Here is a 72,089-nt window from a genome sequence, read left to right as displayed (position 1 = left end):
ATAAAAATTTCTGAACGATGCTCCTGTAGAATGTCTCCCTAGTGAGGTAACTTCTGAATTCCTTCAGTGCATATTAAAACAGGTTGCTTTGATTATTGCCATCTCCTGAGTTGGCGCAGGTGCGATGAACTTCTGAAATTGAGAATGAATGTGATATGGAAACGTTAGAAAATCGGATCATAATAACTTATTCTCGCGCAAATCTTTCAATTACATAAGCAGAGTGGATCAAAATAGCGAAACAATACTGTGACACGCGCAACAAAAACTGCGACTGTAAAAATGGTTATTCTTACAAATGAGGGGTTTGGCGAAGTTACACGACAGCCTTTAGAGCAGGGGGGTGAAACCGCTAGTGCTAACACTGGCAACGGATGTGACGTCACAGTCACTCAGCATTACACGGTATACGTATCACGATGTAAAAATTTTATTCTCATAACAAGCCAATCAGCGTTCGAGGTTTCCAATAAATAGGTATTTGATTGAACAGCCAACAATTAATTGTGTTTGTAATGCATGTATGGTAGCAATGAACAGATCAAGTAGTTTTTATTGTCGCTTATTACAAGTTCTGTTTTAGGTTTCAGGTAATCCATGAGAAACTAAATTTAGAACATAATTAGACTGGGTTTTTCCTCATATCGTATTTCAATGTACTAATATATCTGAAAGCCCTCTTACTTGCGATTATAATATTCCTTCAAAATCAACTGGATTTAAGTTAAATTCTGTTCCTCGGCCTTTACTGAAATATCAAATTAATTATCATCATCCCTATGATTCCAGAACTTCCCCAAATGTTTCTTGTATGGAAAATATTAATGATTTTAACATGCCATGTGAAAGTAAAACTTTCGATGATTTTTGAAGTTTGATGAATAATTAATATTTAGTTTTTTATGTTTCAGAAGGAAGAAAATCGTTATTTTGCATAGAAATATTTCTGATTTACATCTGAAAAAACACGTTTGTATAATGATTTCAAAACTTAATTGCAATGAAAAATGAATGATGACTATTTTGAGCAGTTCAATAGTTAATTTATGTTGTATATCTGGGACAAAATTTGATTTTCTCCTCACAAACAGAGTGGGCAAATTTCGATGTTTTTGCACTACAACTTCTAAACCTGAGGTGATAGACAAAATCTGATATCCCATATTCTCGGTCTCTTGTTTTGAGAAACTAACAAGGTTAGAATTCATTTTTGGCCACCTTTTGTTTTCGAGTTATAAGCGAAAATTGGAAAAATGGCGATATCGAAAGCTTTTACATCTCCGCTTATACTGATGCTAGAGCTCCGAAATTTAAACATTATACAGACACTTTTTTACGTAGAATCCAGTAGCGTGCTCGTGTTTTCGAAAAGGTTTTTAATTACGAAGCTATGACCCAAAGTTATGTTTTTTCAAAGGGAACACTAAATTTCTATGCCATGTTTTGAAAGCTTAATTTTTCCTGATTTCAAAAATTTATAACATTGAATGATTTGTATTAAAATAAACAACAGAAAATGGTCAAAAACCTTTTTTTACCTAAGAGTCTCAATATTTCTATGGTTTCAACTGTTGATGAGCTCATAAAAATTGAGCTTTCTATAACAAGAGCAGTGTCCTTCCGGCAATCTGATTATTTCTATGCTTCTTACTCATTTCTACAAAATTCGAATCAATTCGGCAATTGTTCATAAAACAAATCATAAGGATAAGGACAGTCCCTCTCAGAGAAATACCAACCGTAGACACGTGTTTCGGGCTTTCGGCCCTCATCAGTACGGTGAACAAGTGTTAGGATGTGCAACACTTGAAAGAAACAACAAACAAACAGTTGTTCTGTTGTTGTGTTGTTGACTCTGTTTGTTTGTTGTTTCTTTCAAGTGTTGCACATCCTAACACTTGTTCACCGTACTGATGAGGGCCGAAAGCCCGAAACACGTGTCTACGGTTGGTATTTCTCTGAGAGGGACTGTCCTTATCCTTATGATTTGTTTTATGAACAATTGCCCTCGTTATCCTTCCGACATATATATATATATATATATATATATATATATATAATGGATAAGAATGTTAGGATGTTTCGATCTAGGAAATTCAGTGATACACTTTTATATCATCCAAGCTTTCGGTAAGACTTCTTACCTTTCTCAAGGATCTGCAATATATATTAAATATAAACATTACAAATAGCAAGTTCACAAAACTAACGTACATATATTGTGGTTTTATTCCTTCCTGTTGATCTTATTTCAAAATATTCAAAAAACAAAATAGTTCAACCCAACTACTCTCTCACAGTAATAAAGATTAAACAAGTAACAAATATTATTGATAACACTCATATATTAGTTTTGTGAACTTGCTATTTGTAATGTTTATATTTAATATATATTGCAGATCCTTGAGAAAGGTAAGAAGTCTTACCGAAAGCTTGGATGATATAAAAGTGTATCAATGAATTTCCTAGATCGAAACATCCTAACATTCTTATCCATTAGATATATTGCGATCAATAATTTTCTTACGAATTATATATATATATATATATATATATATATATATATATATATATATATATATATATATATATATATATATATATATATATTTACCAGCCATGCAGCGTCCTGGACAACGATGTCTACAAACTGTACTGGGACACAACTATGGTCACGGACAGGGCAATATCGCATAACCGGCCGGACATAGTTCTGTTTAATAAGACCGAAAAATTGGTGCAGATAATAGACATAACGGTACCCGCCGATGATAATATCGCCCGAGCGTACACTGAGAAACTCACCAAATATCATGACCTCGCGTTTGAGCTGAAAGAAATGTACGGTCTGAGGAAAACATCAATTCTCCCACTCATAATATCGGTAAATGGCCTGGTGGAGACACACATGATTGAAAACACGAAACGTCTACAATTAGATACTTACCTGATTAGCCAAGCACAGAAAGAGGTCATCCTAGGTACCACGCGGACAGTCAGAAGATTTCTTACTAGCTCCTGAGTACAACCTTGGTCGCTGTGGTGACCCGGTTGTCTTGGATCCATCCCGCTTGTCGGTGAATAAAAAAAAAAAAAAAAAAAAATATATATATATATTTTGATCATGTTATTTACCTGCTTTTTATAATAGTCAATAGTATTTTCTTTATTTGGAAGTGTCAGGTTTTTAATGAAGTTGTTTAGTTCATATAAAAAAATATATAATTATACGTTTCGGAGACATTCTCCTTCTTCAGTAAAAATGACTCATCTGATAGTTTACAATATGAAATATTAATTAAAATTGAGCCTTCAATTTCTCGTCATTTTACCTGAAATGACGAGAATAGTATGTTATGGAAAGAAAATAAATTTGTATTGTCTTCTAGATGTTCATCAACACGTTTATGGGCTGGAGGTGCATCATATCAAATATTCAATATGAAAGTTAATTTTTATGAATTTCAGATATCAAATGGATTGATAACTGTTAGAATATAAAGCTAGAGCACACATGTACCTAAGTTGATACTTTGAGGTCCTAAAATAGATTTGTAGAGAAAATAATTATACATCTTCAGAAGTAAATGAAGATAACAATAAAGGTCATCATCAAAAGTTTGTTATATGTACAATTTGGCGATATGAAGAAGAGAAAACGGATTCAAAATTGAAAAAATTTATGGCGCTTGAAATATGACGATTGAATTAATTTGAATGAAGAATAATCAGAAACGTTATCGGAGCATATTTGTTTGCACACTGCAGAGACAGTCACTGTACTTCTATGGGTTGATGTAATAACTGTGACGATACTGTACAAAAATATGATCAGTGGAGCAATTGATAATTAAATATGTCATATAGATATTGCTTCATGTTATGGAATTTCATTATTAATGAATCGTCTGATATCCACTAACAATGTACTTTTCAATGAGTGCTTCGAATGATGAGTCATCTTGGGGGATCGTTATATCCTTATAACGATTCCTTCAGATTCGAACAGAATTCTAGTTTGCTAGTTTTATAAATCTAGAATCGACCACAAATCTGATGAAATTAATATTTAATTGATAAATAGGTACATACAGATTACATGACTTACCTATTCACCTTCAATAGCGTCATCGAATGATTCATACAGTTTTATTAAAATAACCTATGTATTATTTTCCGAACACTGCGTAGAATGAAGAATTATTATATTCACATAACGACGCACCTAAAACTCACTTATCAGCTCAACGCACATAATTGAAATGAACCGTTTTCTGCTGCAAAATATTTGGTGAATGGTTACATCTGGTCTAATACTCTAGTGGGTTTTACGATTGTTGTTATTCACTTCTTTGAAAATGCCGCTCGCCTTTTCTGGGAAGAAATGTTTTCAAAAATAACCTTTTTTTATGACCTTTCCCTCTGGATATTAGGGGTAAATATACCTCCTGTAGGTATATCTTTCCTAACGAACTTCCGTGCTTTTCGTGTTTGATAAAAAAAAAATTTCGAATGTATTAGGTATTCCTAATTCATGGTTATGTAACAGCTGATTGGATGAATTATATATTTCAGAAAAATTATTCCTTCAAATCCCTACCTACCGACCTAATATTTATTTCACAAAAATTTGCTCAAAATTATCATCATAATTATAAGCTTGCGAAATGAAAAAAAAGGAATTTTTATGTTGCAGATTTGTCTGTTTTTCTCGAACGATAACAAGAAATAGTTCATAACGCGAAATAATACATATAATATGTAAATGAACTGATATGATAGACCGAAAAAAAATCGAAAACATTTTTTGACGACAACGTTTACTCATACCTGTAATGTGAGAAAGAAAGGTTCGATAACGAAGTTCGAAGCAAACATCACTCAAAATAATAGCAATTTTTTGATTACCGATTCGATCATCAACCCTTATACAGGGTGTTCCTAAATTGGAGGTACCGCAATCGCTTTGTTTTCAAGATACAGGGTGTTCCTTGTAGTTCTACATATAGAATATATCTCGTATATGGTGTAGTATTTGCGCGATATCGTAAAACTCAATTCAATGCTTACATTTATAGGTTTCCTTCAAATAGTGAATTTAGCAAAATGTGGTGTCACGCGTTAAGATTGTTTTCATTTTGAAATATGATAAGTCATTTATATTCCTCTGAGGGGACGCCGACGAAAGCGGGTAGATAAAGGAAAATAATAAATTTCGGACATAGACGTGCTCGCAGTGCAATAAAAGTAATCATCTTGAAAGCGATAATAAACTGAAATTCTATATTTTGTAAATCTTGGGGGGGGGGAAGTAATTACCCCGAGTATCCTCTCATTTCTACGCCCTTGGCCCTCTGGTTATTACTCGAACAAAAGGATTTGTAGGTCCTGTCTTTCAGAAGGCAAATTCGTTATTAATGAGCAGATATTTTGAATAGATAAAGTTGGTAGCTTCTCAGAATCGAAGATACCCATATAAAAGTGAAATCAACCTTTCCTATGTATATAATAAAACATGTCTGAAATCCTTTGAATGCAATAATAAACGCTACCTATACAATAGCTAAATAACCATCTTTTTCTTTGAAAGTTGACATTAACAATATTACAAATAGTTCCCATAGAATTTCCGAGAAAAGGTCCTTTTTCACATAATCGAAAATCAGGGGTAGGAATATTAATAATGACTCAGATGTTCATTTTAGGTATAAGGACTGGAATTTTATTCCCTACGCCTCTACTTTAATTTCTCCGATTTCCTACTAATGTCTAATTGTAAGACTTTTCTCCCTAATATCAATACTGTTTGACAATCGGTTTTTAATTTATACCAACTTTGATACGAATCGTTTCAGAGAACGGTGTACGGAAGTATCATTATTATTTCTCTATTGAGTAGGGGAGAACGGGGGAATTTCGCGCACCTAACGGAAAAGGTTTCAAAAAAGTTTCCTATGTAAATGCAAACTTTCACAATTTAACTTCGAAATTTTGCATTTATTCGACGAATCGCTTTGAGAATATATTAAAAATCTGAAATAATAATGTCATTGCGCGAAATTCCCCATGTGCTGGGATAATACCGCGCATGGGATGGGGTAATTCTGCGCAAGTATATATTGAATGAAGCGGGTACTGTTCCAGCATTATTATGCTCCCAAATTCAATAATTTAAAAGTCATTCGAGATTTTATCAATCAATGTTATCTATTTATTTATACGTAGGGTTAATTCCATCTAATGTGTTTTTAGGGTGCGTTTCAAATAAATATTCTATAGCATAGAAATTAAACTATGTAATTTTTTCACAAGTGACAGGTGTATTCATTATTAAAAGTAGTGCAATATAATTTCACGAACTGAATCTCCGCTATTCAATTAATTAAATTTTGGATCTTGTCGAACATTCAATTAAAAATATCCACATTCAACTCCGATGAGGGAGAAGATATTTTGGAAGTATGTCGCAAACTTTCTAAGTTTTGGAACAGTTGAAGCATCTAGAAATTCTGAAAAGGATATATTTGAAGTTCTAGATAACCAGATGAATGTGCGTATCAAAAAAAAATTGTTGACGACGTTTACTCATATCTGTAATGTGAGAAAAAGTTCGATAATGAAGTTTGAAGCAAAAATTAAAATAGAATTTTTCTAATTCGATTGTTCATACCATTCGATTGTTCCTAAATTGGAGGTGCGAAGAAAAATGATAAATTCCCTGAATAATTTTAAGGAGCAAATGTCCTATACATGGGCCCGCAAATGCTATGTTTTCTGGATAGAGGGTACCTACGTTTCTTGTAGTCCTACTTTTTTGTGATGCATATAACATTTTATCGAATCTCTTATTGATCCTCTCTACAGATTGAATAAATAAATACCAAAAATTATAATTAATTATTTATCACTGGATCCTATAATAATTTGAATTTTCCTTGGGATTTCTGAAAATTTGTTTGACAAGAAACCGTAAAGTGTAGTACTGGACCAGAGATTCTTTTCACATTTTTCTAAACAACCAGTGGTTCATCAAAAAGGTCTGGTGAAAAGAAGCGGGCACTCTTCCAGAAAAAATATCACAAAAACTTTAAATTGGAATATCTATGCCAAATTCAGTTAAATATCTTGTGGGGAGAAGGTGCACCCTCGTTAAGCTAGCAGAAAGACTTTCGAATTTTTGATTTTTATTTTGATTTTGTAGGCTTATTTATTATTACCTTATTCAAAAATTTTTTTTTCTTGAATTGTCGGAGAAATCGCGGGTTCTGCGAGCTTTACGGTTGAGCTAGCGGAACCCAATCGTAACTATACTCCTCAGAATAATTTAAATAACATAATAATTTTAGGCTCTATTCAAACTAATTTATCACCCTATTCCGGCGTTTTGATAAGTAAATACACCTTTGACGACTTGGTATAATCGTTTTGGTGTTTCGCCTCCTGTCAGATTGTGATTATTTCCATAGTAACGTACTTGGAAAAAAAAAAAGTCAAGCTCACTGAAATGTCATTGAATTTTTTAAAAGGCAGCGCTTTGGTTATAGGTCCATTAATAAATAAGAAATTGAAATTATTTTTCGTGATATAATCATAACGAATACCAGAGTGTAGACTATATATTTCGATTATGCGGACCTTTTCATCTCGTCGTATATCGGGAAACACCACACGAGTTGCACTCTCGTGTCTCAGTGTTTAATCGAATATTATATATGCTCTTATGACATAATAACTGATCATTCAATGAATATTAAGTGAATATTCAATGATTATTTTGTTAATACTTATTCGAATATTCCAGTATTCCACTCAAAAAACCTAGCCACCTATGACTGGAACTCTGTTGATATCTTTAAATAAATAAATATATTTCCGGTGGTTTAAAAAATAATGAGCATTTCACAATTGAAAAAAGATGGAATTGTCATAAATAATATTTTGCTATTAAAGTCATCTAGACTTTCTTCCTCCAATCCATGTTTGAATGCCTTTAAAACTGGCACAGAATCTCCATCAATATCACGATATTCCAACATAGCCACCATGCCATCAATTTCCATAGCAGAAAAATATGCATAATTATTCAACAGATTTATTGAATGAACAGGTAATACTGAACACAGTTTACTGTTATCTGATGGATAAATGTAAAAATGTTCGTTATTCTTGGAAAGTCGAGAGTACCCTGGTTTTACCGAAAAAATGGTTACTTATATTTTTATAATCAAATTGTCGTTTGGAAAATCCAGCAATTAGTTCTATTCCATGACAACGTACAAAATACAATAGATCTTTAAGTAGACGCAGTAAAACCTGCGCTGGGACACTACAATCTACATAGACCCATTACAGGTATACAGGTATATGAACCCATTATAGCTATACAGGTATATTTTTTTTATTTTCCATTATCTTTCCTACTTTCGTAGAATTTATTTCATTGAAAAAACCAAAGAACCCATATCATACTCATCTTTCCGAATGTATTTTCTATCCGTAGAATCTTATGTTATTATTATTAGAACTCTTTATTGCTAAACTCATATGTTAGAATTCATATTCGATTTGCATTTTTCACGTACTGGCGGTATGAGATTAGGGGAGAGTGGGGCTGGAAGTTCCCGGGGTAAGGTGTTCCGATGGTAATAACTTTTTAACAAAAAGAGATATCAAGAAAATGTAAATTAGGCTTTTTTGTGAACCACTGGTAGTTTAAAAAAAATAAGAAAGAAACTCTTGTTCAGTACTACACTTTGGTTTGTTATAGTTTTGTCGTATTTGCATTCGATTTCGAGAAAAAAATTCAAACAGCTCTCTATAGCAATTCTCAGGAAAATCCAAATGATTATAAAGATCCAGTTAGGTAGCTGTGATGAATAAATTAATTATAAGTTTTGATACTTATTTACCAACTGTGTAGCGAAGATTAATAAAGATTCGATAAACTGGTTAAGCATCACAAAAAGTAGGACTACAAGAAACACCCTGTATCTCGAAACCAAAGCGTTTGCGGGCTCATGTTTAAGTGCCTTGATACAAAGGGCGGTAAGGCATGCAAAGCTTCGAAAACTAAATGAGATTAAAAACATATGTTCCGCTGAAAACACTTAGCCTTTGTCAGTAACTAGTTTCGAACGCAGAATCGTAGGAAATTTCCATATGTTAAATGTGTAAACAACTTCCACGTAATTCGAAGTGTTGTTTTTCGTCTTTGTGAAATACATTACATCCCTGATTCAGTTAGGGTAATAGGCAATACCAGTGCCGTATCTAGGGCGTGGCAAAGGTGCACTTGTCACGGGCGCAAGGTCTGCAGGGGCGCCCAAAAATATCAAGAGAAAAAATAATTGGAGCACCACACATAATAATTCGAAAGATCACAACTCGGTTTTCAAGTATACGCCTCGCAACGAGCAATGACGAGGAATCTGGAAACCAAGGACGGAGATCTTTCTTTTTTCTTGGGGGGGGGGGGATTCTCGAACAAAATTTTTTTTTACAACAACGTTTACTCATATCTGTAATGTGGGAAAAAAGTTTGATAACGAAGTTGAATCTTAATTACTCAATATTTTTTTTTATTACCAATTCGATTGTTCTCACCTTATACTGGGTTTTCCTAAAAAGGAGTTACGAAGGAAAATATTCCTTGGATAATTTTAAGAAAAAAAAGTCCTATAAACATGAGACCGCAAACGCTTTGTTTTCGAGATACAGGGTGTTTCTTGTATAGTCATACTTTTTAGTGATGCTTATATTTATTAGTTTATCGAATCTTTATTAATCTTCGCTACAGAATTTGTTGATAAGTACCAGAAGTTATAATCAATTTATTCATCACAGCTTACTAACTGGATTTTTATAATAATTTGGATTTTCCTGAGGATTACCAGAGAGCTGTTTGAATTTTTTTTTCGAAATCGATAGCAGATACGACAAAACTATAACAAACCAAAAAGTGTTGTACTAGACAAGAGTTTCTTTCCACATTTTTCTATAGAACCAGTGCTTCACCAAAAAATAGTTCTGGTGGAAAGAAGCAGGTACCCTTCCACAAAAAATATCACACTGCAGATTTGCAAGCATATCACAAGCTGAAAACTTTAAATCGGAAGATCTATGCCAATTCAAATTGAATATCTTGTGAAGGATAGGTGATATGAGAAAAAAACTTGAACTTTAACACCGGCATCTCAAAAACAAAGCGTTTGCGTAATCGTGTTAGGACTTTTTTTCCTAATAGGATCCGAGAAATCTGTCATTTTCATTTGTACCTCCAATTTAGGAACACCGTTCAGATATAATCAATTCAAAACTGATATATTCACAAAAAAAATTGCAATTTGAATGATCCACAATAAATTATATAACACAGCCCAGACAATTTTCAGATGGGAATTACTCAGTTCAGTTCTTCGACAACTACAGTATTGTGACGAAAATTATACAAAAATCCGAAAACAACGGGTAGGTAAGTGTATACCGATGACGAATGCAAAAATCACAGGTAACAAAAAAGGGGCGATGCCGAGAAAACGGATAGATGAAGGAAAATAATAAACCTCGGACAAAGACGAGCTGAAATGCAATTAATGTACTCATTTTGAAAGCGATAATAAACTCATAAACGGTAAAGGGGTCCGATTTTTTACTGACGTGTCGATTTCAAAGGAAAGAAAAATGATTATTATTATTGGTTCATTTGATGGAGAAATTTTCGTTATTCGTATTCGCGATATTTCTAGAATTTTATATTTTGAAAATCTTGGGGTGGGGTAATCACACCCAGTACCTCCCCATTTCTACGCTCTTGGATTGAAAAAAATGTTGACGAAAAAATGGAATACTTACACTTTGAATTAATTAACCTTTGTTTTAGAGTCTAAATCAGACTCCTCCATTAGACAAACTCTTAAAATGTTCAGAATTTGTCAACACAGAGAGACATATTGGTCTATCTCATTATAAAATTTTTCACTGTCAATTCATTTTTCAGTAAATTCATCAAATATGTACGATCTACTCCTATTATAGGGAATAAATATCACTATTCTTTACCTCTATAAAGCGGTTTAGGTCTATATTATCTTGTAGGGGAGAGTTGGATAATACCGCGCGGTTGATAATTCCGCGCTTCAGTATTATTCAAAAACTATCCACTTTTTCTTTGATGTAGTGTGTATACATCAAAGCTGGACATGCCTACATCCTTCTCCGCGCAATGCCATCACGGTCCCTGAAACGACGAAAATAGCACGCCCTGTAGAAGTTTTTTTCGTCACTCCTTATAATTTTTCGCGTACTTTCAGTAAGAGTAAGTAATACTGTATTTATATTGTAATACTTTGATACTATAAATTTCTAATGCTTGTACACTGTAGAATTATTGACCGAATACTTTTTTACGTACTATAATATTTCCCATAAAATTTTGAGCTTAAAAAATAAAATTATCAAGTTTGATTATTCCGCGCCGGGGCGCGATATTATCAATCCGTAAAATATGAAGTCTGTACTTGAGGCTATTCGAAACGGAAATAAAATAAAGACATCTGCTAGAAACTTCAGACGAAAATTTACTTAGACTTCATGTTATAAAAAAATATTTACGTTTTGTTGTCATATAGACTTTAAGTTTCCATCAATACTTATTGCGTGATATTTTATATACTGATTTAATTTTGAGAAGAAGATTCGGCTCTCCCTATCTTCACGCAGGAAAATTACTCAGAAAGATATCAATTTTTTTATTATTAGATACTTTTGTTACTTACCCATTCGCGAGCAAATAATGTGGGCACGATTTTGTCAAACCTGGGCACGATAATATCGAATCAGTTCGATAATACCGCGCCTCCATTTTTTTTTATAAATTGACAATAAATACTTTTTGATTAAATTTCAGAAGTTTTTGTTATGCGGTTATTGTACCTGAATAAATGTCCTACTAATAACTCAATATTGTTTCTTTCAATATCAAATAGTTTCCTAATTATAGGTCCAAGTCCTTAGGGGCTCGGTATTATCCAACTCTCCCGTAAGTCGAATTTAATCAAGAACGAATTGTATAACTCGAACTACGCCTATGTCGAACTATACGTAACTCGACGAAAAATCTTGCTCCCGTGGTGTTTCGAGTTATACGAGTTAACTCTTAACTGCATTAATTATCATATTTGATATATCGTATTTTTAATACTGCTAGGGACATCTATGAGCGAGTGTACGAATTTTATGACGTTACTCATTGGAGACAGTAATTCGGATATAGTGAAATGATTTGCAACATTAATCGCAATTTCTCTTAATTCTGGTGGTGTTAAATCGATTTCGTCAGACATAACTAACGAATTTAATGAGTAATTGTAAATTATTTCAAAATTCTAAATGTACGATTCATATTCAAATTCCGTAATCTGTCAATGTTCGTAACAGTCACACCAACTGCAATGATACAATACAAATGTCACTAGGATATTCAATCTAAAATTTTCATTTAATTTCGACAATAATTCACAAAACTTGACTGAAATAGAGAAAATATCGTCTAATACTCGTTGCAGAAGGCAATTCCAACACTCATGCGTTCGAATTTCGCATTCGTGTTAGAATAGAAGCCCATTCTGCAACTTGTTTTAGAATATAGTCCGTTCAGGAATTATTGACATCCCGGGTGGCTGGTGGAAAATCGAAATTAAGTTGGTAATGGCTCATTCGATCAGTAACAATTTATATTGCAGATTTCGGGTTGGCATTGGAAATGTCATTGACAGGAGGTTAGATTATTCAGTTTGTTTGTATTATTGGTTTTGATCCAAGAAATTTTGAAACTAAAAAGTTGTATCAATTTCAAACACACATTGATTAGTTTATTTGAGTATTTCTCACAGTACTGTTTGAAAAAAGAAGGCAAGTCATTACAGCCTGGATTATTAGAGGAAGAAAATCTGTGCAATACGATTTCACCTTCAAAGAATCATTGAATGATTTGATCGTTACCAAAAGCAACCAATATATCAGTCTGGATAAAATTTGACCAAAAAGCATCTGAATTTCAATAAATCAAAGACAACATTACATAAAATTTATTGGTCACAAGTTCAAAACAGTAAATAAAAGGAAAATTCTTATTGATAAACAGAAAAATATAATAAGTTGAGTACGATTTTATGGTGAATACGTCAGAGGAAAGAAAATAAAGAGGTGCCTTATAGCATTTGTTGACATCGCTATAACATTTTTGTTTACAAACACTTATAATGTACTGCGTTGCCATTCTGAGGAAGAAGTAAACTTTTCTCCGTTCTGTGGCATAGATGTTTTGCGAATATTGTGGGGATTTGGCAACACGGTTCTGTTGTTGTTATTGCACGTGACAACTAGAGGGACGTTAAGGGTTAACTGTTCATTTTAATTTCACGTTTGTAATCGTCGTTATTTTATACAAGTTTGTGAATTTAAAGTTACATATTGTTAATTTTAATCATGGTAAAACCTCGAAAAACATGTATAGTGTGTAAAACATCCGGAAATGAAAACCTAACCTATCATAGGTAAGTTCGCGTTTTGAGTCCATAGGCGTAGAATATATCTCGTCTAAAAAATTCGATCCATTCTTTAACGATTTCCTAAAAATTTTCTTGTTTTATGTTCGAATCTATACGCATCTCTAATATCTATCCTATTCATGAAGTAAAATTTAACCATAAGAGACACTAGAATGAAGTGTAATCTGAATAATGTGAAATTGTAATGCAGTGCCAACTGTGGAATTTTTTCTAAAAAGTATGTCAGTAGATTTTTGATAGATTTCTGAACGATGATGGTAGATTTTTAGTAGATAACTCCAAAACCAGTAATCAGTAGAAAGAAAGAATTAGAAGAACGATTCCGTTGGAGGAGAGGCTCATTGATCATTTCGGACAGAGGAACTGTTTTTTTGATTATCATACATAAATGTTTTTCAAGCCAATTGACCTTATTGATTCCTTCAACCCAAAAAGAAAAATCATGAAGCTGTCATACTTATCGAAATTGTAATAAATCATGTGTTAAAACTTCTTAGTGTTATTACTGTGTCTTCTCCCCAATGCATTGTGAATCAAATTTGAAACAAATGAATTCCACCTTTATTTTTGAGAAAAAAAGGTAGTATGAATTTTTTTAACTTACAACTTCTGTTGTGTCGGCAGCACACAATTGCACTTTTCTGTATTGTGGGTTGCTGACTCATAAAATGATTTGAAAATATTGGCAATATGAGCCAATATGGAACGAGCGGTTTTTTATAACAGCAAAAACATTATTATTAATTGGAACTGTTAATGAGAGTGATATACTTTCTTGTTCTCCGCATATTTCGTCGCTATAAACAATAGTATTCGCATTATCGCTAATTTCGATAAGTTTATTAACTTCGCTGTGTGTGGCAAATTAATTCAAGTGTTAGTAACTGATAGAGACAGTAATTAGTTATAAGGTTCAAGAATATCAAGTGCATGACCACTGGTGTGCCATCATTGAGGGATCCCTCCAGGCCTACGAAAGAAAAGGAGCTTTTATATTCAGTTTCTCATTAGCGGAAAATCTGTGAATTGTTTTTGCCATCGCAACATCTATAATAAAAATACAGTCCATACTCGCTCTACTTATTAAATACAGTGAAGAGCTAACAACTTCTTTCTCTTTTGCAGTCAGGCTATAAATTAGCCTTTTACTGCTCCATCTCAATATAATTCACCTCTGGTGAGCTATTTTGATCTGCTCTAGCAGGTGGCAAAGTTTGTGTAATCATTACACAATCTCTGTGCCAGTAAGGGTTTGGCTCTAATACACACTTCCTAGAGAAGTGCCATCTTCGGTCGTTTGTGTTTCCTAGGAGCTTTTTCATCGTAGTCGCAAGCCTTCCTTATAAAAGGGTTTGCATGATTTTCCATTTCAATGAAGGTCTTCACGCTCAGATCTTTTAGATGGTCGCCCAGGAATGGTATTTTCAGGTCTTCATGTACCTATCCGTACCTTGCTGACAAACCAAGCTGCATTTACGGCTGGTCTTAGGATCGTATTCTGCACGACTTGAAGTCTCTGCAGGTGCGTCTTTGCGGCGTATCCCCAAGCCGAACATGCGTAACACATGACCGGCCGGATGGTGGACTTATAAAGAAGAAGCTTGTTGGAAAGAAACATTTTTGTGCTTTTGCAAAGTAGCGGTTGCAACGCTGCCGCTGTTGTCTTTCCCCTTCGTGTTGGTTCCAAGTGAGCTTTTTGTCAAGTATCACTCCCAGATACTTGGCCTCGTTTTTCCATTACAATCCTCCTACCGAACATTACGACGAGTCCGATGGGATCTATTTTCTTTCGGCTAAAAAAAACTGCTTCGATCTTCTCAGGGTTTCTTGTAGGTACTTCGTTGCCATTTTGGGACACCAAGAACTGGCAAGAAAGGCGGTATCGTCAGCGTAAAGTGCCATGGAGTTTTTCACCGTTTTTGGCATTTCGGATACATATATTGTGAAAAATATTGGAGACAGCAGAGATCCTTGCGGAACTCCGGCTGAAAGAGACCTCTCTGAAGACAATACTCCGTCAAATCTGGCTCTAAACTTGCGAGAATACAGGTAAGAAGCTAAAAGTTGGACCATGGAGAGTGGGAAACCTGCCGTAAGCAGTTTGTATAGCAGTCCTTTGGGCCGTACTTTATCAAACGATTTGGCTACATCCAAAAACACAGCTCCTGTGACTTGTTTCCGGTTATATCCATCCGTGATTGGTTCCACTACTCGGAGCACTTGTTGCACAGTGGAATGTTGGCTTTAAAAACCGAACTGTTCCTACTGTATGATATTCTTTTCTTTCGTTATTGTGTTGAATCTTTAGCATTGACTATATTTGTCAGTGCTACTAAAGCTTTTCGAGGGAGGTTCCGCAACGTCAAGTTAGTAATGCCGTCCGGTCCTGGTGCCGTTCTCACTTTACTCGACATAATAGTGTTCTGGATTTCCTGAACGGTTCGAAACCAATAGCTTCCGTTGATTCATTTTTCACTTTGCGGTTGACGTCCTCAATGTGGTCCAATTCCGCATAGTTGTAACTACAGCTGCATTGGCGTTGGAGGTTATCTGCGAAAGCTTCAGACTTTTCTTCTGGACTGTACACCATTCCTCGTAAACCGTGAATCGGCGGGGTTGGTTTCCTATCTGAGTGCAATGCTTTGGCCATCCGCCAAACACTGTTGTCTTCTGTGGAAAGAGAAAGTAGTTTCTCTTCCCAACTATCATTCCGGACCTTTCTGAGAGCCTCCTTGACTCTATCGTTGAGCTAGAGTGCTTCTCTCTGATAAGCTCCGCCATCAATAGGTTATTACCACCAATAACACCCAAGAATCGCTCGAATTTCATGTTTTCTATTTTCAGCTGTTTGAAATGCAGGAATAAGAAAAAACCTTCTAATTTAACACAGACATCCTAAAGGACTAATGAACACGTAGGTACCTTTCATTTTGCAAACACAGAACCTTTCAGAAACTATAATTGATCATTTCAAAGAGCGATTTAACGAGCACACATATATAGGTATTAAATATGAATAACAAATATTAATCGCTCTTTGAAATGATCAATTATAGTTTCTGAAACGTTTATTTGTGATTGCAAAGTGATAGATACTTACGTATCAATTAGTCCTTCAGAAAGTATGTGTGAAATTAGCAGCCTTATATTATTCATTCGGTACCTGCATTTGTCCGATTTATTGTTACGTGAATATTGGCATTTTTTCGATATTCCGCTTGAATTATATATTTATTTGAAGTACCTATATGTATTCGGTAATGATTGATTGCAAGTACTGACTTTGTTTTAAAGGTAAAAAAACCTGACCCGCCACCTCTTGTCCACATGTTTTTGGATAAGAACAAGATCTATGTTAAAACTGTCGAAATCAAAATCAGGATAGATATTTTTCAGGGGGACACGCAGAGTCTCTTCTGGTTTTGTTTGGCGCTAAACCTACTGAGAAGCCAGTTAGATACATCGACGACCTCAAGCTCTACTCCGCTAACGACGAGCAATTGGGAAATGTGGTAGCGTTCTTTGAGGCTATCGGAATGAAGCCGGGGAAAGATGAATGTGCCGTGGTTCAGGCGAAGAGAGAAGTCAAGTACAATTAATAGGGGACAGATCTGGTCGGCACGCAGAACCTGACGATACAAGAATGCCAGAGTCTTTCATCTACCTCAGAGCACATCAAGCCCTAAGATCCCTGAAATGAAATGAAGAACATTTTCAAGGCAAAATTTGTAAAAAAAATTTCTGTAGTCTCATTCTAAAATAAATTGAAGGACAACAATCAATACGGTAAGGACTTTCGGTTTCAAGGTGGACAGAGAAATGGGGAATCAGAAAAATTGGAGAACAAGATGAATATTTCAAATTTGATCGATAATTTTTGAAGGTCCTGAGAAGGACCGATTAGTTAGACGAACCATTCTCATCACAACAGTAATTTTTATATATTTATTCACTTCTTCTTCTTCAAAGGTGCTGCTTTTTTCGGAGTTGCCACAGACTTGACTGATTTGGGTTTTGGAGCTTTCGGTTTCTTAGTTGGCGATTTCGCAATCTTCTTAGCTTTAGAAGGGGACTTGGCGGCTTTGGGGCTCTTCTTCTCGGTTGTTGCAACTGCTTTCTTCGTTTTCGTTACAGCGGCTTGTTTTTTGGCAACAGTAGACTTCTTTTTCTTCTTGTCGGTCACCACAGCTGATGCCGAAGTGGATTTTTTAAGATCATCTTTGGACTTGGAGGTGGCTTTTTTAATCACTTTCTTCTGGGATCCCGATGTCGAACCACCAGCTGCCAATTTGAACGAACCAGATGCGCCTTTTCCTTTTGTCTGAACTAAAGATCCAGATTGCACAGCTGATTTGAGGTATTTCTTAATGAAAGGAGCCAATTTTTCCGAATCTACTTTATAGTTGGAAGCTATAAATTTCTTGATGGCCTGCAATGACGATCCACTTCTTTCTTTCAAATCTTTGATGGCGTTATTAACCATCTCTGAAGTCGGAGGATGGTTGGGTTTGGCCTGTTTCGCGGTCGCAGTCTTTTTCTCGGATTTCTTCGCAGTTTTCGCACCGATTGGAACGGACGCACCGCTTTGTTGCACCTCTGTATCGGCAGAAGACATTATCGTGATAATTGATGAAATCGTTACAATGTATATATTTCAAAAACGTTAGATACACTTTATGCAGGAAAAATACTGAAAATTAATGCATTAAAACTGAAGTCGACGGAACTTTGGCTAGAAATGTATGAATATGAGGATTATTTCGAGCAAAATGCTCAATTGATCAAACCTTGAAATTTCCGAATGGAAAAATCAAAAATAGAAAATTTCTGCACCATCTCGTCTAGAAATATTCCCGGAAAATTTCCCATAATCGATAATACACGACATTCGAAAGAAGGAATGTGAATTCCGGTATAAAACGCTATCGTTAACAAAGGTGGTCCTTCGAGCCGGAGTATTGGCCTCAGTTTTCTCCATGTAATTTGATTAATAGGAAATATAATCAATTGTATTTCAGGGAACGTAAATTGTTCGAATTTTCGTTAATTCAAAGCATACTTGATATAATCGATAACTTTCCTACAATTAGGGTTATTATAGTTCTGAAAGTGGCGAGTCGGTAGGGTGATCTAGTGTGGATGAATCTTCTAACTGTTCAATGAAGACAATTTTAAATCAACTCGTGAGAAATAACAGACAGGAAAGGATAATAATCGTATTTTGGAGCAGGCTGGAAATGTAGCTGATTGTTCATAAATTCATAGAAAAGCTTTTCCGCTAAATAATGCCGTAATACAAAAGCGCGTTCGGAAAAAGTAGTCAATCTAATATGAAAACTCGATTAATGTTAGACACGCACTAACGGATGAATTACCTGAAGAACGAACCAGGAGGTAATCATACAAATTAATAGTTTGAAAAAAAAAAAGGATAATATAAAATCTCCATAAAAAAAAACAATTTGTAATCCCATACTGGAAGCAGGAATCAGCGAATGATATAAATGGGAACCAGCGATATCGTGCAAACAAAACTATATTACCTCATTTAATTAAGATATCAAATAATTCAGTAAGTAAACTACTTTTAATAATTCAAGTGAAATAGTAAATTGTTAATTCTGCACTTCAAACATGTGAAACTTAAGTAACACGGGAGAGTATAAATCTCAAGTATAATATTGACAGTCCAATGGGCACTGGAAGAATGTCTAGGTAAAGTTGCTTCACACGCCACTCATTATTATTATTATATTATAATAATATTGTATTATAATTATATTATAATGGATATGGAATGTCTTGATGATGAGTCTGATAACTCACTGGCAGATTGAATGGTCATAGAATCGAAAGTATAAATTTCCATCAACTCGTCATTAAGCTGAACGATGAAGAGAGCCTGAAATGTTTATGATGATGAGTACATACTGGCAGATTTAATTTTTATTGTTATTAACGGTCATAATAGTGCCGTAATGTAATTTTCCATAAATCTGTTATTGAAGAAAAGAAGAAAGAAAGAGGTGAGCAATGAAGAATATTTGCAGGTTTATGCAATGTTATTGTTGATCGGAGTAATGAAATATACAGCGAAAACAAGATCCCTATATGAAGAATAAGGAATATTGTTCAAAAAGCATTAATACAAAGATGTGCCACGTCCCCGACACTTGTTAACAATATAGAACAGAAATGAACATCTGAACACTCATTAGTGGGTTTGGTAGAGTTATCCGGACGCCAAGGCATCAAGGATAACCCTCTTTTTGATCAATGGGGGTATACGACCTTCCGTAAGATATTCACGGTTCCCAAAATCACAGCCTTCTGCATCCATGTGATCGTGTTCTTAGGCAGATTCAGCTCCTTGAGATAAATACATACATATATATATATATATATATATATATATATATATATATATATATATATATATATATATATATATATATATATATATATATATATATATATATCGTGAATCTATTAAGGGAATTCGACTGATAAGAAGGATTTCAGTTTTACTCTTTATTCATACCAAGCTTTCGGAACTGGTTGGTTCCTTCCTCAGGGTTACTACAATTTTAACAATTAAAATAAAATTAAAATTACATATAGAACTATCCCAAATCTTTAAAAACAGTCACTTACAGAATTTGAGGTTGTCTCCTTAATAAGTTAAAATTCATCAATTAACGCAAATTTTTAAGTAAATTAGTCTCAAATACTCTATAAGTTGGATTAATCTTTCTTTGTCAATTGGATGTGAAGTATAAACAGTGTGTCTAACCTAACTTAATTATTTTCTTTGGTACATATCACAGAATCGCATCGCGTCAACTTTGGTTTACTTTTTCTTCTTATTTTTATTCGTCTAGTGGTCCATCATAGAATCGTTCCCGGTTTGGATATGTTAACAGGAACGTGTAAACATTGCTTAATCTTTGTACGTCAGTTTTTTTATTTATTGGATTTTCTTGATTTCTTATGTTGATCATTTCTTGTATCAGTCTTTTATTATATTTACCTTCCGTACATAATACTTCTGTATTTTCAAAATCAATTTTATGATCCTTTTTCATTGAGTGTACAGCTACAGCACATCGTGGGTTCACTGTCCGGATATCACTCTTATGTAACGTTAATCGACTCTTTAACCATTGAGATGTCTGTCCCACATAGGTGCCATCACATTCGGAACATTTAATTTTATACACTACATTAGATTTCAGTGGGTTTGGTGTTGTATCTTTCAATTTACTGTATAACATCTTGATAGTTTTCGTGTTGTATGTACTTATTTTTACTTTTTCATCTTTAAAACAATTCTTAATTTTGCTGGTTAGATTTCCTATGTTGGGAAGGCTGCCGTATTTTATTACAGGATCATCTTGAACTATATTTTCAATTTGTTCAGGTTTTCGTCGAGATTCTGTTATGGAGACTCTGTCAGTTTCATACATTAGTTTGTCGAGCATTTGTTTTGGATAGGAATTTTGCCAAAAGATCTCATGTAATTTCTTTATGTTCGCATCTACCATATCTGGATGGCAGATTCTTTGTATCCTGTTTTTCATTTCTTTGATACAATTTATTTTCATGTTTATCAGATGTTCTGATTTGAAATGTATGAATTTGTTTGAATTTGTTTCTTTTTGATACCAGTCCAGTTTAATTATGTTATTTATTCTGCAAACCTTTGTATCCAGGAATGGAACAGAATTATATTCATCTTCTCTTTCACTTGTAAATTGGATGTTCAAGTCAAAACTGTTAAATACCTGAATTATCTCCTCCAAGCTTGTTTTCGGTATTGCGAGTATCAAATCATCTACAAATTTTTTTATGAAAAACACCTTGAAGGACAACTTTGGAATGAAAATGTCCAAAACATAATCCATAAGATAAAGGGACAGTACCGGGCTAAGTTTGGAACCCATAGCACAGCCAAATATCTGTACATAAAATTTCCCTTCAAACATGAAAGGAACATGAGGAACATCTCCCACGTGGTAAGGTCAATTGCTGCTGTAACCACAAATGCACGACTGACTTCTGTTGTTGATTTCATTTGTTTGTTATTTCCTTCAATGTTTCTCATTCTAACACTTCTCATCGTATTGCACAGGGACGAAAGCTTGACACACGTGTCTAAGGAAATCACATTGGTAAAAGGGACTGTTCTTATTTCCTTTTTTTTGTTTAATGAACAATTATCCAAGTAAGCCATTCCACATTGTTGATTTTCTTAGACTCTTATGTCACGCAGGTAGCTATAATCTCCCACGTGGTAAGGTCAATTGCTGCTGTAACCACAAATGCACGACTGACTTCTGTTGTTGATTTCATTTGTTTGTTATTTCCTTCAATGTTTCTCATTCTAACACTTTTCATCGTATTGCACAGGGACGAAAGCTTGACACACGTGTCTAAGGAAACCACTTTGGTATGAGGGACTGTTCTTATTCCCTTTTTTTTGTTTAATGAACAATTATCCGAGTAAGCCGTTCCACATTGTTGATTTTCTTGGACTCGGATGACAAGCGGGTAGCTATAATCTCCCACGTGGTAAGGTCAATTGCTGCTGTAACCACAATTGGACGGCTGACTTCTGTTGTTGATTTCATTTGTTTGTTATTTCCTTTAATGTTTCTCATTCTAACACTTTTCATCGTATTGCACAGGGACGAAAGCTTGACACACGTGTCTAAGGAAACCACTTTGGTATGAGGGACTGTTCTTATTCCCTTTTTTCTGTTTAATGAACAATTATCCAAGTAAGCCATTCCACATTGTTGATTTTCTTGGACTTGGATTTCACGCAGGTAGCTATAATCTCCCACGTGGTAAGGTCAATTGCTGCTGTAACCACAATTGCACGACTGACTTCTGTTGTTGATTTCATTTGTTTGTTATTTCCTTCTATGTTTCTCATTCTAACACTTTTCATCGTATTGCACAGGGACGAAAGCTTGACACACGTGTCTAAGGAAACTCCATTGGTATAAGGGACTGTTCTTATTCCCTTTTTCCTTTTTGATGAACAATTATCCAAATAAGCCATTCCACATTGTTGATTTTCTTGGACTTGGATGTCACGCAGGTAGCTAAAATCTTCCACGAGGTAAGGTCAATTGCTGCTGTAACCACAATTGGACGACTGACTTCTGTTGTTGATTTCATTCGTTTGTTATTTCCTTCAATGTTTCTCATTCTAACACTTTTCATGGTATTGCACAGGGACGAAAGCTTGACACACGTGTCTAAGGAAACCATTTTGGTATAAGAGACTGTTCTCATTCCCTTCTTTTTGTTTAATGAACAATTATCCAAGTAAGCCATTCCACATTGTTGATTTTCTTGGACTCGGATGTCACGCAGGTAGCTCTAATCTCCCACGTGGTAAAATCAATTGCTGCTGTAACAACAATTGAACGGCTGACTACTGTTGTTGATTTCATTTGTTTGTTATTTCCTTCAATGTTTCTCATTCTTACACTTTTCATCGTAATGCACAGGGACGAAAGCTTGACACACGTGTCTAAAGAAACCTCATTGGTATAAGGGACTGTTTTTATTTCCTTCTTTCTGTATAATGAAGAATTATCCAAGTAAGCCTTTCCACATTGTTGATTTTCTTGGACTCGGATAACACGCGGGTAGCTATAATCTCCCACGTGGTAAGGTCAATTGCTGCTGTAACCACAATTGGACGGCTGACTTCTGTTGTTGATTTCATTTGTTTGTTATTTCCTTCAATGTTTCTCATTCTAACACTCCTCATCGTATTGCACAGGGACGAAAGCTTGACACACGTGTCTATGGAAACCACATTGGTATAAGGGACTGTTCTTATTCCCTTCTTTCTGTATAATGTTCGTAATGCACAGGGACGAAAGCTTGACACACGTGTCTAAGGAAACCTCATTGGTATAAGGGACTGTTTTTATTTCCTTCTTTCTGTATAATGAAGAATTATCCAAGTAAGCCTTTCCACATTGTTGATTTTCTTGGACTCGGATGACACGCGGGTAGCTATAATCTCCCACGTGGTAAGGTCAATTGCTGCTGTAACCACAATTGGACGGCTGACTTCTGTTGTTGATTTCATTTGTTTGTTATTTCCTTCAATGTTTCTCATTCTAACACTTTTCATCGTATTGCACAGGGACGAAAGCTTGACACACGTGTCTAAGGAAACCACATTGGAATAAGGGACTGTTCTTATTCCCTTTTTTTTTTTGATGAACAATTATCCAAGTAAGCCATTCCACATTGTTGATTTTCTTGGACTCGGATGCCACGCAGGTAGCTATAATCTATCACGTGGTAAGGTCAATTGCTGCTGTAACCACAAATGCACGACTGACTTCTGTTGATTTCATTCGTTTGTTATTTTCTTCAATGTTTCTCATTCTAACACTTTTCATCGTATTGCACAGGGACGAAAGCTTGACACACGTGTCTAAGGATACCACTTTGGTATAAGGGACTGTTCTTATTCCCATCTTTTTGTTTAATGAACAATTATCCAAGTAAGCCGGAATGGCTTACTTGGATAATTGTTCATTAAACAAAAAGAAAATCAACAATGTGGAATACATTGTTGATTTTCTTAGACTCGGATGTCACGCAGGTAGCTCTTCTCATCGTATTGCACAGGGACGAAAGCTTGACACACGTGTCTAAGGAAACCTCATTGGTATAAGGGACTGTTTTTATTTCCTTCTTTCTGAATAATGAAGAATTATCCTAGTGAGCCATTCCACATTGTTGATCTTCTTGGACTCGGATGACACGCGGGTAGCTATAATCTCCCACGTGGTAAGGTCAATTGCTGCTGTAACCACAATTGGACGGCTGACTTCTGTTGTTGATTTCATTTGTTTGTTATTTCCTTCAATGTTTCTCATTCTAACACTTCTCATCTTATTGCACAGGGACGAAAGCTTGACACACGTGTCTAAGGAAACCACATTGGTATAAGGGACTGTTCTTATTCCCTTTTTCTTTTTGATGAACAATTATCCAAGTAGGCCATTCCACATTGTTGATTTTCTTGGACTCGTATGTCACGCAGGTAGCTATAATCTCCCACGTGGTAAGGTCAATTGCTGCTGTAACCACAAATGCACGACTGACTTCTGTTGTTGATTTCATTCGTTTGTTATTTTCTTCAATGTTTCTCATTCTAACACTTTTCATCGTATTGCACAGGGACGAAAGCTTGACACAAGTGTCAAAGGAAACCACTTTGGTATAAGGGACTGTTCTCATTCCTTTTTTTTTTGTTCAATGAACAATTATTCAAGTAAGCCATTTCACATTGTTGTTTTTCTTGGACTCGAATGTCACGCAGGTAGCTATAATCTCCGACGTGGTGGTAAGGTCAATTGCTCCTGTAACCACAATTGGAAGGCTGACTTCTGTTGTTGATTTCATTTGTTTGTTATTTCCTTCAATGATTCTCATTCTTACACTTTTCATCGTATTGCTGAGGACGAAAGCTTGACAAACGTGTCTAAGGAAACCGCTCTGCTTTGGGGGACTGTGCTTATTTCTTTTTTCTTTGTTTAATGAACAATTATCCAAGTAAGCCATTCCACATTGTTTTCTTGGACTCGGATGTCACGCAGGTAGCTATAACCTACCACGTGGTAAGGTCAATTGCTGCTGTTACCACAAATGGACGGCTGACTTGTGTTGTGGATGAACAATTGTTCAAGTAAGCCATTCCACATTGTTGATTTTCTTGGACTCGGATGTCACGCAGGTAGCTATAATCTCCCACGTGGTAAAATCAATTGCTGCTGTAACAACAATTGAACGGCTGACTTCTGTTGTTGATTTCATTTGTTTGTTATTTCCTTCAATGTTTCTCATTCTAACACTTCTCATCGTATTGCACAGGGACGAAAGCTTGACACACGTGTCTATGGAAACCACATTGGAATAAGGGGGACTGTTCTTATTAACTTCATTCTGTATAATGAAGAATTATCCAAGTAAGCCATTCCACATTGTTGATCATCTCGGACTCGGATGACACGCAGGTAGCTATAATCTCCCACGTGGTAAGGTCAATTGCTGCTGTAACCACAAATGCACAACTGACTTCTGTTGTTGATTTCATTTGTTTGTTATTTCCTTCGAAGTTTCTCATTCTTACACTTTTCATCGTAATACACAGGGACGAAAGCTTGACACACGTGTCTAAGGAAACCTCATTGGTATAAGGGACTGTTTTTATTTCCTTCTTGCTGTATAATGAAGAATTATCCAAGTAAGCCATTCCACATTGTTGATTTTCTTGGACTCGGATGACACGCGGGTAGCTATAATCTCCCACGTGGTAAGGTCAATTGCTGCTGTAACCACAATTGGACGGCTGACTTCTGTTGTTGATTTCATTTGTTTGTTATTTCCTTCAATGTTTCTCATTCTAATACTTCTCATCGTATTGCACAGGGACGAAAGCTTGACACACGTGTCTATGGAAACCACATTGGAATAAGGGGGACTGTTCTTATTCCCTTCATTCTGTATAATGATCAATTATCCAAGTAAGCCATTCCACATTGTTGATCATCTCGGACTCGGATGACACGCAGGTAGCTATAATCTCCCACGTGGTAAGGTCAATTGCTGCTGTAACCACAAATGCACGACTGACTTCTGTTGTTGAATTCATTTGTTTGTTATTTCCTTCAATGTTTCTCATTCTAACACTTTTCATCGTATTGCTGAGGGGCGAAAGCTTGAGACACGTGTCGAAGGAAACCACTTCGGTATAAGGGACTGTTCTTATTCCCTTTTTTTTCGTTTAATGATCAATTATCCAAGTAAGCCTTCCACATTCATGTTTTTCTTGGACACGGATGTCACGCAGGAAGCTCTCTTTTGCAGTCAGGCTATAAATTAGCCTTTTACTGCTCCATCTCAATATAATTCACTTCTGGTGAGCTATTTTGATCTGCTCTAGCAGGTGGCAAAGTTTGTGTAATCATTACACAATCTCTGTGCCAGTAAGGGTTTGGCTCTAATACACACTTCCTAGAGAAGTGCCATCTTCGGTCGTTTGTGTTTCCTAGGAGCTTTTTCATCGTAGTCGCAAGCCTTCCTTATAAAAGGGTTTGCATGATTTTCCATTTCAATGAAGGTCTTCACGCTCAGATCTTTTAGATGGTCGCCCAGGAATGGTATTTTCAGGTCTTCATGTACCTATCCGTACCTTGCTGACAAACCAAGCTGCATTTACGGCTGGTCTTAGGATCGTATTCTGTACGACTTGAAGTCTCTGCAGGTGCGTCTTTGCGGCGTATCCCCAAGCCGAACATGCGTAACACATGACCGGCCGGATGGTGGACTTATAAAGAAGAAGCTTGTTGGAAAGAAACATTTTTGTGCTTTTGCAAAGTAGCGGTTGCAACGCTGCCGCTGTTGTCTTTCCCCTTCGTCACAGCTGATGTGACGTGTTGGTTCTAAGTGAGCTTTTTGTCAAGTATCACTCCCAGATACTTGGCCTCGTTTTTCCATTACAATCCTCCTACCGAACATTACGACGAGTCCGATGGGATCTATTTTCTTTCAGCTAAAAAAAACTGCTTCGATCTTCTCAGGGTTTCTTGTAGGTACTTCGTTGCCATTTTGGGACACCAAGAACTGGCAAGAAAGGCGGTATCGTCAGCGTAAAGTGCCATGGAGTTTTTCACCGTTTTTGGCATTTCGGATACATATATTGTGAAAAATATTGGAGACAGCAGAGATCCTTGCGGAACTCCGGCTGAAAGAGACCTCTCTGAAGACAATACTCCGTCAAATCTGGCTCTAAACTTGCGAGAATGCAGGTAAGAAGCTAAAAGTTGGACCATGGAGAGTGGGAAACCTGCCGTAAGCAGTTTGTATAGCAGTCCTTTGGGCCGTACTTTATCAAACGATTTGGCTACATCCAAAAACACAGCTCCTGTGACTTGTTTCCGGTTATATCCATCCGTGATTGGTTCCACTACTCGGAGCACTTGTTGCACAGTGGAATGTTGGCTTTAAAAACCGAACTGTTCCTACTGTATGATATTCTTTTCTTTCGTTATTGTGTTGAATCTTTAGCATTGACTATATTCGTCAGTGCTACTAAAGCTTTTCGAGGGAGGTTCCGCAACGTCAAGTTAGTAATGCCGTCCGGTCCTGGTGCCGTTCTCACTTTACTCGACATAATAGTGTTCTGGATTTCCTGAACGGTTCGAAACCAATAGCTTCCGTTGATTCATTTTTCACTTTGCGGTTGACGTCCTCAATGTGGTCCAATTCCGCATAGTTGTAACTACAGCTGCATTGGCGTTGGAGGTTATCTGCGAAAGCTTCAGACTTTTCTTCTGGACTGTATACCATTCCTCGTAAACCGTGAATCGGCGGGGTTGGTTTCCTATCTGAGTGCAATGCTTTGGCCATCCGCCAAACACTGTTGTCTTCTGTGGAAAGAGAAAGTAGTTTCTCTTCCCAACTATCATTCCGGACCTTTCTGAGAGCCTCCTTGACTCTATCGTTGAGCTAGAGTGCTTCTCTCTGATAAGCTCCGCCATCAATAGGTTATTACCACCAATAACACCCAAGAATCGCTCGAATTTCATGTTTTCTATTTTCAGCTGTTTGAAATGCAGGAATAAGAAAAAACCTTCTAATTTTACACAGACATCCTAAAGGACTAATGAACACGTAGGTACCTTTCATTTTGCAAACACAGAACCTTTCATAAACTATAATTGATCATTTCAAAGAGCGATTTAACGAGCACACATATATAGGTATTAAATATGAATAACAAATATTAATCGCTCTTTGAAATGATCAATTATAGTTTCTGAAACGTTTATTTGTGATTGCAAAGTGATAGATACTTACGTATCAATTAGTCCTTCAGAAAGTATGTGTGAAATTAGCAGCCTTATATTATTCATTCGGTACCTGCATTTGTCCGATTTATTGTTACGTGAATATTGGCATTTTTTCGATATTCCGCTTGAATTATATATTTATTTGAAGTACCTATATGTACCTATTCGGTAATGATTGATTGCAAGTACTGACTTTGTTTTAAAGGTAAAAAAACCTGACCCGCCACCTCTTGTCCACATGTTTTTGGATAAGAACAAGATCTATGTTAAAACTGTCGAAATCAAAATCAGGATAGATATTTTTCAGGGGGACACGCAGAGTCTCTTCTGGTTTTGTTTGGCGCTAAACCTACTGAGAAGCCAGTTAGATACATCGACGACCTCAAGCTCTACTCCGCTAACGACGAGCAATTGGGAAATGTGGTAGCGTTCTTTGAGGCTATCGGAATGAAGCCGGGGAAAGATGAATGTGCCGTGGTTCAGGCGAAGAGAGAAGTCAAGTACAATTAATAGGGGACAGATCTGGTCGGCACGCAGAACCTGACGATACAAGAATGCCAGAGTCTTTCATCTACCTCAGAGCACATCAAGCCCTAAGATCCCTGAAATGAAATGAAGAACATTTTCAAGGCAAAATTTGTAAAAAAAATTTCTGTAGTCTCATTCTAAAATAAATTGAAGGACAACAATCAATACGGTAAGGACTTTCGGTTTCAAGGTGGACAGAGAAATGGGGAATCAGAAAAATTGGAGAACAAGATGAATATTTCAAATTTGATCGATAATTTTTGAAGGTCCTGAGAAGGACCGATTAGTTAGACGAACCATTCTCATCACAACAGTAATTTTTATATATTTATTCACTTCTTCTTCTTCAAAGGTGCTGCTTTTTTCGGAGTTGCCACAGACTTGACTGATTTGGGTTTTGGAGCTTTCGGTTTCTTAGTTGGCGATTTCGCAATCTTCTTAGCTTTAGAAGGGGACTTGGCGGCTTTGGGGCTCTTCTTCTCGGTTGTTGCAACTGCTTTCTTCGTTTTCGTTACAGCGGCTTGTTTTTTGGCAACAGTAGACTTCTTTTTCTTCTTGTCGGTCACCACAGCTGATGCCGAAGTGGATTTTTTAAGATCATCTTTGGACTTGGAGGTGGCTTTTTTAATCACTTTCTTCTGGGATCCCGATGTCGAACCACCAGCTGCCAATTTGAACGAACCAGATGCGCCTTTTCCTTTTGTCTGAACTAAAGATCCAGATTGCACAGCTGATTTGAGGTATTTCTTAATGAAAGGAGCCAATTTTTCCGAATCTACTTTATAGTTGGAAGCTATAAATTTCTTGATGGCCTGCAATGACGATCCACTTCTTTCTTTCAAATCTTTGATGGCGTTATTAACCATCTCTGAAGTCGGAGGATGGTTGGGTTTGGCCTGTTTCGCGGTCGCAGTCTTTTTCTCGGATTTCTTCGCAGTTTTCGCACCGATTGGAACGGACGCACCGCTTTGTTGCACCTCTGTATCGGCAGAAGACATTATCGTGATAATTGATGAAATCGTTACACTGTATATATTTCAAAAACGTTAGATACACTTTCTGCAGGAAAAATACTGAAAATTAATGCATTAAAACTGAAGTCGACGGAACTTTGGCTAGAAATGTATGAATATGAGGATTATTTCGAGCAAAATGCTCAATTGATCAATCCTTGAAATTTCCGAATGGAAAAATCAAAAATAGAAAATTTCTGCACCATCTCGTCTAGAAATATTCCCGGAAAATTTCCCATAATCGATAATACACGACATTCGAAAGAAGGAATGTGAATTCCGGTATAAAACGCTATCGTTAACAAAGGTGGTCCTTCGAGCCGGAGTATTGGCCTCAGTTTTCTCCATGTAATTTGATTAATAGGAAATATAATCAATTGTATTTCAGGGAACGTAAATTGTTCGAATTTTCGTTAATTCAAAGCATACTTGATATAATCGATAACTTTCCTACAATTAGGGTTATTATAGTTCTGAAAGTGGCGAGTCGGTAGGGTGATCTAGTGTGGATGAATCTTCTAACTGTTCAATGAAGACAATTTTAAATCAACTCGTGAGAAATAACAGACAGGAAAGGATAATAATCGTATTTTGGAGCAGGCTGGAAATGTAGCTGATTGTTCATAAATTCATAGAAAAGCTTTTCCGCTAAATAATGCCGTAATACAAAAGCGCGTTCGGAAAAAGTAGTCAATCTAATATGAAAACTCGATTAATGTTAGACACGCACTAACGGATGAATTACCTGAAGAACGAACCAGGAGGTAATCATACAAATTAATAGTTTGGAAAAAAAAAAGGATAATATAAAATCTCCATAAAAAAAAAACAATTTGTAATCCCATACTGGAAGCAGGAATCAGCGAATGATATAAATGGGAACCAGCGATATCGTGCAAACAAAACTATATTACCTCATTTAATTAAGATATCAAATAATTCAGTAAGTAAACTACTTTTAATAATTCAAGTGAAATAGTAAATTGTTAATTCTGCACTTCAAACATGTGAAACTTAAGTAACACGGGAGAGTATAAATCTCAAGTATAATATTGACAGTCCAATGGGCACTGGAAGAATGTCTAGGTAAAGTTGCTTCACACGCCACTCATTATTATTATTATATTATAATAATATTGTATTATAATTATATTATAATGGATATGGAATGTCTTGATGATGAGTCTGATAACTCACTGGCAGATTGAATGGTCATAGAATCGAAAGTATAAATTTCCATCAACTCGTCATTAAGCTGAACGATGAAGAGAGCCTGAAATGAATGTCCACATTCACGTTCCAATATTGTGAATTGACGAGAAATTGAAGGCTCAATTTTAATTATTTTTATATTGTAAACTATTAGATGAATATCATTTTTACTGAAGAAGGAGAGTCTCTCCGAAACGTATGATTATATATTTTTTTATATGAAATAAACAAGTTCATTAAAAACCTGACACTTCCAAATAAAGGAAATACTATTGACTATATATATATATATATATATATATATATATATATATATATATATATATATATATAACTTAGACGCAATAATGGTCGTGATTTATACAGAATGATTTCTCAGGGAATCGGTGTGAACACCAAAAAAATACTCTGTTTTCTTTGCCGAGCTTTCGGATTTTATTCAATCCATCCTCAGGGCTTCTACAAGATATCAACAAAAATTATCAGTTACAATAAAGAGAAAAAATAAACATTCTATATATATATCAGGTGTGTGAATAAGTCTTTCCCGTTTTTTTTCAAATTTTGTGCCTTCATTGTGAAAAAATCGTTACAAATGAATTATTGAAAGTATTGGCCATCGCTAGCTACAACTTTTCCCCATCTTTCTGGAAACATACGAATCCCGTTGCGAAAAAATTCGACCGGTTTGGCCTCTATCCAGTCATCCACCCATTTTTTGGCTTCCTCGTAGGAATGGAAGTGCTGGTCAGCCAGGCCATGCGTCATCGATCTGAAGAGATGGTAATCAGACGGAGCAATGTCTGGACTATAAGGCGGGTGGGGTAGGACTTCCCATTTGAGCGTTTCTAAGTATGTTTTCAACGGCTGTGCAACATGTGGGCGAGCATTGTCATGTTGCAAAATAACTTTGTCGTGCCTGTCGGAGTATTGTGGCCGTTTTTCTCGAAGTGCGCGGCTCAAACGCATCAATTGTCGTCGATAGACCTCGCCTGTGATCCTTTCATTCGGTTTCAGAAGCTCATACTAAACCACACCTAGCGGTCCCATCATATACAGAGCATGAGCTTGGCGCCATGATATTTGGCTTGGCCGTCGATGATGATGCATGGCCGGGTAGTCCCCATGATTTTCTTCGCTTCGGTTTATCGTAACGGATCCACTTTTCATCGCCAGTCACGATACGATGCAGAAAACCCTTTCTTTTATGTCGCTGAAGCAGCTGTTCGCAAGTGAAAAAACGCCGTTCGACGTCTCTCAGCTTCAGTTCGTACGGCACCCAATTTCCTTGCTTTTGGATCATTCCCATGGCTTTCAAACGCTTGGAAATGGTTGTTCGGTCAACTCCCAATGCTTCAGCATGTTCTTCTTGCGTTTGACACGAATCTTCATCAAGCAAAGTCGCCAATTTTTGATCTTCAAAGATTTGCGGCCGCCCGGAACGCTCCTTGTCTTCCACGTCGAAATCGCCACTTTTGAAGCGTCGAAACCATCCGCGAACACTTGAATCATCGACACAACCTTTTCCATAAGCTTCCTGAAGCAACCGATGCGCCTCGGCAGCAGATTTCTTCAAATTGAACCAATAAAGTGAAACTTCCCGCAAATGACGTCGACTCGGCTCAAATTTCGACATTTTCACGATTTCAAAAATTTATGATGCGAAAAAATTTCAACTAATGTGTTAGTGTGGAATTTTTGACAGATGAATAAGCTTTGATTATGACATATGTAACCATTAAATACTCGCACAGTATTGGTGGCGCCATCTCTTACAAAAAACGGGAAAGACTTATTCACACACCTGATATATATATATATATATATATATATATATATATATATATATATGAACCCATCGGTTCATATTTGACACCCTTATGAGAGATAAGTTCAACGGTTGATATATATGTTTTTTCTTTGTAAATATAATATGGATTGTACCGTGTGTGAAATATTGTGCAATACGGGATAGGAATGAGAAAATTGGCTTCTCGATTAGAAAATGTGTGATCTCGTTATACGCGGAGGGGATTAACTTAGCGAGAATTATCAACTCAAACGGGTGGGATGAACGGAACTTCTTCTTCTTGATAGTGCCAATCCGTTATCGGATATTGGAGACCATTCTGGCTATTGTGACCTTATTCACTGTTGCACGAAACAGTCCAATTGTTGTTTCCCAGAACCAGACCCTCAAATTTCTGAGCCACGAAATTCTCCTCCTGCCGGGACCTCTCCTTCCCCCAACCATGCCCTGCTGTATAAGCTGGAGAAGGCTGTATCTTTGTTCATTCCGCATGATGTGGCCCAAGTACTCCAGTTTCCTCCTCTTCACTGAGATCTTTCTTAATTATTAAGTCAGTGCATGGCACTTTTACTCGTTGACTCCTTGTGGTTATCGGTGCGGGTTTAGGGGGGCGTTCACGTTCATACGCCTTGGTTGCCGGTTTCAGGACCTCCTCTTCACGGTGTCAACAATTTCAGATTTCTTGTTGACTAATATTAGAACCCTCTCATTGGTCATGTGCTCTGTCCAATTGATTCGGAGTATTCTTCTGTAGAGCCACATCTCGAATACTTCAAGCCTCTTACACGAAGCTTCAGTAAGCGTCCATGACTCCACCCATACAGAAGCACAGGAAAAACATAGCACTTCAGAAGTCGTATTTTGGTCTTCTTGTTCAGGTCGTGAATCGTGAAAAGTTTTTTCATTTTAATGGAAGCTGCTCTTGCCTTTTCAATCCTACAGCGGATTTCCCTCGAATGATCCCATGCCGAGGTACGAAATTGTTTCGACTCTACCATTCTGTTGTCGATGTAAAGTTGATGAACGTAACGCGCAGAAGAAATAATTATATATCTTATCGCCGCCTACCGTCATCGATTCTGTGAAAATATTTTATGGAATAATTTATATAAGCCCATTTCTTAATTTGTTCAAATTGATAAAATAAGGTGGCAATAAAATTTGGATGAGAAATGTTACTCCTAGTGCACTACTAACCAAATGCTTATAAACTTGAATAGATAACACTTGTTTGTCCTCGGAATATTTTTACATTTTGCGATCGTATGGTCACAGCAATTCCAAGTAAAAAAAAAAAAAAAAAAAAAAAATTAATAAATAATATTTATAGTTAGGTGAATGAAAATGTTAGCTGTTTACCCTTAACGCTGAATTCCAAAAGAATTATCTCGTCATAGTAATTTGGTTGCCCATCTCACGGACAGGCTTAGGCTTTGTGGGAATTTTGTTTGCTTTCGGATTGTATGATATTTGTGTAATGGAAAAAACGAGAAAACGTTAACTTTGTGGTCCTGAAAAGGACCGATAGCAATATTTCGATGGTGAAATTTAACCTCCGAAACCGTACAACGTACGACCTTGGCGTTTCAAAGCATATACGACGTCCATTGCTGTTACAGTCTTCCTTTTTGCGTGTTCGGTGTAAGTTACAGCGTCTCTAATAACGTTTTCTAGGAATACCTTAAGTACACCTCTAGTTTCTTCGTAAATCAAACCAGAGATACGTTTCACCCCACCGCGGCGGGCCAATCTTCTGATAGCGGGCTTCGTGATTCCTTGGATATTGTCTCGTAGAACTTTCCTGTGACGCTTAGCGCCACCTTTTCCCAAACCCTTACCACCTTTGCCTCTGCCAGTCATTTTTCAGTTAACGACTACAATAACAAGAATTAACTAAAGGTTTCAGCGGAAAATACGGCTTTTATACCATCACAGTTTTCCCCACCACTAGATCTACACGACCAACCAATGATATTGCGAGAATGTGCAGTGGAACCGCCTACCTATTCCGCTATAAATAGATGAATCTAAGATTTCCCTCAACTAGTTTATACCCATACTCGAGATGGCCCGTACGAAGCAAACCGCAAGAAAATCCACTGGCGGAAAGGCACCGCGTAAGCAACTTGCCACAAAAGCGGCACGTAAAAGTGCACCCGCTACTGGTGGCGTAAAAAAACCTCATCGTTACCGTCCAGGTACCGTAGCTCTTCGTGAGATCCGTCGTTATCAGAAAAGTACCGAGCTGTTGATTCGCAAACTTCCTTTCCAAAGGTTAGTGCGCGAAATTGCCCAAGACTTCAAGACCGATCTCCGTTTCCAGAGCTCCGCCGTGATGGCCCTTCAAGAAGCTAGCGAAGCTTATCTGGTCGGTCTATTCGAAGATACAAATTTATGTGCCATTCACGCCAAGAGAGTAACCATTATGCCGAAGGACATTCAACTTGCTCGACGTATCCGTGGCGAACGTGCTTAAGCATCTTTTTCACAAAGTTTAAAATCGGTTCTTTTCAGAACCACAACTTTTTTTTTTACATTTATACAATTGATTGATTTCTTATAAGGTATCCCAAATTAAAGATCCGATATCAATAGTGCAATATAACCTTACTTAATTTCTTCCAACAAAATGCGTTACGAATTTCAATTTTGATTATGGATTTTCCATCAGTCTTTTGATATCCTCTATATCTTGGCGCAATAGCTTATTTTAAGCTGGAAGCAAATTATGCCGTCTTATTTCCAATTCGATCATTCAACTGCAAAAGATTCTGATGACCAGCATTAGAGAGAAGCGATACCGTGATTTCTAGATCACGTTGTGAAACGTGAACGTTACTTTATGATATCAGTGAAATTAAAGCGTGACGTGATCACTGTTTAGGTTGCTTGTTAATAATATTTATATGAATCACCCAAACCTTAGTTCGTTTATCTTTGCAACTCGAATTGGTCACTCATTCAAAGCAAAATTGTTATGAAAACATCCATTTTTCTTACATATTCAACTCTTTTCCTTATTTCAGATTTAGTTAGGAACGTAACACAAGGATATCGATTTTTCAAATGTTTCCTCAAATTTGAAGAGGTGATTTTGAAAGATAATTTCAACTTGCATAAATTACAAGTAGCATAATTTACATCAACTTTTGTGAAGAAAGCCCAAAGATTGCTGGTCTTTCGCCTGTTATTATTCTTTCGCCTATTATTATTATGTCGCTGACGTGTTTTCGTTTATTTTTTATAATACAGAGTACCATTTATTGCTTCGGTCGACAACTTCAATATAGAAAGAATTTCTTTGGGGTTGTTTATCAAAGATAAGCATAAAATTAGAATTTTATTGCCACCACCAATTATGCAGTAATGCAGTAGTTATTAGTTTGCAGCAAGTATTTATTGTTTAACTAGTTCTACAAAAATACTTCCTACAGCATGCGAAGTTGCATACGATGCTGGGATTGTCATAAAAATATGCAATTATGTTAGTCGAAAAAGGTTCCGAAGCAATAAAAACTTCATAATTTACGATTGCAACGGACGATGATATGCCCTGAAAAGATCTGTGAAATGTTCAAACTGTTATCCCGTCACGCTCTGTATTCGTTTTTCGGAACCGTGACTACCTGTGACATTCTGATCTCAGTGATTAAATCACAGTTCGTGAAATATCGCTCTTCTCTAATCAGCATTCCACCGACTGTTTCATAACATTTTGAAGAGGATAATGAGCATACAAGTTGTAAATAACATCCCATCACCAGTAAGGGTTAATGTACAACAATCTAGCTTGCGACATGTTTGGAATACCATAGACGATGAGATGGCGGTAGTTTTTGCAGACACTCGCCATTGCTAGAGTCCACCGAACTCTGTGCTAAGCTTTAATTCTTGGGGTTTGATGAAATGTCCATCAGTTGATTATTCAGGTGATGCGTCAGCAGTGTTGTGAAAGGCAGTGCTATGGTTCCTAAATGGTTTTGTCGGAGATGACCCGGGACCAACTTCTATTTTCTTTTGAAGTTTTTAGGTTCGGGTATATACCCGAACTTAAATAGGTGGAGTCAATTTAGGTGGTACGATCTCAAATAAAAAGTTTACACTGAGAAGGTAATTTTTTTTATATATATCGACGAACGAGCACTCCTCCGAGTCAGCGATACAAATATAGTAATTAGCAATGTCAGCCAGTGAAAAAGAAATTCTAAAACGAGAACCGTCCCTGGACAGGTTACCGTACGAAACCGTTAGGAACATCTTGCGCTACCTAACAATTAGAGCACAAGAACTGGAGCCGAAGACGGAAAGCCAAAGTGAAGAAGACTACCAAAAACCGAAGAAGAAGGCGAAAACTACCAGCACGCCAATGACGATAGAAACAAGCACCAGTAACCGGTACTCCCGTCTCACGGAAGAAATGGACACCGAAGAAAAAGTATATGAAGAATCCGAAGAAACAATGGACAACGAACCAGAAGAAAACGACACCAGCGATAAGAACAACGCAACACCAAAAAGGAAGTATTCAACAGTCAAATGGTTAGGCGAGCAAGAGGAAAAAATGGCTCATACTCCAATCACCATCAAAAAGAAAGAAGACTGAGCTAAAGTAGAGAAGTTGATGAAACTCAAGAAAATTAACTACACCAGGGCAACCTCAACCCCATATGGTATTCGAGTACAACCACAAACCATCGAAGACTATAGAAACCTTAGGAAAAATCTGGAACAACAGGATATTCAAATGACCACCTTTACACTAAGAGACGAGAGACCACTGAAAGTTGTAGCGAAAGGCGTTCCGACTGAATTCTCCATCGAAGAAATCGAAAACGACCTGAAGGAACAAGGGTACCCAGCAAGAAAAATCACACGGATGAAGGGCAGAGAAGGGAAAGAACTGCCCATGATCCTGATAGACATCGATAGGAAATATAAATCTATTTATGAACTACCGAAGATACGAGGCATAAACGTTGAAATGGAGGGACTAAGAAGAAAAGGAATCATCCAGTGCCACCGTTGTCAGGAATATGGTCACGTGCAAAGAAACTGCACTGCCGAATACCGCTGTTTGAAATGCAGCGAAAACCATTCCACGCACCTTTGTGAAAAACAAAAAACCACTCCGGCCAAATGTGCAAATTGCGGTGGAGCCCACCCCGCAAACTCAATCAAGTGCCCGAAAAAACCATTGAAGAAGCTACCGGAAAAAATTCACCAATGGCGAACTGAGCAATTCCAGACCAAAACCATAAAAGAAATTCAAAGAGAACAGCGTGAAGAAAAGAAAACCAGCCCCATCAAAGAAGAAAAGAAATCCAGCTCCCAGAAGGATGGAAACAAACCCAAAATTGTCGAACACCTTGCACACTTACTCACAGAAATCGCAGAACTAAAGCCGAGCGAAGATCAAACAACCAAAATGATGCAAAGAATTGGACAGATAGTAAAACTATTATAACCTACAACAATAATATGAGAACCAAACCAGACAAAATCACAATTATATCCTGGAACTGCAACGGCATTAGCAACAAAAAGGAAGAACTCCGAGCTCTTGTCGAAGAAAATCACCCTGATGTAATCCTACTTCAAGAAACGATGCTGAAATACGGGAAACCATTCAACCTGTCGAACTACCACACATATCGAAAAGACAGAAGAAATAAGCAAGGAGGTGGAGTAGCAGTTCTAGTCAAGAAAGAAATTATGCACCACCCACTACCTCCTAATAACGAAGAATCCAAAGCAGAAGGAATAGGCATAGAAATCAAAAGGAAAAACAACGAATCCATATCCATATATTCCACATACATACCTCCAGGAAATAGTCCAATAGAAAAAGATCTGGATGAACTCCTGAAAAGCAACAGAAAAACACTAGTTGCAGGAGACCTAAATGCCAAAAATACCGACTGGAACTGCAAAACCACAAACAGTAGAGGTAAAGCACTTGGAAGATACTCAGAAAACAGAAATATCCAAATTATCGCACCGTCGGAAGAAACTCATTCCTGTAGAGGAAAAGCAGACATATTAGACATAGCAATCAACAAAAATATAACTGAAAGCATCTCTATAGATGTAATCGATGATACTACATCCGATCACCACCCCGTAAAGATCATCATTGCTGGAGAATCCACAAAAAGAAAAATATATACTCACGACTGGGAAAAGTTCAAGGAATCAATAGAAAGCCGCACAGTAACTACGGAAATTAAAAATGCAGTGCAACTGGAACAAGAAGTATCCGACTTAGAAATGATAATAAAAACCTCCTTGGAAGAATCAACTTCCGAGAAAGAATTGGAAGTAAAAATCATAAAACTACCAGAAGACATCAGAAACCTAATCAACCTCAAAAAGATGGCCAGAAAAGAATACCACAGAACCTTAGACCCTAAACACAAAACAATAATCAATAAATTAAACAACATGATCAAGAAGGAATTGAAGGAACTCTACTACAAAAAATGGAACGCCACTCTGGACAATCTCACAGAAGAAAACCAACCACCATGGAAACTTGCCAAGACCCTAATAAAGGAAAATAGAACCAACTCGCTCCTAAAGCAAAACGACCTAATAATAACCAGTGACAAGGACAAATCGAAGATATTTGCGGATATCCTAGCAGAACAATTCAAACCAAACGAATCTGAGAACAAGAAATTCGTTGAAGAAGTTGACAACTTCAACAGAGAAAAACTAGTAATTGAAGAAGAATACAAATTCGATGAAGTTACCACAGAAGAAATTAACGACATTATACAAAATCTAAACCCCAAAAAAGCACCAGGAATGGACAAAATTACAAACAGAACCCTGAAAAACCTTCCAGAAAAAACGATTCAAAAAATCACGAACATATGCAATGGAATCCTGAAAACACGACAATTCCCAAGTAAATGGAAGACCGCTGAGACAATTATGATACCGAAACCAGGAAAACCCAGAACTGATCCAAAAAACTATCGACCTATAAGCCTCCTGTCGAGCTTAAGCAAGTTGGCCGAAAAAACCATATTGACAAGACTCAACGAAATTATAGAACAAAAAGAATCCATCCCAGAAGAACAACACGGATTCAGAAGAAGACATGGGACAGGCACTCAAATCACCAGAATCACCGAAACTATCCTCAAAGAAAAGCAAAAAGGATTTAAAACTGCTGCGATCCTCCTGGATGTATCGCAAGCCTTTGATAAAGTATGGCACCAAGGACTTATATTCAAAATGCTCCAAACCGAATTCCCGATCGCCGTCGTGAAACTAATCTCCTCCTATCTAGAGAAGCGAAAATTCTACGTAAAAGTGAATGAAGAAATATCAGAGACCAAAGAAACGAAAGCAGGGGTGCCTCAAGGCTCTCTCCTTGGACCGACACTGTTCAACCTTTTCACGAGTGACATACCGATAAATGTAAACTCAACTATAGGACTATATGCTGACGACGCTGTGGCTTTAGCATCCGGCAGGACAGAAACAATAGCTACAAGAAAGCTCCAAAAACACATCAACGAACTGATGAAATGGTACCGAAAATGGAGAATGAAAATTAACGAGACCAAAAGTCAAGCGATACTCTTCCTATACAAGAAGAAAAATTCGAAACACACGCTCAAACTCAGAGTTAACGACAAGGAAATAGAATGGCTAGATACAGTCAAATATCTAGGCATGACAATGGACGCAAAACTAACGATGAACGAACATATTGAAGAAGCACACCGCAAAGCTAGAAAAATCAAGGGGTATTTGTACCCCCTCATCAACAAAAACAGCAAACTGGGCAACGAGTTGAAAGTGAGACTCTACAAATCCATAATCCGACCGACGATGACCTACGGAAGCGAGATCCTAGTGATGAACAAATATAGACTCAGGAAACTAGAAATACTTCAAAACAAAACTTTAAGAGAAGCATTAAACGCTCCCTGGTATACTAGGAACGAAGAACTCAGGAGAGTAACCAACACCCCCAGACTAGAAGACCACATTAAGAAGATAGCAAAGAAAGCAATAGAAAAAATGACGAACCATCACAACAATGGAATAAGAAAGGCAGTCGACTACGATCAAGACGAAAACAGAAGAGTCAAAAGACTAAAAACCATCCTGAAAGACCACTGAAAAAACCCTGACCGCGAATGTAACAAGAAGCAGAATTCGAATAACAAATTGAAATATAAAAACCACACAGAAACACAAATAGAAGATAGCAGTAAAAGAATAAAGCATTCTGATCTGCAAATTCACAGCCAAACAGGAAACAGGAAACAGGTAATTTTTTAGTTTTCACTTATCGTCAGATTGATCGATTGAAGATGCCTCCTAAAACTAGCGGAAAAGCTGCCAAGAAAGCTGGCAAGGCCCAAAAAAACATTTCTAAAAGCGACAAGAAGAAGAAACGCAAGAGGAAGGAAAGTTACGCTATCTACATTTATAAAGTATTGAAACAAGTCCATCCGGATACGGGTATTTCAAGCAAGGCTATGAGCATCATGAACAGTTTCGTTAATGATATTTTCGAACGCATCGCCGCCGAGGCGAGTAGACTTGCTCACTACAACAAACGTTCGACAATAACCAGCAGGGAAATTCAAACAGCAGTGCGCCTTCTCTTGCCCGGTGAGTTGGCAAAACACGCCGTCAGCGAAGGAACTAAAGCAGTAACAAAATACACCAGTTCCAAATAAAGCAGGAATTGTTGTTGCATATCAAACGGTTCTTTTCAGAACCACAAATTTTTAAAACTTATAATTATAGTCTGATCTCTAATTTCACCGTTAACGACATGTAGATTTATCAATTTGAAATAATCCATACTAATATAATTCGAATATGTTCGTCAGCTTCCTATACCATGTCTGATAATTTTGCTCACCAATATCATATATATATATATGTATATATATTCGGTTCGATGTTATTTACCTGCTTTTCAATTGTTACTATATATATATATAAATATATATTTATACCGTTGCAGGGTAAGGCTTAGAGGTTGCCGGTTCCTCTCAGAACAAGGCAACACTCAATTGCTTCTGAGGAAACTTCTCTCAATTCTCGTGGTCCACAAGATCATCTCCTTTTGCGCCTTCTCTATTAGATCTTCGTGAAGTCCAAGTTTGGCTGTGTTCCCAGTTAGATGCATCTCAACCAGCCCATTCGTGGTGTGAGTAGATATATATATATATATATATATATATATATATATATATACATATATATATATATATATATATATATATATATATATATATATAAACCTGTTGCAAACAGTGATTGTTAAAAAAAAATATATATATATATATATATATATATATATATCTATATATATCAATATATATATATATATCTATATAAGGATAAGGACAGTCCCTCTCAGAGAAATACTAACCGTAGACACGTGTTTCGGGCTTTCGGCCCTCATCAGTACGGTGAACAAGTGTTAGGATGTGCAACACTTGAAAGAAACAACAAACAAACAGAGTCAACAACAGAAGCCAGCAATCCATTTGTGGTTTCAGCAGGAAGACCCAATGTGTTTTCGGGCAACAACCGACATCACCACGCGAAAAGCTATAACTAACTGCGTGACATCCGAATCCAGGAATAATAACATGTCGGAAGGATAACGAGGGTAATTGTTCATAAAACAAATCATAAGGATAAGGACAGTTCTCTGAGAGGGACTGTCCTTATCCTTATGATTTGTTTTATGAACAATTACCCTCGTTATCCTTCCGACATATATCTATATATATATATATATATATATATATATATATATATATATATATATATATATATATATATACAGGGTGAGTCTTTGACTTGTACATATATTTTAACCGAAGGTTCTTGAGGTCAAAAGAAACACTTTTTTCATTTACCATTTTTTCCGATTCGGCCCTGTTAAAAAGATATAGCCATTTTAAATTTTCAAAATGAGCTAATTCACCCCTGAAAACCGGAACACTGAAGTTTTCTCAAGCATAAGATATACCTCTTGAACCTTGGAAATAAGCTACTAAATTAGAAAAACCATCATAAACTCACGTTTAACATTCCATTTGTTGAACAAAGTAGTGTTTATAATCAAATAAATGAGTTATTCCAATTTCGTTGACGCTAAAGATTAAATATTCTTCTCTTGATTTCTATTTCATTTTCGATAATTATAACGAATTGAGCTCGCTACCAGCCATATTAGCTCTGATACTCATATCCATTCATTCATTATATTTCATTTATATGATATCGTTGTTTATTTTTCGTGCAAGAATTAACCTTAAAATCTCAAATAAATAATATTCATCTATGAAAGATCTAACACAGACTATAGTAATCTGTGGTTTTAAGTTTGAATTTCAAATTTCGAGTGATGCCAAATATAAACACAGCAGTTCGGTTCGAATAATCTATGTTCTAACCTAAAATTTTCATTTACAGTTTACACTGTTATTGTTATAAGATATTTGTTATGAAATGAAGCATTTGATTTGTTCCAACTATCTCATAAAAATATTGAAATGCATCAATATTTTTGAAACCATCAGTATGAAAATATGGAAATATGTAAAATATTCTGGCTCTGTAATCAATGGAAAATGTTAGACTCCACTTGTAATCAAATTTGTTGTTAATGTGTACCTACATTATAGCCAACTTTACTACTTAATTCATCTTGATTTTGGCATTGAAAATAAATGAGAAGTATTCAATATAATTATCCACAATAGAATATTTGGTTTCTTTCAACTCACCTGATTTGTTTTCACATTAAAACAATTATGGCCCTCTTGGAAGTATGTCAATCATAAGCTCTTAGGATGAATTTATGGAATAGCAAAAGAATAAAAGTATTCAATCTCAATCACATGAAAATTTGTCTAGTATGTACCTAGTGGTATGTTTCGATGTGTGTGGTATGTTTCGATGTGAGTTAGAATGAGCCGAAGAAGAATACAGTATTGTTCGATAGCAGCAGTCTTTAGTGGGATATTGATTGTTGTCATTATAATGGGACTATTTTGTGAAAACTTTTTTAAACATGGGTTTTATGAATAATCTGGACTTTTCAAAAAGAATGTTGATTTTAGTGAAGTATCTTCTTATTATCAGAGCTGTGCCAAAGCTCAGTGATTTTTAATCAAATCGAGGAGTTGAGGTGAGCTTATTCAAATAACTTCATTTTCAAACTAAGTTGGCTAGTACTTCAATTCTTAAATCTGAGACATGACTTCATAGTAAATATTCATTTCTGTGGTTTTTTTTCCACAATAGAACAGAGTTGCATTCAGCCAAAGTACCCAATTTTTTGAATTTCACAGATAATTTTTTTTTTTAAGATCAAGTTATTCGAAAACGGCGCTTTGTACGAGAAAATATGAAGAATACTTTTATTTTTCAAATTAGCCAAATATTCTTCAATGAACGTTCAAATTACTATTAAGAGTTGGTTTCTTCGAATTTCTGGTATTTTGATGGTATGTTATGTTCATAACATAGAAACAGAAGAATGTGTATGGAATCTGGTGTTCGGAGAAGATGTATCACATCAAAAAAAAGCTATATTTCAAAAATCATTTCCTTCGATACAACCATTTCCGAGATATAGCCGATAATCACATTTTTTTAACGATTTTCAACAGCCTGTATCTTTTTAACCGGGCCGAATCGGAAAAAATGGTAAAGGAAAAAAGTGTTTCTTTTGACCTCAGGAATCTTGGGTTAAAATATATGTACAAGTCAAAGACTCACCCTGTATATATATATATATATATATTTTCAGTACTGCATTATATATATATATATATATATATATATATATATATATATATATATATATATATATATATATATATAGTATATTTCAACCAACAAAGAAAATCATGATTCAAGACGAGACAACCAAACATACACCTCGATTTATATATATATATATATATATATATATATATATATATATATAAATAATATCAGTAACTGTTTAGTTTCCATGCGTTCTACCGTTGTAAAATCCCGCCCAGTTTCCCTTCTTATCTCTTCGTTCCTGATATGTTGCAATCTGGAAACTCTACAAGATCTTATCGAAATGTCCATCTCTAATTTGTCTATGGTCTTTTTTTTTCTGGAAGTTGCCAGCATTCACAGCCATAAGTTAAAATAGATTCTACAACTGTTGTGTAGATTGTTGCCTCTGATATTGAAACCTTTTTTTTTCGTTTCAGTAGCCGTTCAGTTGTTTATAGATAGAGTTGAGTAGGGGTGGAGGAGTCTCGATAGAAATGGCCCCCATTAATTGGGGATCTGCTTAGTGGTTATGTTTGCCTTAGAATGTTAGATGATATCATAGTTCTCCAGTCGCATACTCCAGAAAGTTTATTTTAATTGGGGTCGGATCTTGTATATTCTCAAAATTTAAATATGTATGTCGTAAAAAGATTTACCCAGATTTTTTCCTAATTAGGATGTCTATTAGCTGTTCTTTCGATCCTATTCTTGGGGCATCCTTTCTGCTGTGTAGTAATTTTCAACTCTGTATTTCTCAGAGTAACTAACGCTAAAAGATTACATATATCATGCTGTTACAATCATTACGTGTTCTTCAATTAACGGAAACTCTAGAGCCCGTAAGCAATCAGAGGTCTCCCCAAAGGACGTAGTTAATATCACACAATCTACTTCTACGAAAGATGAAAAAAAACTCCTCTCCTGACCTATCTAGCTGCCGGTATCACTAGGCAACAACAGTACCTAGAAGTGAAGGGAATCCAATATGCTGATGTCATCATCAAAATGACATCACACCGAATAAATAAGTCAAAATCATTATTTTGATCCGTATCTGATAGAAAGCTCGAGCTTTTCGGATTCTGAAGAGTTTTTATGTCAAAATAGACGACGTAATATCCCCACCAGACAAATGGAAGCAGGAGTGCCTCAAGGTTCAGTTCTAAGCCCAAAATCAACAACATCTGCATATGCAACGCCCCAAAAAGGTCAAGGAATATGCTAGCTCTATACGCAGATGATAGATGTCATTTACAGAATAGTGATCGCAGCACTAGATGATTTATATATTACAGACGAATGTTTCATTAAGGTGAAAGATTCAAATGAAATGACTAAACCTGCATAGTCAACTGTGCGATTGTATTTTTCTTCCTGTTAATTTCTAGCTGTTTGGGGAACCAATTATCAAATATATTGGGACTGTATGCAAATAAAAAAACAAATAAAAAACAAATAATAATTCAAACTCTATGGATGGCAATCAATGGCATTCAATGTATGAAATTAGTATACTAAGCCCTACCTCATTCAGAGTATGGAACGTACTACGCTGATTGGTCGAAACCGCGAGTATATATATATGTATACGAGGACATTTTCGAGGAATTATCAAAGCCCAACAATCATTTTACTCTCCCATATTCGCGTATTATATTATAATGTCTGGTCGCGGTAAAGGTGGAAAAGTTAAGGGTAAGGCAAAGTCTCGTTCCAACCGAGCTGGATTACAATTTCCAGTTGGTCGTATTCATCGTTTATTACGCAAAGGAAATTATGCTGAACGAGTTGGAGCTGGAGCACCCGTCTATCTAGCCGCTGTTATGGAATATCTAGCCGCCGAAGTTTTGGAATTGGCCGGTAACGCAGCACGTGACAACAAGAAAACCAGAATTATTCCCAGACATCTTCAGCTGGCAATCAGAAACGACGAAGAGTTGAACAAATTGCTATCGGGAGTAACTATCGCTCAAGGTGGTGTTTTACCGAATATCCAAGCCGTCCTCTTGCCAAAGAAGACAGAAAAGAAATCATAAATACAATCTGTATGTGAAACGGCCCTTTTCAGGGCCACAATATTTCCTCATTGAAAAGATTTTTTTATCATCTGATCACTTTGGGTATAATAAAATTGCGACAATTTCACGGTCCTACTGACATTCGTAAGTAGGGTAAATGCTCTGATTTTCGACCAAATTAACAAAAACATCGATTTCGGGTACGACTTTTTCACACATAAACTAATCAAATTTTAAAGGTGTTGATGTTCATCGATTCTTTGGCTAGTTTTAAATAATTTGTCATATAATTTTAAACGTTCTCTTCGCATTCAACCTTCGAAATGTGAAAACAGAAAATCTGAATAACATTCGGGTCACGACCATGCCGCAGAGTTCTCGACCATTTTTTTGTTTGTTTTCGACCACTAATAATAGTGGCCGCTCGCTTCTCGTCTTCACTTAAAAATTTTATATTTATATCAATCAGATGGATTTCAGATGAGGTAATTGAGTAAGAAACACTGGGAACGTAAAAAAATTATTCTGCAAAAGTTTTCATTTTCTATAAGTATTTCAAAATAGGAACTCATATTAAATAATATTATTTGGTTATTTTGTCCTTAATATCTTTTCAGAAACTAATGAGTATATAAAACACCGACCACAAGTGGTCGAGAATTAAGTATAGTATATCCAAAGTCACTTGGAGGAAGCCAGAATATTTCAATTATATGTTCAAGGGTTGTCCAAGTTTCCAGAAATTCCTTTGGGGCCAGTGAATTTATTGCCTAACAATACTTTCGAATAAACCCCCGGTATTTAGCGGATCGCGGTTTCCATTTCAAAGAGACATCTGGCCGAGCGTTTTTATGGACTAGTTCAAGTGGCTTTGTATATACTATACATTCAAATTGGTTCTCGACCGAGAATAAATGAAAGGTAGAATAAGTATGTTTCAACGTTAATTCAGTGGTCGCAAACTAATATTCAAAAAAAAAAAACGAACATGATCCAACAGAAATATATCGGTTGAAATAAACAATTATTGAAATTACATATTGGTTGTCGACCACTTTGGTCGAGAAATAAAAGGTAAAAATTTTCCAATACCAGTTCGCGACTGCCGAATAATATACATTTTCCCACAACTGCTATGAAAAGTAGCGTATTCTTCATAGCTTACTCAATTTCAAAACTATGTATTGCTCATACTGTGGGAAATATTATTTCTCACAGCACTTTGCCCACACCTCGCTTGGTAGACCAATGTAATTGGGCTTTTGAGTCGTTTCTATGGAAACGCAATAAATTCGCACATACTGTCAACGAAGGCCATTTTGATTTGAATCAAGTCCATTACTTGAATTATTGAAATTTGTGCAGTTGTAGGAAAAGTACAGTGTGCAACATGTGGAGAAAGTCCTTTTCTCGCTCGTGTGAACTCGCGAGAAAAGTTGGACTTTCCCCACTTGTTGCACAATATACTATTTCAGCGCGAAAACTTTGACCTATACCCCTACTATGCAAACTATCTTGAAAGGGTAGCAATGGTCGAGAAAACACGTACGGCGGAAATATTTTACACTACAAGATATATTTTATTATTATTTTATCTCAAATCACGGAATGGTCGAGTCGAGAGACACTGACGGTCGGCTAACCAGTGCATTTACCCTATATACAGTGGCTTAGGTAGCTATTAGACCCGGGTCGATCGCAACCCACCGACGAGATAATCGGGTCGAAAGACATAATATAATACAGTGGGAGATCAGGTAAGAAATTTACGAAATGGGTTGTTCTGAATAATGGTCTATTTTCGAATAAAAATGAACAAATTTGTAAAACAGTCCCCCACTATGAACAGTAGAAAAGGACTTATTCTAGTTAACTAGACCTTCAAACTTCGATTTATCGAATCGAATAAATTATCGTATAATTCGATAATTATCGTACCGGTGGCAACGATGGATTTCGGAGTTACTTTCGAGCTACAATTTATTTATTTTGTATTATTCAATAGTTATGTCAACTAATGGGGCTATGTTAATTGGTGCTTTTATCTTTTGAAAATGAAATAAAACAAAAGTAAAAGATAATGAAATCAAACTCAATAAAAAATAACTATACTACGAGGTTGCAACAGGTAAGTCGAGTCCGATTGTTCATTAAATTAGTGGAGAAATGGTGGACTGTATAAGCAACAGCGAAACATATGAAAATGATACTAAAGTCTAAAATTGTGGTTAACATTATAACTTACCTGATGGGCGTCAGGTTAGAAAACATAGCCTCTCCACAGGGCCCTTGGTGCGGGATATACAGGGTGTTTCCTAAACATACGGCAAAAATTCAGGGGGTTGTTCCTTGGACTATTTTAAGCATGTTTTGTCCTTGGATGATTTTTGAAAAACCTCTTTGTTTCGAAGATACAGGGCGAACAACATTTTTCATATTTTTAAAATTAATAATAGTTCAATAATTAATAATAATTTGGATTGGAAGAGGTGGACCTCATTTATGGCCTGCTCGTTCCCCGGACTTAAACCCCTTAGATTATTTCCTATGGGGCCATCTAAAATCATTAGTTTATACCACTCCAGTAGAAAATGTGGAAGACTTGCGAAATCGGATCATTGCTGGGTGTAACTTAATAAGAAATGATCCTGGTGTTTTTGAAAGGGTTCGGCAGTCAATGAAGAGAAGATTGGATGCTTGTATGCTGGCTAGAGGTGGTCATTTTCAACAGTTTTTGTAGGTTGAGTTGAATTTTCATGTAATTTTTCATAATAAAATGTTATTATCTGAAATTTTGTTTCCCCTATATCTTCGAAACAAATAGGTTTTTCAAAAATCATCAAAGGACAAAATATTCTTAGAATAGTCCAAGGAACAACCCCCTGAATTTTTGCCGCATGTTTAGGAAACACCCTGTATTTCAGCTCCAACTTTCGGTTTTCAAGGGCGGTGTAGAAAAGCTCTAACATAATGCGTTCGAGCGAATATAAAATCGACGAATAATGCGGGAGTTTCCGAATGAAGCCACCAATTGTTCACTTGTACACTCGCGAACTTACCATCTTTCGCTATACCTCGAACTCACACAAACAGGTAGGAATGCTACACCTATCAATAACGCTCCCATGGTTTGAAAAATGCTAGGGTTCGTGTTGTAGTAAGGAAAATGTATCGACGAAAAGCTACAAAAATTCTACTTGCTGAAGAATCCGACAATCCGACAAGTTCGACAATCTAGGAATAAAAGTCGTAACTTAACAACATGAACACCTAATTGAAAATGCGTAAAGTGAATGATATCTTACCTACAAAAGGAAATTTTTTTACGGTTAATTGGGATCCGGGAATTGAAAGCACGCGGGATGATTTTATATCATCCCGATATGAAAAATTCAACGAGGTAGAGAATGATGAAAATGTTTCACGATTAATGAATTATGTAGAACCACACTCGAATCGTTTCGCCAACGATGTGATCTTCAGAAACGTTAGGCTACTAACTATATATAGCAAAACATGTCCCTGGGGAGGGGGGCTCAAACTACCTCCACTACCTACCACATTATAGGTTAATCGTAACACCTACCAATCACAGTATATCGTTATAATCTACTTATAACTAAACTACAATTTGTCACTAAGAACCGTAAACTTCAGCGGATTGTTAATTTTCCCTTTGAACATACGTTCCATTGTGGCCAAAAACACTCTTCATTAGAATACTTGAACAGTTTTAACGATCTATCACACCAATAATCAAGTTTTGATAATACTGACGACAGTTGAGTCATTAATTAAATTATCGCCGATTCCACGCCACCAGAACTTCGAGTAGCTATCCGAAAAGCGTACGAAGCTTTTATAAACTGGTGTGCGAGTGAAGATGAAATAAGTCCAGTGCATTATGCTAAATAGCGAGCATAGATACTTGAAAAGGCAGAATGTTGGATACAAAGCGAATAAGTCAAGTGTTCCTTCCGGAGCAATAAAAATTTCTGAACGATGCTCCTGTAGAATGTCTCCCTAGTGAGGTAACTTCTGAATTCCTTCAGTGCATATTAAAACAGGTTGCTTTGATTATTGCCATCTCCTGAGTTGGCGCAGGTGCGATGAACTTCTGAAATTGAGAATGAATGTGATATGGAAACGTTAGAAAATCGGATCATAATAACATTTATTTAAAATAAAAGTATACGATAGTCCTAATTGTCAGTGTGCAGAATACGGAGATATAGTACATATACTGTTTAATTGTCAGCTGAACAGGGTAAACTGTGATATATTATACTATAAATTAACACAATTGGGAATGGAATGCCCAATTAGTGTGAACGATGTCGTTTTTAGCCAGTCGATTAAGATTATAGAGTGTTTAACTAGTTTTTTAAAAGCTTCAGGGTTGAAATTGTAGTCAATCGAATGTAAGTTTATGTGTAACTAACATTATGTATGTGATGTTCTAGCCCTGTGTACGTCAAATATCCTTTCCATCCTTGGGAACAAGGGGAGAAATAGTAATATAGTGACTGGGTACATGACCTCCGGTCGAGCCCAAATTGCCCTTCCAATAAGGGTAACCTTGAAAGAAGAAGAAGAAGATCATAATAACTTATTCTCGCGCAAATCTTTCAATTACATAAGCAGAGTGGATCAAAATAGCGAAACAATACTGTGACACGCGCAACAAAAACTGCGACTGTAAAAATGGTTATTCTTACAAATGAGGGGTTTGGCGAAGTTACACGACAGCCTTTAGAGCAGGGGGGTGAAACCGCTAGTGCTAACACTGGCAACGGATGTGACGTCACAGTCACTCAGCATTACACGGTATACGTATCACGATGTAAAAATTTTATTCTCATAACAAGCCAATCAGCGTTCGAGGTTTCCAATAAATAGGTATTTGATTGAACAGCCAACAATTAATTGTGTTTGTAATGCATGTATGGTAGCAATGAACAGATCAAGTAGTTTTTATTGTCGCTTATTACAAGTTCTGTTTTAGGTTTCAGGTAATCCATGAGAAACTAAATTTAGAACATAATTAGACTGGGTTTTTCCTCATATCGTATTTCAATGTACTAATATATCTGAAAGCCCTCTTACTTGCGATTATAATATTCCTTCAAAATCAACTGGATTTAAGTTAAATTCTGTTCCTCGGCCTTTACTGAAATATCAAATTAATTATCATCATCCCTATGATTCCAGAACTTCCCCAAATGTTTCTTGTATGGAAAATATTAATGATTTTAACATGCCATGTGAAAGTAAAACTTTCGATGATTTTTGAAGTTTGATGAATAATTAATATTTAGTTTTTTATGTTTCAGAAGGAAGAAAATCGTTATTTTGCATAGAAATATTTCTGATTTACATCTGAAAAAACACGTTTGTATAATGATTTCAAAACTTAATTGCAATGAAAAATGAATGATGACTATTTTGAGCAGTTCAATAGTTAATTTATGTTGTATATCTGGGACAAAATTTGATTTTCTCCTCACAAACAGAGTGGGCAAATTTCGATGTTTTTGCACTACAACTTCTAAACCTGAGGTGATAGACAAAATCTGATATCCCATATTCTCGGTCTCTTGTTTTGAGAAACTAACAAGGTTAGAATTCATTTTTGGCCACCTTTTGTTTTCGAGTTATAAGCGAAAATTGGAAAAATGGCGATATCGAAAGCTTTTACATCTCCGCTTATACTGATGCTAGAGCTCCGAAATTTAAACATTATACAGACACTTTTTTACGTAGAATCCAGTGGCGTGCTCGTGTTTTCGAAAAGGTTTTTAATTACGAAGCTATGACCCAAAGTTATGTTTTTTCAAAGGGAACACTAAATTTCTATGCCATGTTTTGAAAGCTTAATTTTTCCTGATTTCAAAAATTTATAACATTGAATGATTTGTATTAAAATAAACAACAGAAAATGGTCAAAAACCTTTTTTTACCTAAGAGTCTCAATATTTCTATGGTTTCAACTGTTGATGAGCTCATAAAAATTGAGCTTTCTATAACAAGAGCAGTGTCCTTCCGGCAATCTGATTATTTCTATGCTTCTTACTCATTTCTACAAAATTCGAATCAATTCGGCAATTGTTCATAAAACAAATCATAAGGATAAGGACAGTCCCTCTCAGAGAAATACCAACCGTAGACACGTGTTTCGGGCTTTCGGCCCTCATCAGTACGGTGAACAAGTGTTAGGATGTGCAACACTTGAAAGAAACAACAAACAAACAGTTGTTCTGTTGTTGTGTTGTTGACTCTGTTTGTTTGTTGTTTCTTTCAAGTGTTGCACATCCTAACACTTGTTCACCGTACTGATGAGGGCCGAAAGCCCGAAACACGTGTCTACGGTTGGTATTTCTCTGAGAGGGACTGTCCTTATCCTTATGATTTGTTTTATGAACAATTGCCCTCGTTATCCTTCCGACATATATATATATATATATATATATATATATATATATATATAGATATATATATATATATATATATATATATATATATATATATATATATATATATATATATACATATATATATATATATATATATATTTACCAGCCATGCAGCGTCCTGGAAAACGATGTCTACAAACTGTACTGGGACACAACTATGGTCACGGACAGGGCAATATCGCATAACCGGCCGGACATAGTTCTGTTTAATAAGACCGAAAAATTGGTGCAGATAATAGACATAACGGTACCCGCCGATGATAATATCGCCCGAGCGTACACTGAGAAACTCACCAAATATCATGACCTCGCGTTTGAGCTGAAAGAAATGTACGGTCTGAGGAAAACATCAATTCTCCCACTCATAATATCGGTAAATGGCCTGGTGGAGACACACATGATTGAAAACACGAAACGTCTACAATTAGATACTTACCTGATTAGCCAAGCACAGAAAGAGGTCATCCTAGGTACCACGCGGACAGTCAGAAGATTTCTTACTAGCTCCTGAGTACAACCTTGGTCGCTGTGGTGACCCGGTTGTCTTGGATCCATCCCGCTTGTCGGTGAATAAAAATAAAAAAAAAAAAAAAAAAAAAAAAAAAAAAATATATATATATATATTTTGATCATGTTATTTACCTGCTTTTTAATAGTCAATAGTATTTTCTTTATTTGGAAGTGTCAGGTTTTTAATGAAGTTGTTTAGTTCATATAAAAAAATATATAATTATACGTTTCGGAGACATTCTCCTTCTTCAGTAAAAATGACTCATCTGATAGTTTACAATATGAAATATTAATTAAAATTGAGCCTTCAATTTCTCGTCATTTTACCTGAAATGACGAGAATAGTATGTTATGGAAAGAAAATAAATTTGTATTGTCTTCTAGATGTTCATCAACACGTTTATGGGCTGGAGGTGCATCATATCAAATATTCAATATGAAAGTTAATTTTTATGAATTTCAGATATCAAATGGATTGATAACTGTTAGAATATTAAGCTAGAGCACACATGTACCTAAGTTGATACTTTGAGGTCCTAAAATAGATTTGTAGAGAAAATAATTATACATCTTCAGAAGTAAATGAAGATAACAATAAAGGTCATCATCAAAAGTTTGTTATATGTACAATTTGGCGATATGAAGAAGAGAAAACGGATTCAAAATTGAAAAAATTTATGGCGCTTGAAATATGACGATTGAATTAATTTGAATGAAGAATAATCAGAAACGTTATCGGAGCATATTTGTTTGCACACTGCAGAGACAGTCACTGTACTTCTATGGGTTGATGTAATAACTGTGACGATACTGTACAAAAATATGATCAGTGGAGCAATTGATAATTAAATATGTCATATAGATATTGCTTCATGTTATGGAATTTCATTATTAATGAATCGTCTGATATCCACTAACAATGTACTTTTCAATGAGTGCTTCGAATGATGAGTCATCTTGGGGGATCGTTATATCCTTATAACGATTCCTTCAGATTCGAACAGAATTCTAGTTTGCTAGTTTTATAAATCTAGAATCGACCACAAATCTGATGAAATTAATATTTAATCGATAAATAGGTACATACAGATTACATGACTTACCTATTCACCTTCAATAGCGTCATCGAATGATTCATACAGTTTTATTAAAATAACCTATGTATTATTTTCCGAACACTGCGTAGAATGAAGAATTATTATATTCACATAACGACGCACCTAAAACTCACTTATCAGCTCAACGCACATAATTGAAATGAACCGTTTTCTGCTGCAAAATATTTGGTGAATGGTTACATCTGGTCTAATACTCTAGTGGGTTTTACGATTGTTGTTATTCACTTCTTTGAAAATGCCGCTCGCCTTTTCTGGGAAGAAATGTTTTCAAAAATAACCTTTTTTTATGACCTTTCCCTCTGGATATTAGGGGTAAATATACCTCCTGTAGGTATATCTTTCCTAACGAACTTCCGTGCTTTTCGTGTTTGATAAAAAAAAAAATTCGAATGTATTAGGTATTCCTAATTCATGGTTATGTAACAGCTGATTGGATGAATTATATATTTCAGAAAAATTATTCCTTCAAATCCCTACCTACCGACCTAATATTTATTTCACAAAAATTTGCTCAAAATTATCATCATAATTATAAGCTTGCGAAATGAAAAAAAAGGAATTTTTATGTTGCAGATTTGTCTGTTTTTCTCGAACGATAACAAGAAATAGTTCATAACGCGAAATAATACATATAATATGTAAATGAACTGATATGATAGACCGAAAAAAAATCGAAAACATTTTTTGACGACAACGTTTACTCATACCTGTAATGTGAGAAAGAAAGGTTCGATAACGAAGTTCGAAGCAAACATCACTCAAAATAATAGCAATTTTTTGATTACCGATTCGATCATCAACCCTTATACAGGGTGTTCCTAAATTGGAGGTACCGCAATCGCTTTGTTTTCAAGATACAGGGTGTTCCTTGTAGTTCTACATATAGAATATATCTCGTATATGGTGTAGTATTTGCGCGATATCGTAAAACTCAATTCAATGCTTACATTTATAGGTTTCCTTCAAATAGTGAATTTAGCAAAATGTGGTGTCACGCGTTAAGATTGTTTTCATTTTGAAATATGATAAGTCATTTATATTCCTCTGAGGGGACGCCGACGAAAGCGGGTAGATAAAGGAAAATAATAAATTTCGGACATAGACGTGCTCGCAGTGCAATAAAAGTAATCATCTTGAAAGCGATAATAAACTGAAATTCTATATTTTGTAAATCTTGGGGGGGGGAAGTAATTACCCCGAGTATCCTCTCATTTCTACGCCCTTGGCCCTCTGGTTATTACTCGAACAAAAGGATTTGTAGGTCCTGTCTTTCAGAAGGCAAATTCGTTATTAATGAGCAGATATTTTGAATAGATAAAGTTGGTAGCTTCTCAGAATCGAAGATACCCATATAAAAGTGAAATCAACCTTTCCTATGTATATAATAAAACATGTCTGAAATCCTTTGAATGCAATAATAAACGCTACCTATACAATAGCTAAATAACCATCTTTTTCTTTGAAAGTTGACATTAACAATATTACAAATAGTTCCCATAGAATTTCCGAGAAAAGGTCCTTTTTCACATAATCGAAAATCAGGGGTAGGAATATTAATAATGACTCAGATGTTCATTTTAGGTATAAGGACTGGAATTTTATTCCCTACGCCTCTACTTTAATTTCTCCGATTTCCTACTAATGTCTAATTGTAAGACTTTTCTCCCTAATATCAATACTGTTTGACAATCGGTTTTTAATTTATACCAACTTTGATACGAATCGTTTCAGAGAACGGTGTACGGAAGTATCATTATTATTTCTCTATTGAGTAGGGGAGAACGGGGGAATTTCGCGCACCTAACGGAAAAGGTTTCAAAAAAGTTTCCTATGTAAATGCAAACTTTCACAATTTAACTTCGAAATTTTGCATTTATTCGACGAATCGCTTTGAGAATATATTAAAAATCTGAAATAATAATGTCATTGCGCGAAATTCCCCATGTGCTGGGATAATACCGCGCATGGGATGGGGTAATTCTGCGCAAGTATATATTGAATGAAGCGGGTACTGTTCCAGCATTATTATGCTCCCAAATTCAATAATTTAAAAGTCATTCGAGATTTTATCAATCAATGTTATCTATTTATTTATACGTAGGGTTAATTCCATCTAATGTGTTTTTAGGGTGCGTTTCAAATAAATATTCTATAGCATAGAAATTAAACTATGTAATTTTTTCACAAGTGACAGGTGTATTCATTATTAAAAGTAGTGCAATATAATTTCACGAACTGAATCTCCGCTATTCAATTAATTAAATTTTGGATCTTGTCGAACATTCAATTAAAAATATCCACATTCAACTCCGATGAGGGAGAAGATATTTTGGAAGTATGTCGCAAACTTTCTAAGTTTTGGAACAGTTGAAGCATCTAGAAATTCTGAAAAGGATATATTTGAAGTTCTAGATAACCAGATGAATGTGCGTATCAAAAAAAAATTGTTGACGACGTTTACTCATATCTGTAATGTGAGAAAAAGTTCGATAATGAAGTTTGAAGCAAAAATTAAAATAGAATTTTTCTAATTCGATTGTTCATACCATTCGATTGTTCCTAAATTGGAGGTGCGAAGAAAAATGATAAATTCCCTGAATAATTTTAAGGAGCAAATGTCCTATACATGGGCCCGCAAATGCTATGTTTTCTGGATAGAGGGTACCTACGTTTCTTGTAGTCCTACTTTTTTGTGATGCATATAACATTTTATCGAATCTCTTATTGATCCTCTCTACAGATTGAATAAATAAATACCAAAAATTATAATTAATTATTTATCACTGGATCCTATAATAATTTGAATTTTCCTTGGGATTTCTGAAAATTTGTTTGACAAGAAACCGTAAAGTGTAGTACTGGACCAGAGATTCTTTTCACATTTTTCTAAACAACCAGTGGTTCATCAAAAAGGTCTGGTGAAAAGAAGCGGGCACTCTTCCAGAAAAAATATCACAAAAACTTTAAATTGGAATATCTATGCCAAATTCAGTTAAATATCTTGTGGGGAGAAGGTGCACCCTCGTTAAGCTAGCAGAAAGACTTTCGAATTTTTGATTTTTATTTTGATTTTGTAGGCTTATTTATTATTACCTTATTCAAAAATTTTTTTTTCTTGAATTGTCGGAGAAATCGCGGGTTCTGCGAGCTTTACGGTTGAGCTAGCGGAACCCAATCGTAACTATACTCCTCAGAATAATTTAAATAACATAATAATTTTAGGCTCTATTCAAACTAATTTATCACCCTATTCCGGCGTTTTGATAAGTAAATACACCTTTGACGACTTGGTATAATCGTTTTGGTGTTTCGCCTCCTGTCAGATTGTGATTATTTCCATAGTAACGTACTTGGAAAAAAAAAAAGTCAAGCTCACTGAAATGTCATTGAATTTTTTAAAAGGCAGCGCTTTGGTTATAGGTCCATTAATAAATAAGAAATTGAAATTATTTTTCGTGATATAATCATAACGAATACCAGAGTGTAGACTATATATTTCGATTATGCGGACCTTTTCATCTCGTCGTATATCGGGAAACACTACACGAGTTGCACTCTCGTGTCTCAGTGTTTAATCGAATATTATATATGCTCTTATGACATAATAACTGATCATTCAATGAATATTAAGTGAATATTCAATGATTATTTTGTTAATACTTATTCGAATATTCCAGTATTCCACTCAAAAAACCTAGCCACCTATGACTGGAACTCTGTTGATATCTTTAAATAAATAAATATATTTCCGGTGGTTTAAAAAATAATGAGCATTTCACAATTGAAAAAAGATGGAATTGTCATAAATAATATTTTGCTATTAAAGTCATCTAGACTTTCTTCCTCCAATCCATGTTTGAATGCCTTTAAAACTGGCACAGAATCTCCATCAATATCACGATATTCCAACATAGCCACCATGCCATCAATTTCCATAGCAGAAAAATATGCATAATTATTCAACAGATTTATTGAATGAACAGGTAATACTGAACACAGTTTACTGTTATCTGATGGATAAATGTAAAAATGTTCGTTATTCTTGGAAAGTCGAGAGTACCCTGGTTTTACCGAAAAAATGGTTACTTATATTTTTATAATCAAATTGTCGTTTGGAAAATCCAGCAATTAGTTCTATTCCATGACAACGTACAAAATACAATAGATCTTTAAGTAGACGCAGTAAAACCTGCGCTGGGACACTACAATCTACATAGACCCATTACAGGTATACAGGTATATGAACCCATTATAGCTATACAGGTATATTTTTTTTATTTTCCATTATCTTTCCTACTTTCGTAGAATTTATTTCATTGAAAAAACCAAAGAACCCATATCATACTCATCTTTCCGAATGTATTTTCTATCCGTAGAATCTTATGTTATTATTATTAGAACTCTTTATTGCTAAACTCATATGTTAGAATTCATATTCGATTTGCATTTTTCACGTACTGGCGGTATGAGATTAGGGGAGAGTGGGGCTGGAAGTTCCCGGGGTAAGGTGTTCCGATGGTAATAACTTTTTAACAAAAAGAGATATCAAGAAAATGTAAATTAGGCTTTTTTGTGAACCACTGGTAGTTTAAAAAAAATAAGAAAGAAACTCTTGTTCAGTACTACACTTTGGTTTGTTATAGTTTTGTCGTATTTGCATTCGATTTCGAGAAAAAAATTCAAACAGCTCTCTATAGCAATTCTCAGGAAAATCCAAATGATTATAAAGATCCAGTTAGGTAGCTGTGATGAATAAATTAATTATAAGTTTTGATACTTATTTACCAACTGTGTAGCGAAGATTAATAAAGATTCGATAAACTGGTTAAGCATCACAAAAAGTAGGACTACAAGAAACACCCTGTATCTCGAAACCAAAGCGTTTGCGGGCTCATGTTTAAGTGCCTTGATACAAAGGGCGGTAAGGCATGCAAAGCTTCGAAAACTAAATGAGATTAAAAACATATGTTCCGCTGAAAACACTTAGCCTTTGTCAGTAACTAGTTTCGAACGCAGAATCGTAGGAAATTTCCATATGTTAAATGTGTAAACAACTTCCACGTAATTCGAAGTGTTGTTTTTCGTCTTTGTGAAATACATTACATCCCTGATTCAGTTAGGGTAATAGGCAATACCAGTGCCGTATCTAGGGCGTGGCAAAGGTGCACTTGTCACGGGCGCAAGGTCTGCAGGGGCGCCCAAAAATATCAAGAGAAAAAATAATTGGAGCACCACACATAATAATTCGAAAGATCACAACTCGGTTTTCAAGTATACGCCTCGCAACGAGCAATGACGAGGAATCTGGAAACCAAGGACGGAGATCTTTCTTTTTTCTTGGGGGGGGGGGGGATTCTCGAACAAAATTTTTTTTTACAACAACGTTTACTCATATCTGTAATGTGGGAAAAAAGTTTGATAACGAAGTTGAATCTTAATTACTCAATATTTTTTTTTATTACCAATTCGATTGTTCTCACCTTATACTGGGTTTTCCTAAAAAGGAGTTACGAAGGAAAATATTCCTTGGATAATTTTAAGAAAAAAAAGTCCTATAAACATGAGACCGCAAACGCTTTGTTTTCGAGATACAGGGTGTTTCTTGTATAGTCATACTTTTTAGTGATGCTTATATTTATTAGTTTATCGAATCTTTATTAATCTTCGCTACAGAATTTGTTGATAAGTACCAGAAGTTATAATCAATTTATTCATCACAGCTTACTAACTGGATTTTTATAATAATTTGGATTTTCCTGAGGATTACCAGAGAGCTGTTTGAATTTTTTTTTCGAAATCGATAGCAGATACGACAAAACTATAACAAACCAAAAAGTGTTGTACTAGACAAGAGTTTCTTTCCACATTTTTCTATAGAACCAGTGCTTCACCAAAAAATAGTTCTGGTGGAAAGAAGCAGGTACCCTTCCACAAAAAATATCACACTGCAGATTTGCAAGCATATCACAAGCTGAAAACTTTAAATCGGAAGATCTATGCCAATTCAAATTGAATATCTTGTGAAGGATAGGTGATATGAGAAAAAAACTTGAACTTTAACACCGGCATCTCAAAAACAAAGCGTTTGCGTAATCGTGTTAGGACTTTTTTTCCTAATAGGATCCGAGAAATCTGTCATTTTCATTTGTACCTCCAATTTAGGAACACCGTTCAGATATAATCAATTCAAAACTGATATATTCACAAAAAAAATTGCAATTTGAATGATCCACAATAAATTATATAACACAGCCCAGACAATTTTCAGATGGGAATTACTCAGTTCAGTTCTTCGACAACTACAGTATTGTGACGAAAATTATACAAAAAACCGAAAACAACGGGTAGGTAAGTGTATACCGATGACGAATGCAAAAATCACAGGTAACAAAAAAGGGGCGATGCCGAGAAAACGGATAGATGAAGGAAAATAATAAACCTCGGACAAAGACGAGCTGAAATGCAATTAATGTACTCATTTTGAAAGCGATAATAAACTCATAAACGGTAAAGGGGTCCGATTTTTTACTGACGTGTCGATTTCAAAGGAAAGAAAAATGATTATTATTATTGGTTCATTTGATGGAGAAATTTTCGTTATTCGTATTCGCGATATTTCTAGAATTTTATATTTTGAAAATCTTGGGGTGGGGTAATCACACCCAGTACCTCCCCATTTCTACGCTCTTGGATTGAAAAAAATGTTGACGAAAAAATGGAATACTTGCACTTTGAATTAATTAACCTTTGTTTTAGAGTCTAAATCAGACTCCTCCATTAGACAAACTCTTAAAATGTTCAGAATTTGTCAACACAGAGAGACATATTGGTCTATCTCATTATAAAATTTTTCACTGTCAATTCATTTTTCAGTAAATTCATCAAATATGTACGATCTACTCCTATTATAGGGAATAAATATCACTATTCTTTACCTCTATAAAGCGGTTTAGGTCTATATTATCTTGTAGGGGAGAGTTGGATAATACCGCGCGGTTGATAATTCCGCGCTTCAGTATTATTCAAAAACTATCCACTTTTTCTTTGATGTAGTGTGTATACATCAAAGCTGGACATGCCTACATCCTTCTCCGCGCAATGCCATCACGGTCCCTGAAACGACGAAAATAGCACGCCCTGTAGAAGTTTTTTTCGTCACTCCTTATAATTTTTCGCGTACTTTCAGTAAGAGTAAGTAATACTGTATTTATATTGTAATACTTTGATACTATAAATTTCTAATGCTTGTACACTGTAGAATTATTGACCGAATACTTTTTTACGTACTATAATATTTCCCATAAAATTTTGAGCTTAAAAAATAAAATTATCAAGTTTGATTATTCCGCGCCGGGGCGCGATATTATCAATCCGTAAAATATGAAGTCTGTACTTGAGGCTATTCGAAACGGAAATAAAATAAAGACATCTGCTAGAAACTTCAGACGAAAATTTACTTAGACTTCATGTTATAAAAAAATATTTACGTTTTGTTGTCATATAGACTTTAAGTTTCCATCAATACTTATTGCGTGATATTTTATATACTGATTTAATTTTGAGAAGAAGATTCGGCTCTCCCTATCTTCACGCAGGAAAATTACTCAGAAAGATATCAATTTTTTTATTATTAGATACTTTTGTTACTTACCCATTCGCGAGCAAATAATGTGGGCACGATTTTGTCAAACCTGGGCACGATAATATCGAATCAGTTCGATAATACCGCGCCTCCATTTTTTTTTATAAATTGACAATAAATACTTTTTGATTAAATTTCAGAAGTTTTTGTTATGCGGTTATTGTACCTGAATAAATGTCCTACTAATAACTCAATATTGTTTCTTTCAATATCAAATAGTTTCCTAATTATAGGTCCAAGTCCTTAGGGGCTCGGTATTATCCAACTCTCCCGTAAGTCGAATTTAATCAAGAACGAATTGTATAACTCGAACTACGCCTATGTCGAACTATACGTAACTCGACGAAAAATCTTGCTCCCGTGGTGTTTCGAGTTATACGAGTTAACTCTTAACTGCATTAATTATCATATTTGATATATCGTATTTTTAATACTGCTAGGGACATCTATGAGCGAGTGTACGAATTTTATGACGTTACTCATTGGAGACAGTAATTCGGATATAGTGAAATGATTTGCAACATTAATCGCAATTTCTCTTAATTCTGGTGGTGTTAAATCGATTTCGTCAGACATAACTAACGAATTTAATGAGTAATTGTAAATTATTTCAAAATTCTAAATGTACGATTCATATTCAAATTCCGTAATCTGTCAATGTTCGTAACAGTCACACCAACTGCAATGATACAATACAAATGTCACTAGGATATTCAATCTAAAATTTTCATTTAATTTCGACAATAATTCACAAAACTTGACTGAAATAGAGAAAATATCGTCTAATACTCGTTGCAGAAGGCAATTCCAACACTCATGCGTTCGAATTTCGCATTCGTGTTAGAATAGAAGCCCATTCTGCAACTTGTTTTAGAATATAGTCCGTTCAGGAATTATTGACATCCCGGGTGGCTGGTGGAAAATCGAAATTAAGTTGGTAATGGCTCATTCGATCAGTAACAATTTGAATTGCAGATTTCGGGTTGGCATTGGAAATGTCATTGACAGGAGGTTAGATTATTCAGTTTGTTTGTATTATTGGTTTTGATCCAAGAAATTTTGAAACTAAAAAGTTGTATCAATTTCAAACACACATTGATTAGTTTATTTGAGTATTTCTCACAGTACTGTTTGAAAAAAGAAGGCAAGTCATTACAGCCTGGATTATTAGAGGAAGAAAATCTGTGCAATACGATTTCACCTTCAAAGAATCATTGAATGATTTGATCGTTACCAAAAGCAACCAATATATCAGTCTGGATAAAATTTGACCAAAAAGCATCTGAATTTCAATAAATCAAAGACAACATTACATAAAATTTATTGGTCACAAGTTCAAAACAGTAAATAAAAGGAAAATTCTTATTGATAAACAGAAAAATATAATAAGTTGAGTACGATTTTATGGTGAATACGTCAGAGGAAAGAAAATATAGAGGTGCCTTATAGCATTTGTTGACATCGCTATAACATTTTTGTTTACAAACACTTATAATGTACTGCGTTGCCATTCTGAGGAAGAAGTAAACTTTTCTCCGTTCTGTGGCATAGATGTTTTGCGAATATTGTGGGGATTTGGCAACACGGTTCTGTTGTTGTTATTGCACGTGACAACTAGAGGGACGTTAAGGGTTAACTGTTCATTTTAATTTCACGTTTGTAATCGTCGTTATTTTATACAAGTTTGTGAATTTAAAGTTACATATTGTTAATTTTAATCATGGTAAAACCTCGAAAAACATGTATAGTGTGTAAAACATCCGGAAATGAAAACCTAACCTATCATAGGTAAGTTCGCGTTTTGAGTCCATAGGCGTAGAATATATCTCGTCTAAAAAATTCGATCCATTCTTTAACGATTTCCTAAAAATTTTCTTGTTTTATCTTCGAATCTATACGCATCTCTAATATCTATCCTATTCATGAAGTAAAATTTAACCATAAGAGACACTAGAATGAAGTGTAATCTGAATAATGTGAAATTGTAATGCAGTGCCAACTGTGGAATTTTTTCTAAAAAGTATGTCAGTAGATTTTTGATAGATTTCTGAACGATGATGGTAGATTTTTAGTAGATAACTCCAAAACCAGTAATCAGTAGAAAGAAAGAATTAGAAGAACGATTCCGTTGGAGGAGAGGCTCATTGATCATTTCGGACAGAGGAACTGTTTTTTTGATTATCATACATAAATGTTTTTCAAGCCAATTGACCTTATTGATTCCTTCAACCCAAAAAGAAAAATCATGAAGCTGTCATACTTATCGAAATTGTAATAAATCATGTGTTAAAACTTCTTAGTGTTATTACTGTGTCTTCTCCCCAATGCATTGTGAATCAAATTTGAAACAAATGAATTCCCCCTTTATTTTTGAGAAAAAAAGGTAGTATGAATTTTTTTAACTTACAACTTCTGTTGTGTCGGCAGCACACAATTGCACTTTTCTGTATTGTGGGTTGCTGACTCATAAAATGATTTGAAAATATTGGCAATATGAGCCAATATGGAACGAGCGGTTTTTTATAACAGCAAAAACATTATTATTAATTGGAACTGTTAATGAGAGTGATATACTTTCTTGTTCTCCGCATATTTCGTCGCTATAAACAATAGTATTCGCATTATCGCTAATTTCGATAAGTTTATTAACTTCGCTGTGTGTGGCAAATTAATTCAAGTGTTAGTAACTGATAGAGACAGTAATTAGTTATAAGGTTCAAGAATATCAAGTGCATGACCACTGGTGTGCCATCATTGAGGGATCCCTCCAGGCCTACGAAAGAAAAGGAGCTTTTATATTCAGTTTCTCATTAGCGGAAAATCTGTGAATTGTTTTTGCCATCGCAACATCTATAATAAAAATACAGTCCATACTCGCTCTACTTATTAAATACAGTGAAGAGCTAACAACTTCTTTCTCTTTTGCAGTCAGGCTATAAATTAGCCTTTTACTGCTCCATCTCAATATAATTCACCTCTGGTGAGCTATTTTGATCTGCTCTAGCAGGTGGCAAAGTTTGTGTAATCATTACACAATCTCTGTGCCAGTAAGGGTTTGGCTCTAATACACACTTCCTAGAGAAGTGCCATCTTCGGTCGTTTGTGTTTCCTAGGAGCTTTTTCATCGTAGTCGCAAGCCTTCCTTATAAAAGGGTTTGCATGATTTTCCATTTCAATGAAGGTCTTCACGCTCAGATCTTTTAGATGGTCGCCCAGGAATGGTATTTTCAGGTCTTCATGTACCTATCCGTACCTTGCTGACAAACCAAGCTGCATTTACGGCTGGTCTTAGGATCGTATTCTGCACGACTTGAAGTCTCTGCAGGTGCGTCTTTGCGGCGTATCCCCAAGCCGAACATGCGTAACACATGACCGGCCGGATGGTGGACTTATAAAGAAGAAGCTTGTTGGAAAGAAACATTTTTGTGCTTTTGCAAAGTAGCGGTTGCAACGCTGCCGCTGTTGTCTTTCCCCTTCGTGTTGGTTCCAAGTGAGCTTTTTGTCAAGTATCACTCCCAGATACTTGGCCTCGTTTTTCCATTACAATCCTCCTACCGAACATTACGACGAGTCCGATAGGATCTATTTTCTTTCGGCTAAAAAAAACTGCTTCGATCTTCTCAGGGTTTCTTGTAGGTACTTCGTTGCCATTTTGGGACACCAAGAACTGGCAAGAAAGGCGGTATCGTCAGCGTAAAGTGCCATGGAGTTTTTCACCGTTTTTGGCATTTCGGATACATATATTGTGAAAAATATTGGAGACAGCAGAGATCCTTGCGGAACTCCGGCTGAAAGAGACCTCTCTGAAGACAATACTCCGTCAAATCTGGCTCTAAACTTGCGAGAATACAGGTAAGAAGCTAAAAGTTGGACCATGGAGAGTGGGAAACCTGCCGTAAGCAGTTTGTATAGCAGTCCTTTGGGCCGTACTTTATCAAACGATTTGGCTACATCCAAAAACACAGCTCCTGTGACTTGTTTCCGGTTATATCCATCCGTGATTGGTTCCACTACTCGGAGCACTTGTTGCACAGTGGAATGTTGGCTTTAAAAACCGAACTGTTCCTACTGTATGATATTCTTTTCTTTCGTTATTGTGTTGAATCTTTAGCATTGACTATATTCGTCAGTGCTACTAAAGCTTTTCGAGGGAGGTTCCGCAACGTCAAGTTAGTAATGCCGTCCGGTCCTGGTGCCGTTCTCACTTTACTCGACATAATAGTGTTCTGGATTTCCTGAACGGTTCGAAACCAATAGCTTCCGTTGATTCATTTTTCACTTTGCGGTTGACGTCCTCAATGTGGTCCAATTCCGCATAGTTGTAACTACAGCTGCATTGGCGTTGGAGGTTATCTGCGAAAGCTTCAGACTTTTCTTCTGGACTGTACACCATTCCTCGTAAACCGTGAATCGGCGGGGTTGGTTTCCTATCTGAGTGCAATGCTTTGGCCATCCGCCAAACACTGTTGTCTTCTGTGGAAAGAGAAAGTAGTTTCTCTTCCCAACTATCATTCCGGACCTTTCTGAGAGCCTCCTTGACTCTATCGTTGAGCTAGAGTGCTTCTCTCTGATAAGCTCCGCCATCAATAGGTTATTACCACCAATAACACCCAAGAATCGCTCGAATTTCATGTTTTCTATTTTCAGCTGTTTGAAATGCAGGAATAAGAAAAAACCTTCTAATTTTACACAGACATCCTAAAGGACTAATGAACACGTAGGTACCTTTCATTTTGCAAACACAGAACCTTTCAGAAACTATAATTGATCATTTCAAAGAGCGATTTAACGAGCACACATATATAGGTATTAAATATGAATAACAAATATTAATCGCTCTCTGAAATGATCAATTATAGTTTCTGAAACGTTTATTTGTGATTGCAAAGTGATAGATACTTACGTATCAATTAGTCCTTCAGAAAGTATGTGTGAAATTAGCAGCCTTATATTATTCATTCGGTACCTGCATTTGTCCGATTTATTGTTACGTGAATATTGGCATTTTTTCGATATTCCGCTTGAATTATATATTTATTTGAAGTACCTATATGTATTCGGTAATGATTGATTGCAAGTACTGACTTTGTTTTAAAGGTAAAAAAACCTGACCCGCCACCTCTTGTCCACATGTTTTTGGATAAGAACAAAATCTATGTTAAAACTGTCGAAATCAAAATCAGGATAGATATTTTTCAGGGGGACACGCAGAGTCTCTTCTGGTTTTGTTTGGCGCTAAACCTACTGAGAAGCCAGTTAGATACATCGACGACCTCAAGCTCTACTCCGCTAACGACGAGCAATTGGGAAATGTGGTAGCGTTCTTTGAGGCTATCGGAATGAAGCCGGGGAAAGATGAATGTGCCGTGGTTCAGGCGAAGAGAGAAGTCAAGTACAATCAATAGGGGACAGATCTGGTCGGCACGCAGAACCTGACGATACAAGAATGCCAGAGTCTTTCATCTACCTCAGAGCACATCAAGCCCTAAGATCCCTGAAATGAAATGAAGAACATTTTCAAGGCAAAATTTGTAAAAAAAATTTCTGTAGTCTCATTCTAAAATAAATTGAAGGACAACAATCAATACGGTAAGGACTTTCGGTTTCAAGGTGGACAGAGAAATGGGGAATCAGAAAAATTGGAGAACAAGATGAATATTTCAAATTTGATCGATAATTTTTGAAGGTCCTGAGAAGGACCGATTAGTTAGACGAACCATTCTCATCACAACAGTAATTTTTATATATTTATTCACTTCTTCTTCTTCAAAGGTGCTGCTTTTTTCGGAGTTGCCACAGACTTGACTGATTTGGGTTTTGGAGCTTTCGGTTTCTTAGTTGGCGATTTCGCAATCTTCTTAGCTTTAGAAGGGGACTTGGCGGCTTTGGGGCTCTTCTTCTCGGTTGTTGCAACTGCTTTCTTCGTTTTCGTTACAGCGGCTTGTTTTTTGGCAACAGTAGACTTCTTTTTCTTCTTGTCGGTCACCACAGCTGATGCCGAAGTGGATTTTTTAAGATCATCTTTGGACTTGGAGGTGGCTTTTTTAATCACTTTCTTCTGGGATCCCGATGTCGAACCACCAGCTGCCAATTTGAACGAACCAGATGCGCCTTTTCCTTTTGTCTGAACTAAAGATCCAGATTGCACAGCTGATTTGAGGTATTTCTTAATGAAAGGAGCCAATTTTTCCGAATCTACTTTATAGTTGGAAGCTATAAATTTCTTGATGGCCTGCAATGACGATCCACTTCTTTCTTTCAAATCTTTGATGGCGTTATTAACCATCTCTGAAGTCGGAGGATGGTTGGGTTTGGCCTGTTTCGCGGTCGCAGTCTTTTTCTCGGATTTCTTCGCAGTTTTCGCACCGATTGGAACGGACGCACCGCTTTGTTGCACCTCTGTATCGGCAGAAGACATTATCGTGATAATTGATGAAATCGTTACAATGTATATATTTCAAAAACGTTAGATACACTTTATGCAGGAACTTGGAACTTGGAACTTCTTTCTCTTTTGCAGTCAGGCTATTAGCCTCTTACTGCTCAGTCTCAATATGATTTACCTCTGGTGAGCTAATTTGGTCTGCTCTAGCAGGTGGCAATATGCCACTTCAGAAGGTTTGTGTAACTAATTGTTACACAATCTCTGTGCCAGTAAGGGTTTGGCTCTAATACACACTTCCTAGGGAAGTGCCATCTTCGGTCTTTTGTGTTTCCTAGGGGCTTTTTCATCATAGTCGCAAGCCTTCCTTATAAGATGGTTTGCGTGATTTTTCATTTTGTTGAAGGTCTTCACGCTCAGATCTATTAAATGGTCGTCTAAGAATGGTATATGCAGGTCTTCATGTATCCGTACGTTGCTGACAAACCATGGTGCATTTACGGCCCGTCTCAGGATCGTACTCTGCACGACTTGAAGTCCCTGCAGATGCGTCTTTGCGGCGTATCCCCAAGCCGGGCATGCGTAAGACATGACCGGCCGAATGGTGGACTTATAGAGAAGAAGCTTGTTGGAAAGAGACATTTTGCTGCTTTTGCAAAGTAGCGGTTGCAACGCTGCCGCTGCTGTCTTTCCCTTCGTCACAGCTGATGTGACGTGTTGTTTCCAAGTAAGCTTCTTGTCAAGTATCACTCCCAGATACTTGGCCTCGTCTTTCCATTCGATCCTCCTACCGAACATTACGACATGTCCTATGGGATCTTTTTTCTTTCGACTGAAAAGAACGGCTTCGCTCTTCTCAGGGTTTACTTCGATTCTCCATCGAGCAAACCAGGATTGAAGTCTATAGATGGCTTCCTGTAGATACTTCGTTGCCATTTTGGGACACCATGAACTGGCAAGAATGGCGGTGTCGTCAGCGTACAGTGCCATGGAGGTTTTCACCGTTTTTGGCATGTCGGATACATATATTGTGAATAATATTGGAGACAGCAGAGATCCTTGCGGAACTCCGGCTGAAAGAGACCTCTCTGAAGACAATACTCCGTCAACTCTGGCTCTAAACTTGCGAGAATGCAGGTAAGAAGCTAGAAGTTGGACCATGGAGAGTGGAAATCCGGCCGCAAGCAGTTTGTATAGCAGTCCTTTGTGCCATACTTTATCAAACGCTTTGGCCACATCCAAGAACACAGCCCCTGTGACTTGTTTGCGGTTATATCCATCCGTGATTTGTTCCACTACTCGGAGCACCTGTTGCACAGTGGAGTGTTGGCTTTGAAAACCGAACTGTTCCAACTGTATAATCTTCTTTTCTTCTGTTATTGTCTTCAGTCTTTTCAGAATGACCGCTTCCGTAATCTTCCCTATGCACGAGAGAAGACTGATAGGACGGTAGTTCTGCGGGAATTTGGCATCTTTGCCGGCCTTGTGGATTGAAACCACGTTGGCTTTCTTCCATTCCTTCGGAAAGTACCTTAGTCGTAGCGTAGCATTGACTATATTCGTCAATGCTACTAAGGCTTTTCGAGGGAGGTTTCGCAACGTCAAGTTAGTGATGCCGTCTGGTCCTGGTGCCGTTTTCACTTTACTCGACATAATAGTGTTCTGGATTTCCTGAACGGTTGCGAAACCAATAGCTTCCGTTGATTCCTTTTTCAGATCTCTTCTCACTTTGCGGTTGACGTCCTCGATGTGGTCCAAATCCGCATAGTTGTAGGTACAACTGCATTGGCTTTCGAGGTTATCCGCGAAAGCTTCAGCCTTTTCATCTGGACTATATACCATTCCTTGTAAACCGTGAATCGGTGGGGTTGGTTTTCTATCTGAGCGCAGTGCTTTGGCCATCCGCCAAACACTGTTGTCTTCTGTGGAAAGAGAGATTAATTTCTCTTCCCAACGATCATTCCGGACCTTTCTGAGAGCCTCCTTGACTCTAGCGTTGAGCTGATTGAACACTCGACGGTCCTCAGGGCTGAGTGTGTTCTGAGCTCTACGCCTCGCTCTATGCTTCTCCCTGATAAGCTCCTTGATGTCTTCTGGGATCGAGTTCTTCTGACTAGGCAAAGAAGAAATTCGTGTTGAACCGTCCAATGACGTTTTGATGATCTTCGTGAGGGACTCGACGGCTGAGTCCAGTTCCTTGGAGTCATATATGAGTCTAAGTGGACCCATATTCGTCGTCATTTGTTCCTTGAAAACCTGCCAGTCTGTCCATGACTTGGTTTTTGGCGGATCCACGTCGAATTCATCTCCAAGATGAACCAAAAAAGGATTATGATCGGAACTCAGCTCAGATATGGCTGTGATCCGATGAACTAATGGGATGTTCTTAAACATTGCGATGTCCAATACATCCGGGCGACCTATCGGTCCGTAATGAGTTGGCTCATTCGGTGCATCTATAACGATTTCTTGGTTATTGTCCGCAAAATCGTTCAGTGTTCTTCCACTAGCATTTGTGATTCTGCTATGCCATGCTGGATGCTTGGCGTTCAGATCGCCTGCCATCAGTGTCGGAGTTCTGGGATCGAAAACACGCCTCAAGTCCTCATTGAGTAGTTTTCGGCCCGGTCTATTATAAGCGGCAATCAATCTTATGTCACCGGAGTTGGTGTACACAGTTATTGCGTTGGCTTCCAGATGCTGAAGATCGGGTAGATTTATTTCTGAATGAGCAATAGACTTCTTGATCAAGATGGCTGTTCCACCTTTTCTCTCGTCATTCCGGTCCCTACGATAGGTCTGGTAGTTGCGGATTTTCAGAGAGAGGCATGGTTTGAGGTGGGTTTCACACACCAGTGCTACATCCACTTCATGCCTGTTCAAGAAGTCTTCGAACTCGTCCTTTTTATTGGTGATGCCGTCTGCATTCCAGACGGCTATCTCCAGAGATTTTGGCTTCCTTCTGTACTCCAGTGCTATTCCAGAAGTTTGATCATCTGGTTCATCATGACCTGGAATGTGGCCATGAGTTTTTCAATTTCTGCCTTTTTCGGAGAAATTTTCTTAGGCGATTTTTTCGCCGTCTTTTTCGTTTTGAACGCTGGATTCTTTTC

At 36.3% G+C, this 72,089-nt stretch overlaps 5 protein-coding genes and 1 long non-coding RNA gene across 6 annotated transcripts; 4 read left to right on the top strand and 2 right to left on the bottom strand.

Moving 5' to 3' along the window:
- Positions 1 to 29,259: 29,259 nt before the first annotated feature.
- Positions 29,260 to 30,043, bottom strand: LOC123683169 (histone H1B-like). The gene has a single exon (XM_045622068.1). It carries the CDS (start codon positions 29,986 to 29,988, stop codon positions 29,323 to 29,325), a length of 666 nt encoding a protein of 221 aa, XP_045478024.1. The 5' UTR covers positions 29,989 to 30,043; the 3' UTR covers positions 29,260 to 29,322.
- Positions 30,044 to 34,527: 4,484 nt separating this feature from the next.
- On the bottom strand, positions 34,528 to 34,894 carry LOC123681644 (histone H4). Its single transcript, XM_045619868.1, has one exon. It carries the CDS (start codon positions 34,883 to 34,885, stop codon positions 34,574 to 34,576), a length of 312 nt encoding a protein of 103 aa, XP_045475824.1. The 5' UTR covers positions 34,886 to 34,894; the 3' UTR covers positions 34,528 to 34,573.
- A 190-nt stretch (positions 34,895 to 35,084) lies between these two features.
- LOC123681639 (histone H3) lies at positions 35,085 to 35,862 on the top strand. The gene has a single exon (XM_045619864.1). The coding sequence runs from the start codon at positions 35,091 to 35,093 to the stop codon at positions 35,499 to 35,501; it is 411 nt and encodes a 136-aa protein (XP_045475820.1). The 5' UTR covers positions 35,085 to 35,090; the 3' UTR covers positions 35,502 to 35,862.
- A 5,386-nt stretch (positions 35,863 to 41,248) lies between these two features.
- On the top strand, positions 41,249 to 41,778 carry LOC123681641 (histone H2B-like). The gene has a single exon (XM_045619866.1). The coding sequence runs from the start codon at positions 41,359 to 41,361 to the stop codon at positions 41,728 to 41,730; it is 372 nt and encodes a 123-aa protein (XP_045475822.1). The 5' UTR covers positions 41,249 to 41,358; the 3' UTR covers positions 41,731 to 41,778.
- Positions 41,779 to 46,473: 4,695 nt separating this feature from the next.
- LOC123681645 (histone H2A) lies at positions 46,474 to 46,961 on the top strand. Its single transcript, XM_045619869.1, has one exon. The coding sequence runs from the start codon at positions 46,495 to 46,497 to the stop codon at positions 46,867 to 46,869; it is 375 nt and encodes a 124-aa protein (XP_045475825.1). The 5' UTR covers positions 46,474 to 46,494; the 3' UTR covers positions 46,870 to 46,961.
- Positions 46,962 to 51,020: 4,059 nt separating this feature from the next.
- LOC123681647 lies at positions 51,021 to 51,450 on the top strand. The gene is made up of 2 exons (XR_006747700.1): positions 51,021 to 51,118; positions 51,315 to 51,450. It is a non-coding gene; the product is annotated as an uncharacterized LOC123681647 (long non-coding RNA).
- The last annotated feature ends 20,639 nt before the right edge of the window (positions 51,451 to 72,089 follow it).

The sequence above is a fragment of the Harmonia axyridis genome, chromosome 6 (assembly GCF_914767665.1).
Source record: "Harmonia axyridis chromosome 6, icHarAxyr1.1, whole genome shotgun sequence".
Taxonomy (NCBI): domain Eukaryota; kingdom Metazoa; phylum Arthropoda; class Insecta; order Coleoptera; family Coccinellidae; genus Harmonia; species Harmonia axyridis.
Note: the sequence above shows the minus strand (reverse complement) of the source record. Positions and strands in the feature narration are given on the sequence as shown.

What these genes read in the sequence shown, in the direction of transcription:
- LOC123683169 (XM_045622068.1), bottom strand. Translation starts at nt 29,988, where the DNA reads ATGTCTTCTGCCGATACAGAGGTGCAACAAAGCGGTGCGTCCGTTCCA.
- LOC123681644 (XM_045619868.1), bottom strand. Translation starts at nt 34,885, where the DNA reads ATGACTGGCAGAGGCAAAGGTGGTAAGGGTTTGGGAAAAGGTGGCGCT.
- LOC123681639 (XM_045619864.1), top strand. Translation starts at nt 35,091, where the DNA reads ATGGCCCGTACGAAGCAAACCGCAAGAAAATCCACTGGCGGAAAGGCA.
- LOC123681641 (XM_045619866.1), top strand. Translation starts at nt 41,359, where the DNA reads ATGCCTCCTAAAACTAGCGGAAAAGCTGCCAAGAAAGCTGGCAAGGCC.
- LOC123681645 (XM_045619869.1), top strand. Translation starts at nt 46,495, where the DNA reads ATGTCTGGTCGCGGTAAAGGTGGAAAAGTTAAGGGTAAGGCAAAGTCT.